The sequence below is a fragment of the Rosa rugosa genome, chromosome 3 (assembly GCF_958449725.1).
Source record: "Rosa rugosa chromosome 3, drRosRugo1.1, whole genome shotgun sequence".
Taxonomy (NCBI): domain Eukaryota; kingdom Viridiplantae; phylum Streptophyta; class Magnoliopsida; order Rosales; family Rosaceae; genus Rosa; species Rosa rugosa.
In genome coordinates, this window is record NC_084822.1 from 17,251,940 (window position 1) to 17,322,494 (window position 70,555).

General features: G+C 42.0%; 4 protein-coding genes and 2 long non-coding RNA genes across 10 annotated transcripts in view; 2 read left to right on the forward strand and 4 right to left on the reverse strand.

Moving 5' to 3' along the window:
- Positions 1-4,427: 4,427 nt before the first annotated feature.
- On the reverse strand, positions 4,428-5,852 carry LOC133738920 (2-oxoglutarate-dependent dioxygenase 19-like). The gene is made up of 2 exons (XM_062166596.1): positions 5,504-5,852; positions 4,428-5,395 (listed from the first exon to the last, which is right to left on the reverse strand). Exons 1-2 carry the CDS (start codon positions 5,756-5,758, stop codon positions 4,583-4,585), a joined length of 1,068 nt encoding a protein of 355 aa, XP_062022580.1. The 5' UTR covers positions 5,759-5,852; the 3' UTR covers positions 4,428-4,582.
- Positions 5,853-7,743: 1,891 nt separating this feature from the next.
- LOC133740743 (uncharacterized) lies at positions 7,744-11,311 on the reverse strand. 2 transcript variants are annotated; one of them, XR_009861388.1, is made up of 7 exons: positions 10,740-11,311; positions 10,094-10,169; positions 9,848-9,945; positions 9,333-9,442; positions 9,152-9,225; positions 8,507-8,595; positions 7,744-7,988 (listed from the first exon to the last, which is right to left on the reverse strand). It is a non-coding gene; the product is annotated as an uncharacterized LOC133740743 (long non-coding RNA). The 2 variants fall into 2 exon arrangements; XR_009861389.1 differs by having other exon boundaries at positions 8,507-8,769.
- An 8,354-nt stretch (positions 11,312-19,665) lies between these two features.
- Positions 19,666-23,898, forward strand: LOC133737340 (uncharacterized). The gene is made up of 6 exons (XM_062164918.1): positions 19,666-19,868; positions 19,958-20,136; positions 20,287-20,861; positions 21,073-22,399; positions 22,592-22,938; positions 23,263-23,898. Exons 1-6 carry the CDS (start codon positions 19,666-19,668, stop codon positions 23,896-23,898), a joined length of 3,267 nt encoding a protein of 1,088 aa, XP_062020902.1.
- Positions 23,899-26,641: 2,743 nt separating this feature from the next.
- On the forward strand, positions 26,642-32,212 carry LOC133740624 (phosphatidylinositol/phosphatidylcholine transfer protein SFH3-like). Of its 2 annotated transcripts, none has more exons than XM_062168565.1 (15): positions 26,642-26,953; positions 27,099-27,260; positions 28,295-28,511; positions 28,606-28,705; positions 28,805-29,071; positions 29,278-29,355; positions 29,449-29,550; positions 29,618-29,667; positions 29,781-29,880; positions 30,187-30,468; positions 30,616-30,696; positions 30,999-31,084; positions 31,183-31,279; positions 31,383-31,448; positions 31,552-32,212. In XM_062168565.1, exons 2-15 carry the CDS (start codon positions 27,230-27,232, stop codon positions 31,567-31,569), a joined length of 1,575 nt encoding a protein of 524 aa, XP_062024549.1. In that variant the 5' UTR covers positions 26,642-26,953; positions 27,099-27,229; the 3' UTR covers positions 31,570-32,212. The 2 variants fall into 2 exon arrangements, with proteins under 2 accessions (XP_062024549.1, XP_062024550.1); XM_062168566.1 differs by having other exon boundaries at positions 26,647-26,953; positions 30,999-31,085; positions 31,196-31,279.
- Positions 32,213-39,545: 7,333 nt separating this feature from the next.
- Positions 39,546-42,216, reverse strand: LOC133735870 (uncharacterized). Of its 2 annotated transcripts, XR_009859309.1 has the most exons (5): positions 41,818-42,216; positions 41,611-41,678; positions 40,789-40,891; positions 39,964-40,678; positions 39,546-39,779 (listed from the first exon to the last, which is right to left on the reverse strand). It is a non-coding gene; the product is annotated as an uncharacterized LOC133735870 (long non-coding RNA). The 2 variants fall into 2 exon arrangements; XR_009859308.1 differs by having other exon boundaries at positions 39,964-40,891.
- A 27,611-nt stretch (positions 42,217-69,827) lies between these two features.
- Positions 69,828-70,555, reverse strand: part of LOC133739781 ((-)-alpha-pinene synthase-like) — a 2,723-nt gene continuing 1,995 nt past the window's right edge. For both annotated transcript variants that reach the window (XM_062167586.1, XM_062167585.1), the window contains exon 7: positions 69,828-70,466. In XM_062167586.1, coding sequence (XP_062023570.1) covers positions 70,173-70,466 — 294 coding nt within the window. In that variant the 3' untranslated portion in view covers positions 69,828-70,172. The remainder of the gene's footprint in view (positions 70,467-70,555) is intronic.

Genomic DNA, 70,555 nt, shown 5'->3' on the forward strand with positions numbered 1-70,555 from the left:
TTTTTAAGTCTGTCAGACAACGTATACTTAAGAATCTGTTGTATGAATGTATATAGATAAAAATTTGGACAAACAAGGGGAGGGAAAAATTGCCGCCTATGCCTACATATGTTTGATTTGGATGAAACTTTGCCGCGCTCTGCAACCAAGAAATCCTTTGTACTAGTTGAGCCTACTTCCAAGCTATCCAGCCCCATGTATGGAGTAAACCTAATCAATTGTTTCTGATTAGGGCCTCAAGCAAGTCCAACATCTTGGCGAGGTCTGATATGGACACCCAAACCCTTTTGGGTACCGCGACATAGCCTTGCGGGGATAGCATCTGTCACCGCATCCAGCATGACCAAATTAGAAACCAGTCCCGACTTCACAACACCAGAGCAAGCCAATTTCCGAGTACTTAACTTCGGAATCCGCAGAAAAACTAGTCGATGTAGTGCCGACCCGCTACCATCTCCGTCCATGGTGGTCTAGCAATGCTTGGATCAAGCTTCGACGGAGCTAGCAGCGATGAACCGACTCTCCGCCAAGCAGCTTTTGAGACCAGTGAGGTCTGGCTCAATTTCGAGGCTGAGGCCATGATCGGTAGTAGCCAGGTAACATCATCAACCCAATTGAGATTGACTGCGATGGCCATTTCGGGCCCGTATAGAGGTCGCATCGTCTGTATCTCCTCCTCTGAGACACCGAGATCACCACTACATATCCAGCTTCGCATTCCCATGCAGCACCGGAGTCCAACTATGACTAAACTGCCACCCTGCTTGGCGTAATGGGTGGTATACAGGCAATAACGTCGCATCGTGCAACACCGAAGCCCGTCTGCAACTTGATTTTCCTCGGCCAAACTGCCGCTCCACCTAGGTCACCCCTTTCATCAACCCCAGACAGATGGAAAGGTAGAGAAAGAGACGAATTTGATCATCCAAAAAGGTAGAGAGATTCACCAACCCTTGGTAAGCCTGGACGGAAACGTTCGGAAGTTTCAAAGCAGTCGGAACCGCCGTGCTTGTCGCCTCCACAAGAGAGCAGCATTGGAGTGATCGCGAGAATGAGTGTCGCTACAGAGAGATTAGGGTTTGACATCGCTTACAAGTCGTGATAATTATATATGCTTAAGGAATTAGCATTCTAATATGTCGAAGAAGTACAACAGTGACTTTTTAAAACATCTTTTTATTTTATTTTATTTTAATTTTACAGGAACTAGTATACTTTATAGCAAATTACCCATAAGAGTCATTTTGAAAATTATATTATCTATTAAGTCACTATATATTTTAGTCCCACATAAAGCCACCAAAATATAAGAAATATTAATATTTAAAGAAATGTCACCGCATTTTTATTTTTCATTATTTACGAAAATGTCACTGTGTAAGTATATTGGACTATTTCCATTCAACACATGCTCTCCCAAAGCTGTTAGGAGATCAGAAGATGCAAAGGATTAGGAGAATATCTCTCTTGCCTTTCCGGTGATTCTAGGCTATAAAGGAAGATTGCAGAATCGGATCATCAAGAGGAAATCAAGGAAATCATGCTCACTGATTTTGATATAAAGATGTCTTTTAATTCATATCATTTTTGCATGATTCTAAATTGATTTGCATTGCTTTTAATTGATCTGAAAATCTCATTTGTTCTACAATGCATATCCGATAGAGATTTGATCACATGTTTTGATTGCATATTCAAAACAATTTAAAACCTTTCTATATTTTTCTTATTCGGTGATTAAGAAGAGATTTGATTGAGGTGGAGTCCTGCCCCTCTATAAAAGGTTTTGAAACTGCATCTTAGAAGGTAGAGTTTTTGTGTATCAGTCGTTGTTCCTTTGTAATGCAAATGTTTTCACAAAATATGTACTGAAAAACTCTCGTTGGTTGTTTCATGTACTTTCTTGCATACTCTGTCACTTGCATTTTTCATTATCAATATCAGTGAGATGCTGAGATCAAGGAAGATTAGAAGATAGACTCATATTGATAGAGTGGTGATTTAGTAAGAAGTGAGATCAGTTATAATTCAAGTTAGCATTTGTTGCTAAGTGAAAGTGTTTGTCATGAACAACACTACTTGTATACTGTAAACTAATTTGTTTCTTAGTGGATTTGTGTCTCGTGTTGGCTACGTTAAAAGCCACGCAATGAAGTTTCCTCAGTGGTGAGGTTTACACTGCGTCAGCAATTCTTGTGTTCTTATTATTCAAAACCATCTAGTTATTGTTCCATCTGGTAATTACACACTGCATCCAAGCAACTAGTGTTATTAATTAAAAAACTACTACCAACGACAAAAAACTACTATCAATGTATCGAAAAATTATTGTCAATGAACTGAAAATCTACTATCATTTTTTAGAAATTACTGTTAGTTAGAAAATACATAATCATGCACATTAAGACATTTTGTCACAGTGTTATTTGACCTCAGTCTGAACAAAATGGAGCACAAACCGTACATATAACTATGTGACTTGCGTATTTCATCAGCTCAAAAATGGATCAGAACTTTTCCAATTCCTTAGAAGTGTAGACACCAAAAATTTAATGAAAATAAAATTCATTAAATAATTCGGTCACCACTTGAAATTATGACCGAACAAATTTAGTCAGCATGTGGGTCCCGCAAATTGTCCATATGGCTTGTGAGTCAGCAAAGTCACGCAGACTCAGAGAATGACACTTGGCGATACATGAAAGGCTCGACGACAATAAATGAATTTGCTCCGGCTAAATCAATTGATATTAAAGCGGATCAATCAAATTAATTGATTCCGAATAAAATCAAGCATTAAATCTCGTCTGCTGATTAGATATCAATTTATTTAAATTGATAATCAAGACAAAAATCAGTCATCAAATTAATTGGCTAATTCCTTAATAGTCATAATTAAATCAGTTAATTAAAGCTGATTGATTTGATTATGCTATTAATAAAATACAATTAAAATCAGCCATCAAATTAATTGGCTAATTCCTTAATAGTCATGATTAAATCAATTAATTAAAGCTGATTGATTTGATTATGCTATTAATAAAATACAATTAAAATCAGCCATCAAATTGATTGGATAATTCCTTAATAATCGTGATTAAATCAGTTAATTAGGGCTGATTGATTTGATTACGTAATTAAGGAAAATACAATTAATTACGTGTCATTAAGGCATTCCAAATTGAGAGAGGCGCTGACACTATAAATAGCCCCTCTCAAATCAAGAGAAGGACTTCAGCCGGAGAGAAAAATTACTCCCAAAGTTCTTAAGTCTTCAAGCGCGTGAAGAGCCTTCAAGCTGCCAAATAGTCGGTTCATCACCAACCTCAAGTCAAAGCACTCGTCACGTGTCAACCCTCGTGGCCATCATACGACTCAAGATCAAGCGTCAATCGCCCTTGAGCCAAGTACACCATCGAGGACGACGACAGACAGAGGGACGCAAGCAGACGGAAGAAACCTCTCCAAAGCTCAGAAGTCTCCCAAGCTCGTGAAGAACCATCAAGCTGCCAAATAGCCGGTCTCTTCACCTCGCCGACTTCAGACAAGCAGGGAAAATCACCTACAAGCTCGGAAGTCGTCAAACACGCGGAGGATCAACAAGCACCAAACACATGTGCTGATTCATCCGCCATCAAAGCCATACTCGCCACGTGACACTTCTCGTGGTTCAAATCTGATCAAGTTCAAGCCTCTGCAGCCCTTGATCATTTGTCGTCTTCAAGTCGTCAACAAAGCAAAGCTTCTGCCAAGTTCTTCATCAAGCTCGTGGATAATCAACAACCACTAAGCACATGTGCCGATTCATTCACCATCAAAGCTAAAGAACACTCACCACGTAACATCGCTCATGGTTCAAATCTGATCAAGAGCAGGCTGATGCATCCCTTGATCAACCGCCTTTTGCAAGTCGTCAACAAAGTAAATCCTCTACAAGTTCTTCATCAAGCTCGTGGAGAATCAACAAGCACCAAACACACGTGCCGGTTAGTCCCCTACTAAAGCCGAAGAACGCTCACCACGTGACACAACTCGTGGCCTAAATCCGATCAAGATTAAGCTTCTACAGCCCTTGGTCAATCGTATTCCTCAAATCATCAACATAGCAAGAAGTTCACACTACAACCATTCGATTCAAGATCAAGTGCTCGCCACCCTTGGATCAAATCAACGTCAGAGATCGAATCAGAGGAGATTCTTGTGAAAGAGCTTCTATAGAGATTGTATCCCTCAAATTCATTAATAAAAATATATTATTTTGTACACGTGTCCTTCTTTCATTCGTTGCAGGATTTTTCGTGTTTACAAGAAGATGAAGAAATTATGAATCTACTGCATTTTCACTAATAGGTGATTTACAAGAATAATGAAAGAAGTAGAAATACAATTTTACGTATGAATTGAAGACAGCTGGGTTTTGTTGAATGTTGAATGTTCAATGTTCTCGAGAGAACTGAGAAACAGGGTAAAAACATGGGTAAACTCGTTAACAAAAAAAAAAAAAAAAATTCTTCCAGAATTTCCCCACCCACAAGATCCAGATCAAAGCACATATGAAACGTCAAGTCGCCATTGACTTGGTTCACTCAGCCTTAACTCGCAGGTGATCTAAACAAGGCATCATGTACGCCGCGGGGCTTGCCTGAAGTTCCATGAACTCTTCATATGACATTCCGATGTATTTTGGAGCTTCGCCACCCAACAACTCCGGAATTGGTAGAGCAGCCGTGTCAAGTGCAGGTCCATGTGGTACTGCTATGGAGATCCTTGTAGCTCTGTTGTTCACAACTGCCCGATGCCATACGCTCTTGTACTTATCATTAGTCAAGATCTGCATTTGGTCCCCGATGTTAACAACAAAAGCACCCGGAGCACAATTAACTAGCACCCACTTGCCGTTGTGCTGGACTTCAAGGCCACCCATGTCATTCTGAATAAGGAGAGTCACAAGTCCGTGATCGGTGTGAGGGGGGATTCCGATGGCTTGATCGGGCTGTGGACACGCCGGATAATAGTTAGCGGCGAGGATTTGTAGGCCACGGTCCCAGTTCATGGCCTTGGCTATGTACTCGGCCTCCAACCCCAAGCTCTCTGATATTCCACTCAACAATTCTGTTGCAACTTGTCGAGTTTGTTTGCTGAACTCCAACGAAACCTCACTGTAATCGGCGGGTTTATGGAGTGAGTGGAACTCGGGATGTGCTATGACCTTCAGGAAATCCCTCCATAGACGAACTTTGTCGATCGCAACGTTAAAGCTTGTCCCACACTTGATTGGTTCCAATAGCTTCCTTGATTGGAACTCCTTCTTCTCCTCCTCAGGAAGATCAAAGAACTTATGGCACACCTCGATCATGGATTTCATCAAGCTCTCAGGTACGCCGTGGTTGATCACCTAATCAGAACCAAATATCATTATTAGCCCTATCTTCATTTATTTTAGTACACATATATTCTCAGATATTACTTGCTCTAATGGTACGGCATTTCTGTGTATGTATACCTGAAAGAAGCCCCATTCCTGGCAAGCTCTGCCTAGCTCTTCGATGGCTTTGGACCGGAGTTCGGGGGAGCTGGAGGTGAGTTGGGCGAAATCGATGGTGGGGATTGAGTGCTCTGGGTCGCTGGCATCAGCTTGATCGTTGGGGTTCTTGACGTACGTGTACTCCGACGGTACGGAATTGAGTTCGGAGCCCGTAAGCGTCTTTATGCTTGCTACTTTGGTTTCCTCGGCAACGTTGGCTGTTGTAGGTGCCATTTAATTGGGAGATGAAAGTTTTGGAATCAAAAGAGTTGAAATGTGAGAGAAGGGATCAAGTTTACTGGTGTAGGTCAGATGAATGACTGGGTTGCTATATATAGCCAAAGAAGATGGGAAGCTCAAATTCTCCACGTGGAGAAATGTTTGTGAGGTTAGCTATATTTTAGTACGTAGTGCCGAACTCCAAAGCTGACCAGGTTTCCAATTAGTTCATCAAAGTGTTTGTTAATCACGAACAAGCAGATGTCAGTAGAAGACTGAAGACCGGCCATATATGTGGAATATATTTGATGCCACTCTTTAACTTCTAAATTGTAACCCTTCCATCATTTTCAATTTTCTTTGATTTTTGGTCTCTCTTTCTTGGAAGATCAATATATCAATCACACATGTAGCCCCATATAGTGGAATAAAACTGGACGTGGAAACCAACAATGAGAATGAAGATTATTCACATGCACTTGTTTTTGGAATCATATATACAAGATAACATATATGTAAGACAAATACTAGTATTCTGTGCTTTAATTTGTATCTTTATTATCCGTTCTTGTAACTTGTGACTCAAAATTGAATGTCTTAAACAGCATTCAAGATTTTTCTCACAAAAAAAAAAAAAAAAAGAGCATTCAAGAATGTGAAGTGTTATAAATTAATAACTTATAATAAGGATTTTTAAGCGTCTCGCCAAATAGTTGTTATTAAATTATATATCCAAAATTTAGAGATTGCATGCTAAGAGCAACTCCAACAGCTTCCCCATATTTTGATTTTTCTCCACTTTAGGGAAAAAAGAGTCTATTTTGCTCCAACAGATTCCCTATAACTTTCCCTATTTTAGAGAAAGTGAGGAAAGAGAAAACCAAATTCCCTATATTTACAGCAATCTCTAAAATTTTAAGGAATAATATGGAGATTTTAGAGATTGTTGTAAAATAGGGAATCTGTTGGAGTTGGAGAAGAAAAAGATGCTAAAATTTTAACTTTTGCTTCCCTATTATACAGAAATTATAGGGAAGCTGTTGGAGTTGCTTATTTTAATTTGGATATTCAGATTTCTTCATTCTTTTGTTACTATTATGGTATTGGTCTTCTTTTATGGATTCTTCCATACAGGGCATGCGGCCATCACCTCGAGTCTTTTCCTACGTAGGTTTACTTATGGCCCAGTTTGGATAGCAGGAAATCATGGTATGAAATGAGAATTAATTTCGTTTTTCATTTAGAGGTGTCATTTAGTTGTAATTAGAGATTGGAAAGGAAATAAAAAATAAAATTAGTCAATTGACTCCCTTATTTTTTTGAGGAAAAGCATTATAGAGATTTTCATTAATAATATAAGGGTAAGGCCAGAATGACTATTACATATCCTTCCGCTACCATGTACAGATAGACAAGAAGTTGTAGTGAAGAAACACTACGGTGATACATAGGATATGACCATTCATTCGACATGTCATGCTCACTTATTCAAAGCGAGCCTATTCACTATGATCAAGACGCATAGTAATAGGCTAGTAATAGAAAACTAACTAAAGAATGGGTTTGATAACCCAACAATTATCCTGGACCCAAGACCCACGTCTAGAATGCATCTTCTCTGCCTCAAGCCCAACCAAGAGCTTGGCTTGGAATCACTACAAAAAAGAATTCAATTTGCCACGGCGCAAGGCCGTTGCCAAAAGCCAAATTGCCGTCGCAAAAGACCAACGGCGACGGCAAAATTGCCGTTGTCGTTGGTGGGGTCGCCATTGCTATTTGCGACGGCAATTACGCCGTCGCATGATTTTTGGCGACGGCATAATGGCGACGCCATCAACAATTTTGCCGTCGCCAAAGGTCATTGGCGACAGCAACATTGCCGTCGCAAAAATGCATATTATTGATTAAAAAAAAACCTGGCATGCAAATTTGCATACCAGGTTTTCTATTTTGAGCAAAAGAAGCCATATAAATCATAATTTCATATGTTTTTTTTCACATTATTTCTATACATTTCATACAACTTCACCAATCTTGAAAATACAAAAACATTCAAAAATTAAAATACATAATGCTGACGCTCAGTAGGCTAAGTATCATGACCTACATAATCAGAATTCAAGCGCATAAGTTCAACCGCATTGGTATTCTTCTTTGCTTCATTCATTCATTGATAGCTATGTTCTTCTTTGTGTCTATCTCCTCCTCCACCACTCTTCTTCTCTCTATAGCAATAGGTCCTACACTGTAAAAATTCAGTTCTTGTAAACAAAATCAGTAGATTTAAGACAAGTATTTGAAAATGTGAAACTTGTGATTCAACAAAATCTGCATAGAGAGACTTGAACCAGAATTGATGCCACCACATATAAGGAGAGACTTGAACACATTGACAATATTGCAGATAAAAAACATATAAAACTGCTTCATCTTAGGCAGAAGTGTCATACTAAGACAAAAGGCATATAAAATTAACCAAAATGAAATAGCACTAGAGTTTAAGCCTTTGCAGTTACATTATCTGAATGATACAACTCCAGTCATTCAAACATAAAAACAACCTTTTCTCATTCCTGAGATATGCAAAAGAGGAGATAGATACTCACTTTAACCATATTTCATGGAACATCATTTACCCAAATTCGGAGAAAAAAGCAGGTAAAAGGTCATGCATTTAGTGTAAATAAGAATCTGACTGCAGAGAATTCAAAAAAGGCCATGACCAAAACAAAAATGCTTCAGTCTCAGATAAGATTGGCTTACTTTTTCAGTTCAGGGGTGTGTCCTTTTGCAACAAATTTGGCTGTTTCATGAGGCTCGTAATTTGAAAGTGGTGGATCTCCTTTAAGCATCTGCTTAAAAGTTGAGAGTGATGCAATTAAATAGAATATAACATTTCGCATCATCATCAGAATGAAAATCATAATGCTTGAGTTGATTTGTTGAATGGCAAGTAATGTCAATTATGTTGATTTCGCATCACCATATTGGTTGACCTATGAGAACTTCTGTTGTAAATTTGTCATCTGTACAAACACTATTAAAAATGAGAATTAAGATATTAAGATAAATACATTATTGAGTATTACAAATTTACAATCACTAAAGCAACTAAAAGTGTCCATTAACCTTTGGTATAAAGTTTTACTCTTGCAAGTGACAGATCTTGGACTCAAATCCATACAAATACTCCAACACTAAAAGAGGTAGAAAGATGTAACGACCAAATCATAAATTATACTCAATCAAGTTGAGAAATTTTATAAATAATCCCTTATCAGCTCAAGTCAAGGGATTCCTTAACAATGTTAGTAAATTTCACCTTTTCAAATTATACTGGTTCCCATGTAGCATTTATAAATTTGTAGTTGTCATGAAGCATATACTTAAAAGTTATAAGAAACTAACCCTGTTAGATCTCTCATTTGCAGCTGCTTACTTTCTGCCTCTCCACTTTTCTTTTCTTCCAGCCTCTCAAAGAACTGGCATAGAACTTGACATTAAGTCATTATCCAAATAAAAAAAACCCACAACCATTTAATGAACCACAGCAGGAGGAAAAAACAATAACTTCAATAACAATTCATACCTCTTTCCGTCTTGCTGCTCTTTCTTCACCATGATTAAGGCTAAAAGGACAGGAAAGGACAAGACTTGATGGGACCTCGTGGTTTGCTTCCATTTGCAGCAAGAGATTGACTGCCAAACAATCAATTCCATGATGTTATAAAATTGTTGCTAGTTATATAATTGTTGCCAGTTAACTTTATATAACAATTATAAGTAGCTGGAACAATGAAAACTTTTCCAGGAAGACGAACAGCTACAAATCTATCTATTTTTATAAAGTTAACACATAAAACAAAGCATGCCAAATTTCTATGATCAAAACATAACAATTCCTTCAACAAAGTCAATATGAAATGTCCAATCCTAGTGAACAATGGATGCACAGAAAGTTGACACAGAATTTGATAAAAATAAAATTGCTTCTGTACAGAAATCCATTATAATCTATGACCAACTTCCAAACCATAAGCAGCCAAATCTCCAAGATAGTTCAAGGTATGCTGAGAAAATCACTTTACACCATAAAAATAGTACCTGGGGCAATAATTCCATGAAGATCGATTAAACTCTCCCATGAGTTTTCATGTGGGGGCAATATGTTCTTGTGCAAATTGACCCCCGCTTTCCTTAAACTGCAATGATGCATCAAAATTCAACAAAATGTGAGACTTTTCACACTTTGTTGCACATCCATTTTGAAATATTTGTCAACAGTACAGATCCCTTCACTAAATTAGGTGTGGCAAATAAAGAATTCGTTGTACACTAAAGAAATTTCACCTATGTATCAAAAACGTTCAACCTGTTTCACCAGCCAAAAGGTGTTGTGCAGAATTTAATCCACTATTCCTGCTACCTGGAATCCAAAGGCAAGTGCATATATCAGTTAAGTAATCATTAGAAGCTTAAAGATAATCTCTTTCTCTTTATTATGATAAATTAAACATCAATTCCCGTAACCCAAAGCATTTTATATGTAACTATTGAATTCAAAACCTGAATCCATAGATAAATGTACAACAATCTATAAATTAAACAAAATAAAGGCTTCATGCCTCAATATAAGCTAGATGATAAGAATCATTATTTTAAGGAATTAAACAAATAAGGGGGAAAAAAATTCATCAGAATCAGCATTCAGGCCAACTCCCAAATCCCCCATTCTACACAATCAAATCCCCATTTTGCAACCCATTGCCTGTTTCAGCCTCATGGATCTGGGTTTGTACTTCTTTATCGACATGCACCCACAAATAGCTATGAACCCATAAAAGTAAGCAATACCCAGATTGAATTCGGAAATTTCTCAAAAGCAGAAATTTTGATCAGGCAATGAAAAACTCTTCAAAAGAAAACAACATTACCTGCCCAAAAACAATCTTCCTTCATATATCTATTTGTATATATTGGGAGTTTAGGGGCTTACACTAAACAGTTGATTAAGCGGCATGAGAGAGAATTAGAACTCCAAAGATTCCGACCAAGAATCCTAAACTGAAACCCATCTTAGCTCTGGTCTCCAGCCAGCTAGAGCTCCCCGAAAACCGACTCACCGTCGTCGTTTACGATAAGCGACCCAATTGACTCTTTTGCAGGTAAGGGATCTAGATCTGAACGATACCCCCAAAAGATTTCCCCAATCTGGTTTGCCGATAAGGAAGAGCTTAGACAGAAGTATTGGCGGAAGATGGGATTTGCGATGAGGGAGAGAGAGGGTGGACAAGAGAGACGAAGAGATCGGCCTCCGTTTTGAGAGAGTTTTTTTCTCTTTTTGAGCAGAGGGCGATTGTCGTGGTTTTCATACCACGGGAAGAATTGAAGAAACGCGACCGCATGTCTTTTACAGTCGCAAACTCTTAGTATTTTAGTTTTACTACGGCTAACTCTTGCCGAAGTAAACCATTGGGTTTGCCACGCCCAGTGGCGACGGCAGTTGTTACCGTCGCAAATATTTTGCACAATGGCGACCCCTCAGTTTTTGCCGTCGCAAAAGAGAAGGCATTGGCGACGGCAATTGAAGGCCGACGCAAATTGGTGAAGCTAACACAATTCTTTTTTGTAGTGAATTGAGCCCAGAAAAGACCCAATTTCCACTAGCCCATCTGGATCCCAACAAAACCAGCCCAAAGATGATTAGGGCTCCCAAACCAGATAATATGGCAAAGTGGGCCCCACCGAAGCCCAAACTCATGAAGGCCCAGATTGATTTGGCCACCCATCTCCATTCCAAGCACTCCGAAGTCACCTTCGTGGGACCACCAGAGACCCCTGTCTCAGACACAGCCACCAGAAACACCGGTAAGGGAATTCAGTGTTCAGCCCATTAGTGTCACCCTTCGCCGCCATCGACAACATCATGGTTGCGCCGTCATTAATCTCAGAAGATTTCATTCTCATCCACGGCGGCGCTAGAGCACCGATCCCAGCCCAAAAACCGCACAACTTCTCCACCGCGATCAACCTAATAACAACCACTATTGCGTCATCGTGTATTGGTAGCACAGAGCCACAATTCATCATAGTAGTCTCTAATTCGAGCCAAACAAACTCTAGTGGCCCAAAATCCACACCATTACTCTGTTCGAGACCGGGTTTGGGGCACCGCATGCCTTGGTGCGAACTCAAATCCGGCCACTGCCAAGATTCGGAAGAGAGACCGAAAACTCGCCGCGACTAGAGAGGCTGAGATGGAGAGGAACCAGCCCAAGAGGGTGATCTAACCATTGTTGAATTTGAAACGCCATCCAAAAGGAAGGGACACAGGCGTCCCAAGGTTTGTTGGCCGGAACCGTTGTATTCGTTGCCGCTCGGGAGCAGCTCTAGGATCAGCGCAAGAGAGAACGTTGTTAAGGAGAGGCTAGGGTTTGCCATTTTTTTTTCTTGCTAACTTGACCTAAAATTGACTCCCTTATAAAGCCTAGACAAAATTATCTAATCATGGGTGGTATTCTAATTCCATTTCCCATTGTCAAAGGCAAAATTACATAAAAATTATCCCTCTGAAAAATTTATATTCCCCTGCCAATATTCTTTATAAGTTGATGTCATATTTGTATTTTAATTAGTAAAAGGGATTATTGAAAATTATAATTTATATTTCATTCTTATAACTTACCAAACACTACAATAGGAATGAAAAATTAATTCAAGAATTTAATTTCTAGTAATATTCCAAACACCCACATGAAAATACCAAAACTTATTCCATTCCATATCGGTCTAGAAAGGAAAATAAATCATTTTCCTATTTTGACATTCCTACCAACCAAACGGAGCGTAAGAATTTTACTTGGGAGATAAAACAATTATTAAGGAAACCTTTTTTTTGAATCAATCCATCACTGATTGTAATATATTCATTACAAACCAGAATAGGCCGTTACATACCATTCCGCATTCATTTAAGGGCATAGACAGACAAGAAGATAGTAGTAGTACCAATAGTGGTACATAGAAATCGGCCTACTCATTAGACAATCAAATACGTAGAGATAGTGGGGATCCTCCATCGGTACTACGCCGGAAGCGCTAGAGATCTAGGTTCCTAATACAATGAAATTTATTGTAATTAGACAAAAAAAGCTCAAAACATAGAGTTGGACCAAGGGCCAAAGCCCTAGCCCAAATTAAAGCCCACATCAAAGCCCAAAAGGACATCTCCAAGAGAAGAGGCCCAAAACCGCAAGGCCCAATAGGACTTGGCTTGAGCAAGGCCAGATGCCATCTTTAACCTATGCAGATCCGTGTAGCTCCTTCCGTCCAGTTGCCGATGATGTCCTGCCACGCGGTCCATGCAACCAAGCCATGACCGAACCCAGCATCGCCACGACACATCGCCCTACCCCGCCGCCCATATCACCAAGACCCACCCCGCTACGCAGACCAAACGGAACCACGTCGTCGCTTAGATCGTCAGGGGTTACACCGCCATCCCTGCACAACACAATCACCGCCTACCATATCATCAGGAATTCGCCTCCGCCACCCAACCAAACCTTGAGCCAAAAAACTCTCTTCAGAACTCTCCGAGCGACTAGCCTTAAAACACCCATTCGACAACGATCCATCAGTAGCAAGGAAGACCCTCACCGAGCTCGAGCGCCGCCGGACAAGCGAAAAATCTCAAACCCTAGACCCAAGAGCAGTCTGAGTTTTTTGGACCAGCTTCTCCTTTAAAAATATAACCATTCTTATTAAGGATCTGAGAAATATATTTGTGTTTAGAGATAAGGTATGGTAAGACAAACAGTTGGTTGATAAAGTCTTAGTCTTTGCAAATTGTTAGTCAAGATTTAAGACACATATAATTGAGTGATGCAAATTTGATTGACAGATCAACACACACAGATCGGATAAACTAGTTTACATATAACTTCAAAATTGCCCATCGTTTTGTTTTTATTAAAACAACTGAGAAATATATTTGTGTTTAGAGATAAGGTATGGTAAGACAAACAGTTGGTTGATACAAGTGTTGGTTTGTGGCTTAAATTAATAAGCCCATCAATTATCTTTTGGACTAAGCCCACATGATTAACCTAATTCTATTAGGTTTTGGAGTATGCCTCATGCACATATAAATATATGCTTTCTGTCACCAATTAAGGTGTGAGAGAGAAAAGAAAAAAGCCGCAACTTAGGGTTATTGAGAAGTAGCCGCAGTTTTGGGGTTCTATAGAAAATTACTTTTTGCCTTGTTGCTTTTGTTCTTGTGAGTGACAATATATGTTTGAGGTAATTGCTCTTCTATTTGGTCTTTCGCTTTCCGTGAGTGTATTCCGGTGTAATCGGATTTTGGGTTTGAGTGCTAAACACCTTGTAATCTCCTTTTGATATTAGTGGAATCTCCTTACCGTTTCTGTCCGTGGATGTAACCCTTTGATTTTGGGGTGAACGACGTAAATCTTTGGTCTTCTGGATTTTTTCTATTAATTTATCTTTTCATATTTCTGATACTTCATACCTGTTTGACGCTTCCGCACAACAACAAGTACGTACGTCTTAGTCTTTGCAAATTGTTAGTCAAGATTTAAAACACTTATAATTGAGTGATGCAAATTTGACCGACAGACAACAAACAGACCGCATAACCTAGTTTAAAAATTGCCCATGCCATCGTTTTGTAATTATTAAAACAACTCTGTTCGAAACAATTCAAAACAAGTCAGCCAAAGAAGAGCATATACTGTATAGAGACTAGGTGTAAGAAATAATAAAAACTACCAGTTTACCTAATCAACAGGTTGCTAGGTAGGAGCATAAGTAATTGTCATTGCATTTTTTTTTTCTTTTTGCGATAATTTTTTATATTCAACAAACAGTAAATTGTAAATAAAGACCCAAAATGGGCCCAAACTAACCGGAAAGAGAAACCAAAAATGCCTGTTGCTCTTGCACTTATCATTAGTCAAGATCTGATAAATATTGGATGAACAATTTTGAACTATATAACTATATATAAATAAAAGAGACATTGTTTCTCAAATTTTGTTATGTCAAATAAATAGATGAAAGTTTGGTATACCTGTAGTTGATCATGTGATGTTAACAATAAAAGCATCGGGAGCACAATCAACAAAGACATACTTGCCTTTGTTCTGGACTTCAAGACCACCCATGTCATTCTGAATTATTAGTATCACAAGTTCGTGATCGGTGTGAAGGGGAAGTCCGGTGGCTTGATTGGGCCGTGCACAACCCGGATAAAAATTAGTGGCCAGGATTGCAGGCCACGATCCCAGTTCATGGCCTTGGCTATGTACTCGGCCTCGAACCCCAAACTCTGATATTCCGCTCAACAATTTGATACTACTTCTAATCGTGTTTTGAGACTCTTGCATGAGATAGTTATCCCACCATCCTTTTATCAGGCCGATAAATCCTGCTATTAGTATATCTTCTATTTGACTATCTGTTTTATGGGCACGTGTACTTAGCATTACTCACCATTATCATTTCATGTACGTACGTGGTTAAGAATTTGTTATTCGCTCATGCCATTTATATTCCATTCATAAAGAGTTCCGGTCTGATATTGGCTATGTCTGTTTAAACTAGCCTCTTCTAATTGGACATCAACTGGAGTAGGTTGAGGGTTATAATTCCTTGTTATTCTCGCAAAATTGAGTTTTTCTATTTTGAAGTTTTTCTCAATCTAACTAACATCAGATTCACTATCTGAGTTTTCATCATCATTTTTTGTCAACACACTTATTAAAGGAATATTAGAGCTGCTTGATTCTTTTATGCTTAATCTTTTAAGGTGTTGCTCTATTTCTTCCAACATTTGGTTTCCATTTCTTAATGGTAGAATCGAGAGGGATCAAAAGGCCGGTTTGAATATTGGCCGATCCTTTTCCTTTTCTTAATGTTAATGAGACCTGGGATCGGGTTCAAGTATGGCTTCTATCCCGTCTAATTATGTACCTATGGTTTCTATATATTAGTTTGTAAAATTATTTTGTTCCATAATTTTGCATATATCTTCTTTTGTTGCTTCCTATTTTTTATTTTTTTGAGAGAAATAGTCAACTAATATTGAAGTTCAGCGAAATTACATATAACAACCCGCTCGTTAAAGCTAACAGATAGACCGCTACCTAAGTAATTCAACCTTTTTAACTACTGATGTATTACGTCAAAAAATTACCCAACACTACCTACGAGTTTAAAATTGCATGCGCAGACAATGTTGATACTCATGGCGACTTTTCTCAGCCTCAATACCTACAAACTTCCCTCCCCCCAAAGTGAAAAAGTTCTTACAAAATAAAAAATACCAAATTGAGCCTAAGCCCAGAAGCCCAATTCTCCAGCCCAATGACCAATATGAAACCCTATATAAGATCAGGTTGGCTGTTGCGCTGCAATGACCACCACTCCATTGCAGCTCTGTCCACCAGTCATGCTCGCCCGCCGCAACATCAGCCACTAACTCATCGTATGCCACTCGCTTCAATTCGAACCACTAGGAGAGCAGCCCTCGTTGCCATACTCGATCCACGTTCCCAGCCAATCCTGCTGAACCTTGCACCACCGTCAGCCATAGCCGCAGTCACTCGCAATCCATGGCCAACCAGCATTGCGGCTCCCTCGTACTACAAACTCCCTCGGTGATGCCTCCCGCATCACCATAACTTAGCGAGCCACCAGTCACAAAAATCGCAGCACCAATATTAGCCACTATGCGGAAGTTCGGCGTCGCCACCACCACCTGAAAATCAGATTCAACCTCCCAATATGAAGCAATCCTGCCACCACTAGCGTTATTCAACATATCACCCTCGAAGGGGAAAATGAATTCATAAGGCAAAAGCCCACCAGCACTGACACTAAAGGAGGAGCACTTGTTAGAGGCAGTAAGCCAGCCATGGTTGCTGCTGTCTTAATCCTAATTGTAGGACTCAGAAACCCTAGAGAGTTTCAATTCCCAAACCCTAGCAAACTAGGTGCACAATACCTCTCATGCTCTGTACACCTCCCTTAATCTTTTTACACAACACGTTTCCTAGATCCTTAATTTTGTTGCTTCCTATTGTTTGTCTAATAAGGCCTGCATTTTATAGGGAAGTTGTTATCAAATTCTCCTTATAGGAATCTTTCATTTCTTCTATTGGTGCTCTCTTAGCATCAACTATTTTTTTATGAGTCAAAGTCCAGGTTTTTTTATATTTTTTTAAGTCTCACTTCTCTCTCTAGTTGAGAGCGTCTCTCTCTAGAATAGAGAGTCCCCCCACTTCCTTGAGGTGGCATCTCGGGTCCTGGTACCCCTTTGGCTCACTGCCCAACGCCACCGCTCAGCGCCACCATTACCACCTATCACTTCATCGCCCAGCCACCACCATTACCACCCAGGCACCCATCACTTCATTGCCTCTCCCCAGCTGCCTCCCTACTCTACCCTTCTGTAGAACGTCCTCTCCTCTGTTTTTCCCCTTTACATCACCGCTGATCCCTTTGATCCCCTACATCATCACCGCTGATCCCTCTAGCCTCCGTCACAATCCCATTTATCTCCCTTCATCATTACCACCTATAAACACCATTAATCCCAGAAATTTCCTCATTCAATTTTCCCAGTTTCCAGGCGTCTCGCTCCCTCAGAATCTACCAAACGTCTCCTCTTTCATCTACTTTCTGTTAAACGTCTCCTCCATCCCCCTCATCATCACCCCCTGCAAATACCATCACCATTAATCCCAGCAATAGCTTTTGCTCTGCGACCCACTGCCCCCTCTGTTCAAGTCATAAATCGCCCTCTCTGTTCAAGTCATAAATCGCCGTAAGCCTATAACGACTACAACACCACCCCTCATGATCACTAACACCAGCCTAACCTGCTATATATCTCCCATCGAACTGGGTTCTTCAACCACGGCAACCTTCCTACCCCAGACAAGTCAGTTCACTTCCTCCTCCCACATCTTTCATTTATCACCCTTCAAAATTATATACCTCTGCTCTTGCACAATGCAACCCCAGCAAAACCCAAATCCAATTCCTGATGATCCGGTCATTGACCTCAATCAACCTGAGATTGAACCAGCCCAACCAACATAACTGTTGGGGTTCATCATTGCTGAAAAATTTCTCAACGTGGCTGCTGTCATCAGGATCTTGGCCCGTGCTTGGGAAAACTTTGGTGAGGTTCACATTGAATCTATCCGAGACAATCGTACCTTTTCCATCACCCTAATGGCCTCAGATGGGGGTCAACTTATCCTTCAACGGGGCCCCTGGTCCGTCATGGGTCACACTGTCAGTGTCCACCTCTGGCCCCTTGAGGCTCGACTTGAGGACGTCCCACTTCCACCTCCTATCCATCTGGATCCAAGCTCATGGCCTCCCACTGGGGCAAATGACGAGTGAAAATGCCCACCTTCTTGGCGCAACTGCTGATACTGTTCTGGAGGTGGAAAACCCCAATGTTGCCAACTGTTGGAGGGGCTTTCTCCGCTTTTGCATTTGCATCGATACTAGGCACCCAATCACTCCGGGGGTCTGGATCCGTTGTGGATCACGATCACCTGTTTGGGTCGAATTCAGGTATGAAAGAATATCTCTGTTTTGTTATAATTGTGGTCGACTTAGACACAGTGCTAGGTTTTGCAATCATGAACGCCACCCCAGAGCCGAGAGAATGGGTGTTTGGATGTTGTCCCCGGCAGCTCGCCGTCTTAATGCTACCCCTTTTGAGGAAGAACAGGGCTGGGACCTCTTTCAACGTCAAAACTTTCAGAGTCGACAAAACCGGTGGCCTTTTCCGGGTCCCCCAACCTCAGTCACTACCCACCTGCTGCAAACAACCAATCTGATGGTGCCCGAGGTCCCTCGAAATAGAGGAGTTTTGATTATCTCCGAAATCTCTCAGGAGAGTTCTCCCACCCCTACCCCTGTACCAGCAACTCATCGAAACAGAGGCACTATAATCATTTTGGAACCATCCATGGACAGTCCTCTTTCAAGAACACCACCGGTCCACCCAACGTCTTGCATCTGCAAGGCAACAACTCCAACCTTTCTTGACTAAGGGAAAGGGAAAGCCCTTCTTATTGATGATCCTGTCCTTGAAGTGGAATCTGAACCTGAACATCACATGCACTCAAGTCCTAGTCTTTCTGCTTTCCCCAACCTTGGGCCTTCAGGTGAGCTCTCAATGGGTAAGACCCATTACATCTTCGATGCCAAAACAAATGATTTCATCCCCCTACCCAAGACACTCAAGTTTACCCGTCACAATCCTCAATCCAAACCCAATCTGTCCCCCTTCATACCTCTTCTCAACATCCTATACACTCCCAAATCCAGGTACCTCTCACAGACTTCTTTCTTTCCACCCCAGTAAACACTCCGAGGCCAACTTCGCATTTAACACCCGCTGCTCCACACTCACCAACCCATTATGATAGTTCCATCACTGGGATTGCGACATTTTTGGACCGCCTCCGTCTCAAGAGACAAGCTGAAGAGGCGGCTCTCTCTTCTGCGCCTCTGGCCAAAAAGCAAAAGATGGGATCTTTATCGAGCCTTGCAGATGGCATCTCCACCTTGACAACCTCTCTCCCCCTGCATCTGTACCCACTTGTAGACCCAGCTCTTCAACGTCCGTCAGGGTTCGGGGTCGGGGACGTGGTCACGACCTGACTCGTGGAGGCCGGAGTCGGGGCCGGGCCCGGGCCCGGGACTGTTGCTCTGATTCCAATGTCGAGCCTCTCCCCACTCGCCAGAGAGAAACCATCCTCAGGGATACCTTGTTGACACCGGAAGGCCTCTTTGCTGTTCAAATCATCCTGGCGGAAACTTATTAAGCTATGATTCCTCCTCTGGACTTAAGTGTCCCTGCTTTTTAAACTATGGCTCCTCCATTATCCACTTTAGCCTTGGAGCAGTTCCTGCACTTCCCGATGCGCGACCCCCTGCAGATCATCTCAGAACCACATCCTTTTCAGCACTTTTCTCATCTGGAAGATGTCCCTTCTTCTTCGGGTGGAGCTGCACATGCACCCGATCATTCCCATGATCATGGCACTGGTGGCTGGCCAGATGCAGCCACGAGGTCACCATGAGGCTACTATCTTGGAATTGTCAGGGTCTAGGGGCTGACCTGACTAGCAAACATCTGAAACGTTTGATCAAACGTAACAGCCCCTCTATGCTTTTTCTAATGGAAACTTATCAGCATGAATCCACTATCCTATCTTGGAAAAAGAAGTTGAATTTTGACCATGTTTTTGTGGTTGATCCGGCGGGCCAGAGCAGTGGTGGACTAGCTCTGTTTTGGGACAATTCTGTCAAAGTTTCTAGTATAACTAGCACGCATAATTGTATTTTTACTTTTGTACTTTCTGTTGCGGACTCTTTCCTTTGTAATATCTCTTGGATGTACGGGAACCCCCATTCTAATAAAAGAAACGCCTTTTGGCGATCTGTGTATACTGCTTTCTCTCCTAGATTGATTCCCTGGTTGTGTATAGGGGACTTCAATGAAATTTTGTGGCTCCATGAGAAATGGGGTGGCTTGCCTCAACCGAGATGGAGGCTGAATCTCTTCCGAGAGTTCCTCTCACATACTGAACTTTCTGACCTTCATTTTCAAGGCCCAGATTACACTTGGTTTTGCATCCAAAATGGCAGAGTTGTCATCAAAGAGAGACTGGACAGGGGGTTGGCAAATAATTCTTGGATTGCCGCCAAACCTTGTTCTCAAATTTTTCACGTACCCAAACTCGATTCTGATCATCGCCCAATCCTTTTTGATACTTCTCCCCCGGAGTTCAAAGCCCCACATGTGTTCCGGTTTGAACACCTATGGACCTCTCACCCTGACAGTTTTCAAGTGGTCTCCTCTAATTGGTCCACTACTCCAACAACTTCTGCATCTCAAACTTGGGAAGATAACTTGAAACGGTGTAAGTCTTCACTTACCACATGGGCCTCTAATACCTTTCCAAACTTTGCTAAGATTGTCTCCAGCGACACTCAGATGATTCAAGACATCCTCCAGTCTGAGCAAATTGACCAACCACATGTGCAAGATATCATTCGTCAGGCATCCGACAATATTCTGTCCTTGTGGTCCATTGAGGAGTTGTGCTGGAAACAGAGATCACGTGTTTCCTGGTTAGCTCATGGTGATAGAAACACACTTTTTTCACCAAACTACTCTCATGAACTGACGTCGGAATAAAATTCTCCTGCTCAATGATGGCAATGGCAACTGGTTAACTAAGGAATCTAATATTGTGTCTCATCTTACTCAGTACTTCAAGGATATTTATACGGTTTCCCCCCCATCTCTTGTTGATGAGGTACTTCATATTGTGGATCCAGTGGTAATCTCAATGATGAATAATGCTCTCTTGGCAGATATTTCTCTTGATGATGTTCATCAAGCGGTCTTTGAGCTGGGTGCTCTCAAGGCCCCAGGTCCGGATGGTTTCTCTGGTACTTTTTATCAATCTTATTGGGATATTGTCAAGGATATTGTCCTGAAAGCTTCCGCTCAAACATTTGCTATTACCTCTGTTCTTGAGTCCTTTAATTGCACGCACATTGCCCTGATCCCCAAGGTGGATGTTCCACAATTGGCTACTCATTTCCGGCCAATCGCCCTTTGCAACTTTGCTTACAAAATCCTAACCAAGATCATCTCCAATCGGTTAAAGCCTTTCATGCCCGATCTCATATCCGAAAACCAATTAGCCTTTGTTACCGGGAGACAGATTCATGATAATATTTTGATGGCCCACGAGATGTTTCACCATCTTAAGCTCCTTAGGGGTGGCCAAGGTGGAGAATTTGCTTTGAAATTGGACATGAACAAGGCATACGATCGTGTGGATTGGGATTTCCTTCGGTTGGTTATGCTAAAAATGGGTTTCCACCCCACTTGGGTCCACTTGGTATTGTCCTGTGTTACTTCGGCATCCCTTGCCATTATTGTTAACGGTGCGCTGGGAAGGAAATTCAAACCAACTAGAGGCATTCGACAGGGAGATCCTCTCTCTCCTTTCCTGTTCTTATTCATTAATGATGTTCTCTCCTCAATGATAAGGAAAATCTGCTCTAACAACCTTCTTGATGCAGTAAGGATTGGAGTTAATGGTCCCTTGGTGAGTCACCTTTTCTTTGCCGATGACTCAATTTTCTTCCTCAAGGCGACTTCCTACAACTGCGAGGTCCTACTTGAGACTCTCATTATCTACTGCTCTGCCTCAGGCCAGTCAGTTAATCACCAAAAATCGTCATTATTCTTCAGTCCAAACACCTCACAGGATGTGGCTCAGCACATTAGTTCCATCCTCGGCATGAGGGCTGTGTTGAACCCAGGAAGGTATCTGGGGCTTCCTACAATATGGGGAAGATCAAAGGTTTCGGCTCTTTCTTATGTAAAAGTCTCAATTGAGAAAAAGATTTCGAGTTGGGGTCAATCCTCTCTGTCCTATGCCAACAAGGAAACTTTGATCAAGTCAGTTGCTCTAGCTGTCCTGGCTTACCCTATGACGGTCTTCAAATTCCCTGTCTCTCTCTGTAATCAGATCAACTCATCTCTTGCCAACTTTTGGTGGGGGACCTCGGCAACCAAAGGTATTCACTAGAAGAATTGGGCTCTCCTAGGTCTCTCTAAGGCTGATGGTGGGATGGGGTTCCGCAATATTGCTGATTTTAATATGGCTCTTTTAGCAAAACAAGCTTGGCGGTTACACTCCAATCCCGAGGCTTTGTGGGTTCGGGTCCTCAAGAATCGTTATTTTCCAAACACGTCTTTTTGGGACGCAGGAAGGGGTTCTTCTCCATCTTGGGCTTGGTCTAGTATTCTTGAAGGTCGTTGTCTTGCTTCTGCTGGGTCTTTATGGAATATTGGGTCGGGAACCTCTGTAAACCTTTGGAAGGATAATTGGATCCCCACTTTGCGCACTTTCAATTTGAGAACACACTCCACACCCAATGACGCTAATCGACCGGTGTTTTCTATTATTGATAGAGATACTCATTCCTGGAATCTTACTACTATCCAGTCTGCCCTCCCGGTAGAGACTATCAATGCCATCCAAGCTACAACTTTTGGCTCCCCCACTAATCCGGATCGCTTAATTTGGTCAGCCCATTCCACAGGCACATACACGGTTCATTTTGGCTACAAATTCCTGGTCAAATCCTCTATTCCCGCCCTCTCTGCTCATCCTCATCAGTCACATGTCGTATCCCCGCTAGTCTGGAAGTGAGTTTGGTCTGTTCATGCCCTACCTAAAATTAAGCACTTTTTATGGCGGGCTACTTCAAATGCTCTAGCAACAAATCAAAATCGTCATCACATGCATCTCTCTCATTCTCCACTATGCATTTTCTGCAACTCCCATCCGGAGACTACTGAGCACATTCTGTTCCTCTGCCCGTGGACTCTCCAGGCCTGGTTCTCTCATCCGTTCTCCTATCATGTCAATCAACAGTCTATCATAGGTGTGATTGCCTCTTCAATCACTCACTGCCAAACTGGTGGCTGTGTTGGCAAAAGCCTTTTCTGCTGCGATGGAGTTTCTCTGAATCCCCCTTCTCTCCAACCTCCAAAGCACTCGCTCCAACAGCACTCCACTAGGCCCCCTCATCCTTGGGCACCTCCACCAGTTGGTCGAGTAAAGATTAACACTGACGCAGTGTGGGAATCCTCCTCCTTGAACTCTGGGATTGCCGTAATTGCTCGGGACTCCTCCGGAAAACTTATTGGATGCTCGGCTAGAAGTACCCTTGCTTCTTCTCCTCTGACTGCGGAAGCTCAGGCAATTGCTCTTGGGCTCGAGTTGGCTATCTCTCTCTCCCATTCTTCTTTTCAACTTGAATCAGACTCCCTTGTGTTGATTTCGGCCCTTCTGAACACCTTTTCGACGGTTGACTGGTCTGCTTCGAACATCATAACACAAATTCGTGTCCAAAGTGGTCTTTTTCTTCGTGTTAACTGGCTCTGGTCCAGTAGATCAGCCAATGCGGCAGCGGACCTTGTTGCTGCGCTGGCTAAGTGCAGTGCCCGGACGATTGGTCCTCCAATCCTCCGCCCTCCCTTATGCGAATCCTTCTTTTCGATGCTGTAACTGATCCGCCTTAGGTACTCTGTTTCTTTGTTTTCTTTTCTTCTATTGTAATCTGTCTGCCTTCTTGGCTTTGCAATGGAAGTCCACATTACCAAAAAAAAAAGTCCAGGTTTTTGTTATTCTATTTGTAACATTGATTAGCTTCTGCTGACTTTCATTTTGATAGAGTTCAAACCAGTAAAAGAAGAACATTTTGACTTTGTTTTATCATGAAAACTTTTAATATTTTTCTTGGATTTTTTCCCATAAACATCATCACCAAAAAGAACATGAGTTGGAGGACTTACACCCATCTGTGCAGCAATGCATTTAATTTTCCGCTGTTCCAGTAACATAGAGATTCCTCTGCTTAATAACTTTTCCACCAAGCAAAATAGCTAAGGTGAAAGCGGGTCACCTTGACACACGCCATGTTGTGTATGATACACAGCAACTTACTACACCATGCATATGTGTTCAAGAATAAAAATTCACAGTTTCGAAAAAAAGTCCTTGCAAGATATTAGATATATTATGTACAAGGCATGATGTTTATCCACAGAAGTACAAAACTTCTAAAGAAAAAAAAAAAGATTGATGCGTTAGTCAAAAAAATAATAACCCATGCCTGGATAAAACTCTTCTTGCATGTTGTCAACATCAAATTCAAATTGATTGAGTCATTCAAAATTTCAAAAGGTGTTGAATTATCTAGAACATCATTAGCCTACCTCTTAGAATTAATATTCAAGTTCAAATATATGCAAGGTGAGAAGTATGGTGGCTCAGAACTCATCCACGTTGAAATGCTGCCTGAATATGTATAGGTCCGGTTTTGCAGTTTTCGTCGTTTAGTGTAGAAACTTGCACCGATCTTTTGAAGGCCTTCCATTCCGAACTATCTCTTCAAATTTTCATAAGAAATGATCCTTAGGATGTCTAGAATATATCTGTAAAGTTTCAACTCATTTGGAGTTTGTTTGATCAGGCTGCCGCCCCTCCTTCCTTGTCTAGCTTGGTTTCTCCTAGCCGGAGTAGGAAAATGTGCTAAAGTTGACTTTTTCGTGCATTTCTAAGCTTGTCCATCATTTCCTCGCATGATAAGAAAAACATAATAAATATATATAAATAAACACAAAGGTTAAGCAAAAGTGCAAGATTAGGGGAATAATTAATTGGTAATTATGGACCTAACAGTTCACAAAATGGTAATTTTATGTTGATAACCATCCAAGCAAATGGGTACTTGGTTAGTACATGCACTAAGTGTATAATCTTTTCCAATTTTTTTTGGGTCCTTGACACAAAGCACCAAAATGAGGAAAAATTATCTCACTCACCTCAGCAACAGATTTTTATTCCTACTAACCCAATTTGAAGCAAAATAACTATTCTACCCTCAACTTAATTACTAAACTACAACCACTGCTACACACACACACACACTCACACTCTCTCCAACGATGCCGACATGTCCAGGACCAGGCCTTGATCCGCCATGGCCTGCACGTCGTCAGCGGCGGCAGTCGACGACAAATCGACCGAGTTCGTGCAACCGTGAAGGTGCAACCGGCGATCGTTTGCAGCCCAGAAGCCAGCGATCGTTGTGAGGCGGTGCCATGGATAGTGCAGCCGGCGGCGACTTCGTGCAGCTCCGGTAAGTCACCTTGAAGACGCTGCTGAAGACGACTCCGGTCCCGGGTTTGCAACCGGAAGGAGAAGAGGAAGTGGGTGCCCATATCATTTTTCTGGGTGCTCAAATCAATTTTTTTTTTGGGTAAAATTGGGCATAAGGCCCAGAAAGAAAAGAAAAAAAAAGTTTTATTGGGGAGCAATAGACGTCTATTATCCCCCAATAGACGTCTATTGGGGGGCAATAAATGTTTTGAATTGATATAATCTCCTTGTTTTTTTCTTTAATCAAAGTTTTATTTGTCTAATTCTACATAGATTAGTTCCCATTCCTATGACCGAAAGTTCTATTGGGGGGCAATACAAGTTTATTCAAAGGGCAATAAATCTCTCCGGCCCTATATGAGATCTACAACAACATCTTTGGAGACTTCCAGCAAGGTTTCATAAACCTCTATTGCCATTTGGACAATAAACGTCTATTTTGGAGAAATAAACTTTTCCGGCGACCTCTTTGGGGACCTTCGGCGAGATTTTCAGAGAAGTCCGGTGGGCATGGCTGGTGACCGGATTCCGGCGAAAATTGGAAAGGAATCCGGAGACCGGTAACCGGAATCCGGCGAAAATTGGAAAGGAATCCGGAGACCGGTAACCGGAATCCGGCGAAGTCTCCTATGGTTTATCTTTCTTCCATTTTCTCTCTCTCTAAGTAACAAAGCGGTGAGGGTAAAATAGTCTTAAAAAAAAACTTTATGGGGTATTAGGAAAGACTTCCTTAGAGTGTTTTAGGCAATGGAGAATTAAAAAAACTTAATAGGGTAAGTGGGAAAAAAATCCCTAAAAATGGGGTAATGGATTTTACAACATATGGGTCGTTCGTGACTCGTGAGTGGAGACTTTATACCGCTAGATCTAAAATGATCATGGGCTCCATAATATGGTTTTCGTGAAGTTCTCATACGATGGGAAGAATGTGAATAAAATAATAGTTATTGAGGAGAAAATAGGCGAATACGGTTGGAAAAGGTTGGCAAATTTGCGTGGGAAATTAGAAAAAGAGATTGAACGGGGTGGCTTGCATTTCGCAGACTCTGTTTCTCTGCCAACCAAAACCCAAAAGTGGTTCGAAGCACAACACACCATCTCATCGTTTCCTATCAATGTTTGTTTTCTATATCAGTCATGTTGTCCTCGTCCCCCCAATCTGGCCGTTCAAATCGAGAGATTAATCCGGGGGATAAATATGCCTACCACTTTTTCTCTGTCATCCTCTCTCTCTACATTCCCCCTTTTTTCTTTTTTGGTACAGACAAAACCTAAAGCCAGAAAGAAGGGGAGGGGAGGACGACGATTAGTTTCAACTCTGGACCATGGGTGGTGAGGGGGTAAGTGCACCATCACTTAAGTTATAACCCCACTTAACCCCCTACATTCTTCTCTAAAGGTATTTTCTCCCATACCCAACTCTCCATTTGATTGTTTGAATTGGTTTGTTTTTCTTTCTCTCTCTTTTTTGTCATTTGGGTTATATATTTTATATATTTTCTAGTTTTCTGATCTGGGTTTCTTTGTTTGATTGAACTTTTAAGGGTTATAGGTAGAGGTATATATATCTTCAGGGTTTGAGCACTTTGAGGTATATATAAGTGCTTGACTCTACTAATCCTTTGGCGGTCTCAAATCACTTGAGCTACGTCCTCGCAAAGATATATCAATCATTATGTCTGCACCTGATGCTGATGGACGTCCTGGTATGTGTTTTATTCTTTAATCTATGCCGTGTTCTTTAATTTTTGAGTTATATGAGATTTGCATATAGATTTAATGATTTTGGTGAGATGAATATATTGTTTGATGGGTTTATTCATATCTTGTGTTAAATTACTCAATTTTTTAGCATCTAATTTTCCACCCCGTAGAGTGGATATGTAATGAATGTACATACGATCCTTGTAACAGATATTCGGGTTTAGGGTTTAGCTAAAGCAGAAAAATAAAAATCAATATAGCTTACCGATATACAATACAAACCACACAAACTCCAAGCTTCAAGCTTGGCTTCCCTATAGGTTTTTTAGGTTCTTCAAGGTGGAAAAAAAGAGTAGTAGACTTCCTCTGGGATATTCAGAATTCTTGAGTCCAACAGCAATGATGGCTTTTAGAGAAAAACCACCTAGTGGTATGTAGTTCGTAGACGAAATTATGTACTCGGATATCTCTTGATCTCTTTTGTATAGTTATATTACAAGATAATATCGTTCAGAGACAGATTTTATGTTTTATTCCACTCTAGAGGCATCTGAATCCTTTGAACCAACCTTATCAAGTTAGGGTTTCAAATATATTATCCAACCCAACAAATTTTTCACAACACCCTCTTGTCCACATCGAGTCAGACAGCCTCATGGTCTCTTTCAATGGCTCTTATACATCTACCTTGCACAGATAAAAAATGCAGGATTTCACGAGAAAATAAGATCATGGCTGCATCACTTCAAAGCTTTATGAAGATGTAGACTATGCTTCTTTAAGAAACTGTTTTTACTGTCCTTACAAAGATCGTAAATAAATAATGAAAAAGATGGTGATTCTGATTATCAGTAATAAAACTCTGCAGATTTTATTATTTGTTTTCTCAGGACCATATTAGTTGAGTATGCATTTTCTACGGAGATTGTAATCACTGCGTTAACAATGATTACTTTTTCTTGTAGAAATGTCTAGGATAGAAAGGAAAAGAAAACCTTTGTGTATGTTAGTCAGTTTATCTTGTTATTCTGTGCAGCTGAAAACTCTGAGGATGAGAAGAAAACAAAGCTTGGGTCTTTTAAGAAGGCAATTTCGAATTCCTTCAATAAGGGCCGCAGGAACAGTAAGGTAATGTCTTTCCCTATGGATGACATTGATGCAGAGGAGTTAAAGTCAGCCGAAGAATTTCGGCAAGCACTTATTGCGGAAGAACTGCTGCCTTCAAAACATGATGATACTCATATGCTGCTAAGGTTGCTGATTCTACCTTTTGATTGATACCAACAACTAGTGATGCCCCAGTTACCTGGTATGAATAGATTTTTATATTCTTGTATGATGGTGCAGATTTTTAAGGGCCAGGAAGTTTGACCCTGAGAAAACAAAGCAAATGTGGTCTGATATGCTCCACTGGAGGAAGGAATTTGGTTCTGACACTATTATGGAGGTATTCTTTATTGCTTCTATTGAAATTATCATATAATATAATTCGTCTAGTTTGACTAGTTATTATGTATCTGAACTTTTTTATTTTCCTTTGGGTAAGGACTTCGAATTCAAGGAAATTGATGAAGTCTTGAAATATTATCCACAAGGGCATCATGGAGTTGATAAGGATGGACGCCCTGTCTATATTGAGAAACTTGGTCAAGTAGATTCCAACAAGCTGTTGCAAGTGACAACAATGGACAGATATGTGAAGTACCATGTACGAGAGTTTGAGAGGACGTTTGTGCATAAATTCCCTGCCTGTTCCATTGCGGCGAAGAAGCACATTGATCAGAGCACTACCATTTTGGATGTACAAGGAGTGGTATGTGAAACTTTTGCTTTTAACTTGAGCCAATTGGTTATACCCAATCATTCGATAGACAAACTGATCTTCTTGTTAACATAATTATCAGCAGATCCATAGGTGACATCTAATTATGTTAGACATGATGTGTTATTTCATGTTACTTCTTACATCCATGTTAATTTTAAGAGATGTAATGGTTAGTTCATATTATTGATGTATAGGGGCTGACAAGTTTGAACAAATCTGCAAGGGAACTCATCCAACGCCTTCAGAAAGTTGACGGTGACAATTATCCTGAGGTATTCTTTCATATTTTTATAACTTTTCTGGGTTTCCTTGCATGAAAAGTAGTTGCATTTTATGAAGATGTTGGAATCTTTTGTTTACTGCAGACCCTGAACCGTATGTTCATCATCAATGCTGGTTCTGGATTTAGGCTCTTATGGAACACTGTCAAATCTTTCCTTGACCCCAAGACCACTGCAAAAATCAATGTAAGTTTACATACGTAGTAATTTAAGATTTCAAAATAGTAATGGTGCTAAACCAATTATGCTACAGGTACTGGGAAACCAATACCAAAGCAAGTTGCTTGAAATAATTGAAGCTAGGTAAGTATCCTTTCCGGCAATATGTTTTAACATGTTCAGTTCTTTATCTTGGCATTACATATTATTCTGTATTTTGTTCAATCTAATCTTAGCAAGTCCTCATCATGTAACAGCGAGCTGCCAGAGTTTTTGGGAGGTACTTGTACTTGTTCTGATAAGGGTGGCTGTATGCTTTCTGATAAGGGCCCATGGAATGATCTAGAAATAATGAAGGTGAGATTACTACTATTAGACTTTCAAATTATTATTGATCCACAACCTAACCGCTGAAGCTTTTGAGAATAGTGGTCAACAACATATCGATCATGGTATCAAAGTTGGGAGATAAATTTAGATTCCTTCAATACAACTTCTCAATATCAAGTTGAATTCCACATGTAGGGTTCTAGTGGTGGAGACTGGAGAGAGACCTACATCGAAGGGGGAAATGTTATAATATATGTTAATTGTCCGTGTACTATATATGTGATAGTCTGATGGGAACAAGAGATCATTAACTCTGTTATTTTGATGAGGCAGATGGTTCAGAATTATGGTGAGGACCGTGAGGTTGACGCCAAATCCTCTAGCACAACTATATCCGGCAATGTGGATTCAAGCAATAAGGAGTTGGGCAAAAAGGAATCAGGCAAAAAGGAGTCAGGCAAAAAGGAGTCGGGCAAAAATGAGTCGGGTAAAAATGAGTCGGGCAAACATGAGTCGGACAAGAAGGAGTTGGACAAGAAGGAGTTGGACAAGAAGGAGGAGAAGAAGGTCGCTGAAGAAGAAAAAATCTCTGAAGATATGAAGGGTCCCCCAAATGTACTCACACCTTGGCCCAAGTTTGTCTTATCATTTTTGTGTGTTTATGGCTGCTCTGCAAACTCTTTTGTTTCAGTTTTTAATAAATGATCAATAGTTTGACTTACTACTTTTTGCTATTTTCTATTGGTATGCTACTTTATGAAGCGATCTGATTCAGTCTGCTCGGAGGCTTTTCTGGAGGCTAATGACATGCATATGGATCATCTCTCTCCTGTGCCTGAAGAAGTAAGCTCAGTGAACTTCCATGTTCCATCTACATCTGGAAATTGTGATCCTTCTTTGTTACTTTTAAGACTTTTAGCATCATAATGTAGCTTGTGCAACTCATAAGGGGGTGGCTATTTACAAATTAAACTTCTGGTCTACCACAGCATTCAGAAATGGTGGACAACTAATTTCTTAGCTTCTTAAAACTACTGCATTTTAATTGCAAGATCCATTTACATACATCAGATACTCTTATTTTCATATTAGTCAACCCTTAACTCTTTACTATCTCCTTTTCTCATTTGCTTCATCTTCTGCAGCTGTCAACTCCCATGGGAGGTGAAAAAGAGGAAAAGCTTAGAGCTGCTCTTACTGCCTTGGAACAACAACTGTCTACAACCAAGCAGGTATCTTGGTGTTTTTGAATTCTTTTATATTGTGAATGGGAAGATCTTAATCTAGAGAAAACTAAATGTAATGATTTTTTCATTTTCTATTTGTGCGGATGGTCGACAAGGCTGAGGTTGAGAAAGAGCAAAAGCTGAAGGCTGCTCTTGATCGCGTCAATGCCTTGGAACAAGAGCTAACAGAAACCAAGAAGGTAAGCTTCTAATACTCGAGTTCAAACATCAAAGTTAGCATGCAAAATTGTAAAACCAAAAGAAGAAAAATATAGACATTCCTTATTTGTTTCATTGTTGCAGGCACTTGATGAAGCCCGTGTTAAACAAGAGGAGCTTCTAGCCTCTGTTGGGAAGGAAAAGAAGTTTGTATGTATACTAAATGCCTAAAATTTGCTTGGCAAGTGAAAGTTTACGTGTATTTCAGGTTTATATCTTGTATCTGACCTTCTAGTGTTCTTGGACTGTGCAGAGCCTATTCTGTTGGTGAGGCGCACCATATAAACATATATGTAGTATGGTGGATTAGTGGCTCAAAGTTTGAGTGGTTCTCATCAGGATGAAGTGGAAATACTGTTTGGCTTTGTCTTTGGGCTACTTTCGGATGAAAGAATTATCACTTGCATATAGAAGAAAGCTTCACGAAGCTAGACATAGATGTTATACGAGGAGTACCAAAGTAGCAACAAAAACCACAATCCAAATATGCCGACTCCTCACAGAAGTTGGAGCCTCCTCCTGGGTAAACTTTTAAGATCAAGGTATATAGTAGTTATTAAGAAGGAAACATGCGCCTAGGGGTTGGAAATACTTTATAGAGATGAATGGCCGGGCGAGATGCATGCAAAACGGATGCAAGGGCAAGTAATTTTCAACAGAAACTATGGAACTATGAGCTACTTCAGAAGTTCAGATACATACAATTTGCAAAAGATTTTGAGGATTTGGATCTCAGTCATGGGGTGATTCACATGCTGAATGCCGATGGGGACTCTATGGCTGCAGGAGGGGATTTAGTTTAATTTGGTTTGCACTTGTATGTGCTATGGAGAACATTGCAAGTGATGCTTCTGCAATTGTAACATTTAAACAGAATTTCAGTTTTGAGATAAAGAAAAAAAGTTAGTATATTAGGTGCTAGTCCCCAGTTCAATATAATTTTTTTTTTAATTTTTTTTTTTGTAAATAAGCTTGTACCATATATTTTATTAGATGTCCTCCTCAGTTTCGCTTTTCCAATTAACATAGGTCACTGCTCCAGAATATCGCGGTTCACTTAATTCGATTTGAAATATTCACACTGCCATTTATTTCATTTTATTTCGGGGCTGGAGAACCAGTGTCGAATAAGCTAGACAACCCAGCCAAAACTATCAACTATAAATTGATTTTGCCATTGCTTTTTCTGCGCGCGAAGAACCAAAACCGGCAGTGTAATCCCTAGTTGAGGTTGGGTTAATTAATCAGACCGCGTCATGCCTCTCTTCCTCATATTTCCTCATCGTTTAATCCAGGCAGAATTAGTTTAGTAGCCATTTTTTGGTAAAAATGCTGCCTTTTCCTTCTCTCTCTCTCTCCCTCCCTCTTCCTTCTTTCTTCTTCCTTTTCTTTTCCCTTCTCTTTATTGTGTAATTTCCCATGGAGCACATGGAAAATCAGCTTCAGAACATCATCAACAGCAGCTTTTGCCAGTCTAGGAGGCTTGTTTATTTTCACCCCAAATGGTCTTCCCATGGAGCACATGGAAAACTCCACTTCACCAGGAGAACTATAGTCAATTTTCCAGGTTTTTCTTACTTCTGACCCTCAAGACCCAGAACTAATAGCAAAATGCCAAGAGCCCAAATGCAAAGCCCTAATTGGAACATGGACCCATAAACTAGTCCAGGGAACAAACACCCCAATTTCTAAGGGGACCCATGTAATACCCCGAAAATTCGTTATTAAATTTCTTATAATTTTCGAGAAAGTACGATTTCGTGGTTCGAGGGTGGAGCGAAAGTGTTTCGGACGAATAATTACTCGAACGTTTTATTTTCGAGGGGTCAAATAACTGACTTTTTATTTGTTGAGTTTCTCCAAAAACTTCCTTCACGAAAGTTGTAGAGCACGTCCATACGAATTCGTATGTATGCGGAACACGAAAATCGGAGTTCGTATGAGAAAGTTATGGTCCGCGGAAAAATCTACTATTTTCGAAAATTTTCTATAAATAGAGGATTTTCGAAAATGGAAATCACTTTCCATTTCTATCATTTTTCCGGAAAATTCCAAAACCTCTCTTCTCTGTCATCGAAAACCCAGACCCGAGCCTGAAGAAAACAAGACAGAAACTTTGTGGAAGGTTTTCTGATATTACTTCATTATTGAAAGTGATTGAAACTGATTACAAGTTTTTCCTATATATTCACAAAGAAGAGAAAGAGAAACAGAAAAGCTGATCCTTAATTAAGGGACAACCCAACCATAACTTAGCTAAACAACTCTAACAACCATAACTTAGCTAAACAACTCTAACAACTAAGGTAAGCTATTAACAATATAAAGTAAGGCTAATGACAGTGAACAGAAACAGCCATACTGCAACCATACTTCCAATACTCCCCCTCAAGCTGGATCAAGGGGATTCATTGATCCAAGCTTGCCCAAAATTTTGTGAAACTGAGCAGTGGGAAGGGATTTGGTGAAAATATCAGCTAACTGATCATGACTTCGGGTGTAGTGAGTATCAATGATCTTGGATTGGACTTGAGCTCGAACGTAGTGACAATCAACTTCTATGTGCTTGGTTCTTTCATGAAAAACCGGATTAGAAGCAATATGCATTGCTGCTTGATTGTCACAAAAAAGGGACATTGGTTGACTACTAGGAAAACCCAATTCGGACAGGAGACCTTTTAACCAAATGAGCTCACAAGCAGTGGAAGCCATAGCTCTATATTCAGCCTCTGCACTAGAGTGAGCAACAACTGTCTGCTTCTTGCTTTTCTAGGTAACTAAGTTACCACCAACAAATGTGTAGAAACCGGTAGTTGATTTATGATCAAGAGAGTTCCCTGCCCAATCAGCATCTGTGTAACCCATGATTTGAGTGTTACCATTGTTTTTAATCAAAACACCTCTTCTAGCAGAGCCTTTGAGATAACGAAGAATTCGTTTAACAATGTGAAGATGAGCCAAAGTGGGAGAATGCATGAACTGACTGACAATGCTTACTGCATAAGCTACATCCAGACGAGTAATGGTAAGATAAATAAGCTTACCTACCAGCCTTTGATAATAGCTCACATTCAGGAGAGGCTCACCTTGTACATCAAATTGGAGCTTGCTGTCAAGAGGAGTGCAAGCTGGCTTGCAATCCTGCAGATCAGTATCTTCTAAAAGATCAAGATTCAAGAACGTATTTTCTTTGGATTAGAAAAAGACCTTTATGAGAACTGACCACTTCTATACCAAGAAAATATTTGAGAATGCCCAGTTCTTTCAAAGCAAACCTATTTCGCAAAGATTGCTTGAGAGTATTAATCTCTTCAACATTGTCACCTGTCACAATTAGATCATCAACATAGATGAGCACCACAAGCTTACTTGTTGAACCAATTTGAACAAACAAAGAAGAATCTGCATTGCTTCTTTGAAAACCAACTTCCTCAAGTACTGAACTGAGCTTGGCATACCAAGCACGAGGAGATTGCTTTAAGCCATAAATAGACTTGTGAAGCTTGCATACTATCTCACGATCATAAGATTGAGGATGACCTGGAGGCAACTTCATATAAACCTCTTCTTTCGGCAATCCCATTCTGTTGAGGAGTACCAACACAGCTTGTTTGATGCACAATGCCTTGTGTTCTCAAGTATTGTGACATGTTATTGGACATATACTCAGAACCATTATCGGATCGTAAAATATGAATAGATGATGAAAATTGAGTGGTGACAAGTTCATGAAAATCCTTAAAAACATCCATAACTTCACTTTTTTGTTTCAAAATATACAACCAAGTAGTCCTCGTAAAATCATCTACAAAGGTTACAAAATACTTAAATCCATCATAGGACTCAAGAACTGGACCCCAAATGTCTGAATGCACGATTTCAAAAGGATTACTAGCCCTAGACAAGGAAGAAGTAAATGGTAATCTAGAGGATTTTGATAAATGGCAGACATCACATTGATTAGTTGCCTTGCACATATTTGGGAACAAAACAAAAAAACAAAAAACAAAAAACAAAAAAGACAACACTTTCTCAGAAGGATGAGCCAAACGTTGATGCCACAGGTGATGATCTTGTGCTAAACTTGAACTAGCTTGAAAACCCTTAGAGACAAAAGAGTTTTTTGACAGATAATAAAGTCCATTCAAGAAGAAACCTTCACCAATCTTATTCTTGGTGATGAGATCCTAAAATATAACATTATAAGGAGAGAAAATGACAAGGCATTTTAAGGTATGTATAATTCTTTTGACGGACAAAAGTTAAAAAGGAAAGGAAGGAACATGAAGAGCAATTGATTCAATGAAACTAGAAAGTAGTTTTAGTTTTCCCTTTCCCAAAACAAAAACTCCTTTGTCATTTGCTACTTAAACTTTAGAAGGAATGGACAATTTTTCAAAATCATGCAAATTTTTGAGTTTATTTGTCATGTGATCCGTAGCTCCTGAGTCTATAATCCAATAGTTATCCATAACACAAACATTGAGAGTAGTTGACAAGGATTTTAGAATAGCTTAAGCTTCTTCAAGAGCGACACAGTCAGTTTCAGCAAGAAAACCAGCAAACTTCCCAAGGAGTGCAGTGTGATCTTCAATCCCAGCCATGGCTGTTTCTTCACCTCCACCATGCATCTGCTTCTTGCTAAGATAGGCAGCAAATTCATTGATTAGAGTAGTGGGATTGGAGGTGAAGTTCATCATACCCTCAGAAGGTGTAGAAGAAGCTGCTGCAAGGTTTGCTTTTGGTGGATTCCAACCCTTTTGAGGACCTTTGCCTTCCTTTAGAAACTTCAGCTTCTGTTCAGGATGGAGAACCCAACATCTATCCTTGACATGTCCAACACCCTCACAGTAGCTGCATTTCAAGTCTAGTCTCTTGCCTTTGTACACCTTAGCTTCAACTTGCCTGTGATTGGAAACATAAGCTCTAGTTTTAGACACACTTGTCTTGATCTCCATATTCATCACCTTTTCTGAACCTCTTCTCTTTGAATGGTAGCACACACATTGTTGAAAGATGGTAACTCAGCATTCATAAGAATGTGACTTCTTAAATCTTCATACTCTGAGTTTAAGCTTGCAAGGAGTTGAAAAATCTTGTCCTCCTCAGCTCTCTTTAACAAAACACTAGCCTCGATGGTATGAGGTCTATAAACATCTAGTTCATTCCACATGCTTGTAAGACAACCAAGATGTTGAACAAAAGGCTTACCTTCTTGTTGAAGATCTGCAATATCTCATTTGTGTTGAAAAACTCGAGCAGCATTATTCTGATTTCCATACATCTCTTTACCATGTTTCCAAAGATGCATAGCGGACTCAGAAAAGCTGAAAATTTATGCTATTCCACTCTCCATAGAGTTAAGTAGCACAAGATATAACCAGCTGATCCTTGCACAGCAAAGAGTCATATGTAGGAGAGTCATCTTTAGGCTTTTGTATGACTCCATTGACATAGCCAAACTTGGACCTTCCTCCAAGTGCACGTGTAACAGCTCTAGCCCAAGAAAGATAGTTGACTTCATTCAACAAAACAGAACTAAGACGTTAGTTTGGGTCTATTGGAAGACAGAAAACAAGACAGAAACTTTGTGGAGGTTTCTGATATCATGAAGAAAACAAGACAGAAACTTTGTGGAAGGTTTTCTGATATTACTTCATTATTGAAACTGATTACAAGTTTTTCCTATATATACACAAAGAAGAGAAACAGAAACAGAAAAGCTGACCCTTAATTTAAAGGACAACCCAACCATAACTTAGCTAAACAACTCTAACAACTAAGGTAAGCTATTAACAGTAAAAAGTAAGGCTAATGACAGTGAACAGAAACAGCCATACTGCAACCATACTTTCAATAGACCCAAACTTGGAAATTAGACCCGGCCAACGTTCCTTTCTTCGGCTATGGCAGACGACGAAACCAACCCAGATCAGTTCCTCTCCTTCGTCCGGTCCCCCCTACGGCGGTCTCTTGCGCCGATTTTGGCCCACGGTGATGCATTGAAGCTACGAAGATGTGAGGAGGCGGACTTGATCGGTTCCAAGATCTCCGGCGACGGCTGGGCTTGAAACTGGTCTCTTTATGCTCGTGGAAGCATCCTTGTTCGATCCTTGGAGGTTTGGTTGATCGATTTTCCGGAGAAGCTTTAACTCACAGTGATATTTCCATCAGATCGATAGTTCTGTGATATTTATGGGCAGATGGGCGTTACGAATTTGCTCGATTTCTCCCCATTGAGAATCGCCTAGATAATTCAAAATTTTCGCATTTTCCTCGCAGTGGCAGCAACCAGTTCCCCATGATTTGCATTCGCACTTCCTGTAGCATCCTCTATATTCGAAATCGCTAGCTCTCGTTTTTTGCTTTTTTGGTTTTCTTCTGGTTGTTTCTTAAGATAGATCGTAAGCTTCCTCAACTGAATTTTCAGCATCTCCATGAGCTGACTTCTTGGCGACCTCTCATCTGCTTCCTCATCGCTTGAATCTTCAATCTGGTTTGGCTTACTCTCCTTGTGCTTCTGTATGCCCGAGGAAGAGACAACCTTTTGACCAAGAAGCCTTCACTCTTATTCCAGTTAGCAAAGTAGGTGAGGAGTTCTTTCCCCGAAATTTTTCACACCAAAATTTGACACTGTCTGTGAAAAAAGACTTCATAAAACTAACATAGTGGGAATGGTAGATTTCGAACCAGTTCCATCCAACAAGACCGGATCAGATGGATCACAAAATGGCCAACATGCCAACGTGCTTAAGCAGATGAAGAAGATGGAAGAAAACTCACGGCAAAGTCCAATTGGAAGAGGAGGGAGGACACTTGCAAAAGATTCTCCAATGCTTAAGGTAGTGAGTATTTAAGCTATATATAGTAAGTACAGTCGAGATTATTACTGTTTCTGGTGGCTTTCTCCAGGTACCTCACACAAAATGCTATACCACCTGGGGTATCGATCCAACTCCTAAATCCTGTACCAAGAATACAACGTTAGAGGGGTAAACCGTACGAGACGGTTTACGCCTCTCCGATGCCCAAGTAAGATACTAATATATAATTGAATTGAGTAATAGTAGATAAAGAAGTTATTACCCGTAAAAGGTGGTTGTGCTGATGCCTTAATACTCGAGCATGGGAAAGGAGTTTCCCTTATCTTCGATGTGGGACGCAGGTTGTTCTTCTGATGCCATATCAGCCCTCTGTTGTGTAATTAGATGGGCTGTGCTAGCCATGCCCCGGGCCCTGGGTGCCCGGGATGACATCCCTCATGGGCCCCGCCATGGTGGGTCGTGAACCCGGCCCATGGCATGGTACCTGGGTATCCCGATGGGCCCCAGCCGATAGTGCCAAACCTAGTGAAGATTTCCCTAGTATGTACAATTACTTACCTGGATTATTCACCTTACCAAATTTTTATAGGTGAGCCAAAGCGGATATCTTGGTTAGTGTGCATAGTAGTGTGCAACTTGCACAAGTCATGCATTAGTACATCCATAACCCCTCCCTTAAGATGAACTGGGGGAGTGTTTTCCTCTTTCTACGGATTTGGTCGAGCTGACCGGTTTCACCTTATTCAGATCCACCTCGAGGGGATTTCGCCTTGAAGAATTTCTCAAATGGGTTGGGCCGCCTCCTTCTCGCCTATTTCTTGATTAGAACCCAATTTCAACGTACCCAGATCCGCCTCGAGGGGATGTCACGTCGAGAAATTACCTAAATATATTGGACTACTTCTCTCTGACTAGAACTCTATAGGATCCCACATCGCCATAAGAAGAGGAGGTGATGTACCTTATATGTGCAGAGACTCACCTCTCCATAGTAAGACGTGTTTTGGATGGGAGCACAAGAACAAAATCGTGAGGGCGCACTACAAGAAAAATGGCCTTTTGCAAGGAATTTTTTCCTTGTAAAAAACTGGAAATTCCTTGCATTAACAAGAGGCCCTTGCAAAAGAGCAAACACAACGACCTAAAATTCCTTGCATTTGAGTTCACAAATTAATGCAAGGAAATATTGTTCATCCCAAATGTAAGGAATTGAACACTTGAGGTTAACTGATATACAAGGAGAATTCCTTAATTCCTTGCATTTGAGTTCACAAATTAATGCAAGGAAATATTGTTCATCCCAAATGTAAGGAATTGAACACCTGAGGTTAACTGATATACAAGGAGAATTCCTTGCATATCATTCCTTGCATTTAGTATTAAATTAATTAAAAAAAATGAATAAAAAAGAATACCCCAAATGTCATTCCAGATTTTTTTTATTTCTCGATCTAATTAAATACAAGTAGTTCGTTTGTACATCAAAATTTGAGTAAACTCTAATCTATAACAAGATTAGCAAAATCAAAGCAAGCCTGGACTAAGAGTCATTTACTAATATAAGATGAAAAATACTGTATGTGTTTTACTGATGTAATCTTAAGCAAAAGAACAAACAAATATACCAAGTCCCAACAAAAATAGAAGCACCGACAACCTGCAAAAAAAGAAGAAAAGAAAATCAGATACTAGCCAACCAAATGTACTCCAAACCAAAACCCCTGCAACCTAAAAGTTTTGTATAAATGCATGTCATTATTACTTAACAAAGACACAATGCAGAACAGATCAAAAACCAAATTTAGTGTCAAAAAGAAAATGAACCCTATAAAAGATGATACCTTTTCAAAACGAGGCAAAGCAAGCTGGCAAGAATGAGATGTTTAAGAGTCAATCTTAGATTGGAATTTGCAATCCAAAATTTCTACCACATATGCTCCAACATAAGCCCCAGGAGTAGCTTGCATACTGCCAATGTATGGAAAAGCTAGTGTTGTATGCACTGTAAGTAACAAGTGCAAACGGAGCTAGACTTAGAGAGAAACTAGACTAATATGGACAAATGTGCATTCAACAAAGGGTAAAAATGAAGACGATTGAAATCAATTTCTACAACTCCATGACTCCTTCTTCTCATTAAAACAGATTCAAGGCAGCACACAGGTAAGAAATTGATATCACAATCATCAACCACAGAATGAATTACATGTAATATTTAAGTTATGAATGCAAAACTAGAAAGAGAGACACTTTCTAATACACCATATCATAACTCATGATTGAACAAGAATAGAAAAGAATCGGTATACTCACACATAAGATAGTTTTTCTTTGGATTTAGGAAAGTATAAAATACTTGGAATCACATCATTTACTACTATATAGGGGTTGTTACTTGGCCATATCCAACATCAACTCTATAAACAAACGATGCACCATATTGAAGTAAACAATCGGTAAATCCACCAGTTGACAACCCTGAATCAAGAGCTACTTTGCCAATAATATCGATACCTAGATATTCAATGCATGGCAGCTTCTAACTTATGTCCTGCTCTGGATATACAAAACAGAGGAACAAATTAGCATAACAGGTCTTACCAAAGTTCGAGCATAAAATGATTCTCATATAATGAAGTGTAGATTGGTTTGTTAAAGTGAATCACCTAGATACATATTTGGGGACTTCAGCCATATTCTTTACAATAGATTTATCAGATACTGGAGTATAGGCTTTGTTGACCACCTTCCCATCCACCAATATTTTACCTACACCACCAAACAGATATGTAAAAAGTTTACAACTTCATTGCAGGCTTTGCTATTTTTCAATTTCCCAACCCATTGTAGGGACATCAAGTTCAAATGCCTACCCAGAAAAGCATCCGTTCTCCTCAGACAAGTGAGGTTTCTTTTTTTTTTTAGCTCAGAACATTTCTTCTTTTTCTTCTTTTTTTTTTTTTTTTTTTGGTGAACTCATAACATTTATTTTAAATCCAAGGAAACTAGGCTAATTATTATTTCCTTAATGAACAAAATTCATAAAGTGGTTGAAGTGCAAACAAATTAAACAAGTAAAAGAACCATTGCTAAAGCAAAACAAACCAGACCCACTTCATGTCTATAGGAAATCAAGCTAAAATAAATAACTATGCATATATCCATATATATTGAAATTGTGGAGGGATGAACAGCAATTCAAAAAAACACACTTGATTACAATTTGGATAGAAGAAATGGGGAAAACAAAGTACACCCAACACCAAGTATGGATTGAAGTTTTTGTTCCAGAAAAACCCACAATGATTTGAACTTTCATAAAGTGAAAAAAAAAAAACTAAGACCCAGAAGCAAGTACCAGTAACAAAGGAAATGTTTAGTTCAACAAACATCAAAAATTAAAGAAATTTCAACCCCAAGTAGAGTAAGGTAAAGAATTGAACTTTGAAATAGGGATTGATCAATTGGAACAGAAATTGCATACGTACTGAAAAAACAAAGAAATGGGAGCGAAAAGGTGAAGGCCTTTTGTGTATTGGGTTCTTTTTCATCGTCTCTGCAAAACAAGAAGAATTTCAGTTGTTTTACCATCAGTTATTCAGAAATTAAACCCATAAGTGAAATTGAAACTCTAATTCAGAAATTAATAGCATACAAAACTCTTGGAGAAAATTTAAACCCATGAGAAGAGAGACCTTAAAAGTTTGCGGGAGCAAAAGACCGGATGAAGGTGGCGATGACAACGACGAGGCATGAAATCGAGAAATTAGCTTCAGCGGTTGGGGTATTCAGGGATCGGGTCTTCTTCATCCTAGAGTAAGAGAGAGATTTTCTCCAATAGCCAAGTGATAGACCAGAGGAGTTAATAGTGAAGGGTTGGGCAAGGAATTAACTGGAAGTCCTTGCCTTTAGATTTTCAATGCAACGATTATTAACGTATATACAACGACTTTATACCTTTTTGGATTTCAAAAAATTATATACAAGGATTTGATACATTCTTTGCAAATGCTAAGAGCCAAACGCAAGGACTTGCAATATTCTTTGGATAAAACCATCAGATGCAACAGAGGTCGCCCAACTTAATCACGCATTATCTATGAGAACCTGAGACCTCTAGAAAAGTCTCTTTTTCCGACTTATTCCCACTACACCTTTTCCGACTTCTTCTTCAAGATCGATCACCGAATTTTCACTTTACGCCTCAATATCTAACAATCGCTGGCCTCAATCGAAAACTTTCTACACTGATTAAGTGTGTTTTGCTCTATATATGTCTAGTACTTGTACGTTTATTTCATTTTCTACCCTGTTTAAGTGTGTTTTGCTGCGTATCTGTGTTTCAGTAGTTTGATTCCAGATGAGTGTTCTATGTTGGAATTGTCGTGGTTGTTCACGACAAGGTTTCCTGTCACAGGCTGCCTTTTTGAGAACCTTGCTAGCTTTTGATATATTTTGTTTGTTTGTTAGATACAATGTGAAATGATGCTGCAGCAAAGGTTTTGGTTAGTAAACTTCCATTTTCTAATTAATTACATCTCTATCCCTGCTGAAGGGCATTCTGGTGGCTTGCTTTTGCTCTGGAACAATTCGGTGTATAATATTCATGTGTTAGTTCCGCATTCTCGTTTTCTACATTGTCATATTATGCATGTTAGTTCGGAGTTCCAGTGTGATGTTACTTTAGTTTATATGTATCCTCAGAAACATCAACAATTAGCTCTTTGGAATGAACTTAGTTTGTTGCATACTAATGTCCATGATCCTTGGATTCTTATGGGTGACTTTAACTGTATTATAAATCTGAGTGAAAAGATTGGAGGTGTTAGAAGAACTAATAAACAAGGTATTAAAAAGCGCGCCTCAGGCGCGCCTTGAGGCTGAAAAGGCGCGAGGCGCATGAGAAAATGAGTGTGCTTTGCTGGTGAGGCGCAGATCAAGGCGGCAAAGGCGCCAAAAACGCGTCCAGAGGAGTTCAACGCGGACGCTCAGATTTTTTTTTTTTTTTTTAACACCAAAACGACGTCGTTTTGGTGTTTTGGGAATTAAAACTCCCTTAGGTCTCGAGCTGCAGTCATTTTCGAGTTGCTTCAGCCTCCTTCATCAAAACTCCTACTCCTTCACTTCCAAATCTCAATTCCCAAGCAGCAAATTTGATAAAATGATCAAGAGCCCATTGGTTTTCTCAAGGATTTCGCTCTAAAGGAGGCTGTTTGCAGAATTGGAGCAAGAAATTTTCACTTTCAAAGTTGATTTGATTTGAAGAGTTTAAGCCTTTAAGGTATGAATGTTTATCAATTCAATGTTGCGATCCAACTTTGTTTTTCTTGTCATGATAGAACTAGTCCCACCCATGTTTATGGTCAAAGTATATAAAAGGTTATCCAGACTGAGCAACTGTTTTGGAGTTTATTACAGATTGAGTTCATCGAAATAAACTCAGCAGAGGACGAATGTGCTAGTCTTTGGTTAATGAGAAAAAAGAAGTCTTCGGTCTTTGGTCAATTTACATACAATAGTTGAATCAACTGATTGTTATGCTGCGCAGTTTGTTTAATTGATATGCTGCCTAGATTGTTATGTTTTGATTCTTGGCAGAGTGTACATTATGCCCAGATTGTTATGCTTATATGTAATTGATAGGTATATTTTGATTCTTGGCAGATTGTTATACCCAGATTGTTATGTTTATATGTCATTGATAGGTATGTTTTGAATATTGGCATATTGTTATGCCCAGATTGTTATGTTTATATGTAATTGATAGGTATATTTTGATTCTTGGCATATTGTTATGCCCAGATTGTTATGTTTATATGTAATTAATAGGTATGTTTTGAATATTGGCATATTGTTATGCCCGGATTGTTATGTTTATATGTAATTGATAGGATGCTATGTTTTGTGCAGGCAACAATGTAATATAGCTCTTTATACCTAAGGCTTACGCCTTACGCCTCAAGGCGAACGCCTTACTGAGGCTCTCTCGAAAACGCCTCGGCTACGCCTTAGCCTTTTAAAACATTGCTAATAAATACATGATTCAGTTTAGAGACTTTCTTAACAAAGGTTGTTTAGTTTCTCTTCCTTATAATGGTACTGCTTTTACTTGGACTAACAGGCAGCAATACTGTGATAGAATTTGTGTACCCTGCCCGTAATAGGGCTCCCACCTCACGCCTTAACCTATGAAGATTCTATTCTGGAATGCTCGGGGCATGGGCAATGCCCCGACTCAAAGAGTCTTGCGTAGGATGGTTCGCAGATATCAACCCTCAATTATTGGTATTTATGAACCTTTTATTAATTTAAGTACACTTAAATCTTCCTTTTGGAGTTCTTTAAAGATGTTTCCATTAGCTGTAAATGACCGGGGTGACCAACCTCCAAATATTTGGCTCTTCTGTGATCAAGCTATTCAACCGACCCTATTACTAGTGACAGATCAATAGCTTACAATCTCTTGCACTTTGAACTCTGTCAATTGTGTTCTGACCTGGGTTTATGTTAAAACAATTGCACTGGAGCGTCGTCGACTTTGGCGAGATCTACTTCATGTTAAAATTAACTTTGTCGACGGGCCTTGGATAGTGCTAGGAGATTTTAATTGTGTTCTAGGAGCTCATGAAAAAAGAGGTGGAATTCTTCCCAATGCGGTTTCATGCTCGAAGTTTCAAGATATATATGTCAACTAATTGTGAACTAATTCATCTTCCTACTAAGGGCTTGCCTTATACTTGGACAAATATAAGGGGTATTAGTGCAAGTGTCGAAATGAGGCTTGATCGGTGTCTCAGTAATTCTTCTTGGATGGATATTTGGCATCATTTAGAATGCTCCACGCTGCCACATTGTTCCTCAGATCATTGTCCTCTTTTAGTGTCCTTCTCAAGGCCCATGCTTATTCAGAGATCACCGTTCTGGTTTCAACGCATGTGGTTGGATCATCCAAGCTTTCTTTCTTTGGTGACAGATGTCTGGCAGAGTGTTCAATTCTATGGCAATCTAATGTTTGTTCTGGCTTCTAAGCTTTGGACTCTCAAGCAGAGGATTTGGGCTTGGAATAAAACTGAGTTTGGGGATGTCAACATAATGGTGGAGAATTCCTTTGTAGACTTGGATATAATTCAGCAGGAAATTGCTAGTTTGGGTCCTTCAGAAGACAGGCTTTCTAAGGAGAGTGCTGCTAGTGCTCAAGTTCATGTGGCCCTTGCTCTTCAAGAAATTTTTTTTTGTGATAAATCAAGGATTAAGTGGCTTACAGAGGGTGATCGTAACACATCTTTCTTTCATGCAATGGTCAAGGTTCGTCAACTAAAACAATCTTTATCCCTTATGAGAGATGGAAGCCATATTATTGATGACCCAAAAGAGATAAGTGATCATGTAGTAAATTATTTTAGGGAGCTCTTCACAGCAGATCCTTCAGTTAGAGATACTGGTCTGGTTTCTCAGGTAATTCCAGAACTTGTAACTAATGAGGATAATGCTCTGCTAACAGCCATTCCCGCGTCTGAGGAAATTTTTCAATCTATGTGTTCCATGGATCATAATAGCTCTCCAGGTCCAAATGGCTTTGGGGGAGTTTTCTTTATGAAATGCTGGTCAATTGTTAGTGTGGAGGTAGTCAGAGTTGTTCTGAGTTTTTTCACTAATGGTTACATTCTCCCCCATTTTAATTCAAACCTAATGATCTTCATTCCGAAAGTTCCTGGAGCAGACTCAGTAACACATTTGCGTCCCATTGCTATGGCGAATTTTGTTTTCAAACTTATCACAAAAATTATATATAGCTGATAGATTAGGAAATATTGCTACTCGGATTATAACCCCAAACCAAAGTGCTTTTCTTAAAGGCCGCACTATTACAGACCCTATTATATTGACTTCAGAGTGTATCAACCTTCTGGATCATAATTGCAAGGCTGGTAACATAGCAATTAAGTTTGATGTGCGAAAGGCTTTTGATACTCTAGACTGGGGATTCTTACTTTGTGTTTTGAAGGCTTTTGGATTTTCTGATGTTTTTCGGGATTGGATTAAAGCTATTCTGGGTTCTGCGCACTTGTCAATTCTGATAAATGGTGCAATGGAAGGGTTCTTTTCCTGTTAGTGTGGAGTTCATCAAGGCGATCCCCTAACACCTATTCTCTTTTGTCTTGCTGAGGAAGTATTGAGTAGGGGTCTGACCAAGCTAGTTGAAGATGGATGTATTGATTTAATATCAGCTCCTCTTGGTATTACTCCACCCTCTCATGTTCTTTTTGCAGACGATATTATGGTTTTCATGCGGGGTATCAAGCGTTCATGGAGGAATATGGCTTGAATTCAGGGCAATGATTCATCAAAGATAAATCATTAGTTTTCCTGGGGAAATATGCTTATCGTCGGCGTTTTATTATCCAGAAAATTCTTGGGGTCAAGCAAGGGTATCTTCCTTTCACTTATCTATGCGTCCTGATTTTCCAAGGTCGTCCCAAAAGAATATATTTTCAGCCTATCGCAGATAGAGTTTGGTGCAAATTATCAATTATCATCTTGGAAAGGTTCTTTACTCTCACAAGCGGGTAGGCTGTAGCTCATTCAGTCAGTGATTCAAGGCATTTTGGTTTACAGTTTTCAAATTTATGAGTGGCCAACAGGCTTACTTTGTGACCTTCAATCTTGGATTAGGAATTTTTCTGGACAGGTGATCCATTAAAAAAAGGCATTCCTCTTGTAGCTTGGCGTCATTGTTGTAAACCTAAGGAGGAAGGAGGTTTGGGACTTCGTGATCTCTTTGAGGCGAATCTTGCTCTTCTAATAAAAAGGTGTTGGGAGGTGCTCTCTTCTTCTTCTCTGGCTTCTGTCTTGATGCGAGCTCGATTTTTTAAGGAAGATTTTCAGCCTATAAAATCTTACAAAAGATCCTCAGTTTGGTTGGGTCTCAAAAAGGTTTGGCATACATTCTTTAATTCACTACAATGGTGTGTTGGGGATGGTAGGAAAATCTCATTTTGGCTAGATAATTGGCTGGGTGAGCCTCTGGCTTCTACTATTAGAGTAAGTAGTTTTGTTCCTCTTCAAGCCAAGGTGCACGAGTTTATTGTGGATTCACACTGGGTTATTCCGGCAGATTTTACTGCTTCATTCCCTCAAGTTGTAGAGAAAATACATCAAATTGCTTTGCCTATGGAAGACACATCTGACTCACTTTTATGGCCAGGATCCTCTTCAGGAACTCTGACAGCTAAGGAAGCCTTTATGTTCTTTTCAAATCATATTGATCGTCGAAATTGGGGTAAGGTTATATGGGACAAAACAATTCAACCACGCAGAAGCCTAGCTTGTTGTTTGGAAGGCTCTTCATGGGCGATTGCTAACCGATGATGCTTTACAGCGGCGAGGTTTTTCCCTCCCATCTCATTGCTCTTATGTGGTAGTCATGCCGAGTCAGATGTGCATCTTCTTCTACGCTGTCCTCGAGTTGTGGAGTTATGGAAATGGGTTTGCCTTCTTTTTTCTCATTCTTTCTCCCCTTGGAATGCTCTTGAGGACGTGTTTTTTGGAGCTTCTGTTTCTGCTCTCTCTAAGCATAAACGTCAATTTTGGTTTCTGGTAACTTGCAACCTAATTTGGTATATTTGGATTACTAGGAATCTGCTGCATTTTGAAGGTAAGGATTTTAATGTGCTGGATCCCCAACGTCATCTTCTGGGATTATTCAAGGGGTCTGCTATGCATTCCTTCCATCCCTACAATAAACATGCGGACGTTTCTATTTACTCTATTCTTGGTATCTCGCAATTGTCAGCCACTGCTCTCAGTTTCATTCCATGCTTTAATTCTTAAGAGGTGGCGCAGGTTTTTCTATGTCTTCAAAGGAGCAACTGTCCTATGGAACGCAAGGACAAGAAGCTGCTGTTGGTTTTGCATGCATGCACAATTAAGTGAGCATTTGTTTATCATCTCTAGTTAGAGAATTGTAAGATTTGGGAGGTCAGGTTTTGTTCCCCTCATTACTTGTACTATCTTTTTAATAAAATAGTGGGTTGTTTGCCCGCTCTTCCAAAAAAAAAAAAAAAAGTGAACGCTGAGATCGAGTTTTATCCAATTACAGGTTCAGATCATGGTTCGATATTTCTTCTTTTAATCCTAATGTTCCTATGAAACGTAGAGCTTTTAAATTGGAAGCTATGTGGTTTATCCATCAAGATTTTTCAAACATTGTTAATACAGCTTGGCTCTCTCCTACAGCAAGAAGTGCTACAGAAAATTTTCTTTCCAAAGTTTATGTTTTTCAGGCTTTAGCAAGAAATTGGAATTTTTCTGTCTTTGGTAATTTGTTCCATCAAATGAGATAGTTACATTCTCAGATTCAAGATATTCAAAGTACTTCTGCAAGTACTTCTTCTTACCCTAACCAAACACTAGAGTAGTTTCATTTAATCAACCAACTTGAGTCTTTGTTTCGTGAGGAAGAATTGTTTTGGGCTCAAAGGGCCAAAACTAAATGGTTACTAGGTAATAGAAATAATAAATTTTTCCAAATGCAAGCTACTATCAAGCGAAAGAAAAACCAAATTTTACGAATCTTATAAAAGACGACCTCAATAACTAGACTAATGATCAAGATCAAATTGCCTCTATTCTTATAAGGGCACGTTTACTTACTTGGAAGGAAAGGGAATGATTACGGGGTAAAAACATTCCTGCGTTTACTAACACATAAAGGAATCGGAATGATTCCGAGTAAAAGAATTCCTGCGTTTACTAACAAATGAAGGAATCGGAATGGATGTAGGTCCCACCTCCATATCAGGAATCGATTCCTGAATACTCAGGAATTCAATTACGAAGGGGGGAGATGGGTTTAGGAATCATTCATCCGGAATCAATACCGATTCATTTCTTCTCCCATTCCACTTGTCTCCGATTTATGATTATTTCCATTCCAAGTAAGTAAACGTGCCATAAATTCTTTTAAAGAACGGTTTACAATGTCTGTTCACCTTCTTCTGAAGCTTTATCTTATTTATATCTTATATTCACCCATGCATTTCTGAGGAAGATATTAATAGTATGTATTAGGCTCTGGTTTCTTTGGATGATGTCTTTCAGGCTGTTCATAACATAGGTCCGATCCTTTGAAAGCACCTGGACCTGATGGTCTTCCTACTATATTTTAGCATACTTTTTGGAATCAGGTTAAAGATCCTTTATACAAATTAGTCTCTGATTTCTTTTCTTCTAATATTGATTTGTCTCTTATTAATCGCACTAACATTGTTCTTATTCCAAAGACCGATAATCCAGAAACTGTGAATCATTATCGCCCTATAAGCCTTTGTAATGTTGCTTACAAGGTTATTACAAAGATTATGATTACTAGACTTATACCTTTATTGACTAAACGCATTTCTAATAATCAAGGAGCTTTTGCTCCCGGAAAGTCTATTCATGATAACATTCTTATAGCACATGAGTTATTTTCTTCTTTTAACAAGAAAAGAGGTAAGATGGGATCTATGGCAATCAAACTTGATTTAGAAAAGGCTTATGACTTTCCTAATTGGGATTATTTAGATGCCAGTTCAAAAGCTTTTAGGTTTTCCAATAATTGGATCAGCCTTATTACAAACTGCTTACGTACTGTTTCTTTTTCCCTTCTCCTTAATGGATGTCCTCAGGGATCTTTTCGGCCTAATAGAGGAATTAATTAAACAAGGAGACCCTCATTCACCTTATTTATTTATTCTTGCTATGGAACCCTTTATTAGGAAACTCAATGATCTTACTACCATGTCTAGAACACATGTTGCCATTTTAACCTCTACTCATGGTTTCAAAATTTCTAATCTTATGTTTGCGGATGATTGTCTTATTTTTGCCAAAGCTTCTCATTTTGCTGCTAAAAATATTTTGCATACTTTAACTCTCTTTTCTGAAGCATCAGGACAGCAAATAAATTATCACAAGTCCACAATTTTCTTTTCTAATAACAATTCTGCATCTATTAAAAGAGATATTGGTTGTTGTCTAGACATCTAGCATAAAGCTTCTATTGGTTGATATCTTGGAGTTCAGAAAATAGTTTGTTGGAAAGATCCTCTTAACTTCAACGATCTTACAGTTAGAATTCAGAAAAAGTTAGCAAGTTGGAAAGCTCATACTCTCTCCCGAGGAGGTAAGTTAACCTTGCTTAAATCTAATCTTTCTGGAATGCCTAATCATATTCTGCTTTCTTGTATTAAATGTCCTCGTAGTCTTTCTGACAGAATTAATAAAGAGTTCAGGTAGTTCTTCTTGGGTAAGTCACAAGGTCATGTTGATTGGAATCAAGTTTGGCTTCCCAAATCTAAAGGTGGTTAAGGGGTAAGATTACCTAGTCATTTTAATAAAGCTGCTTTAGCCAAATTAGGGTAGAAAATCTTAACTCAACCTCATAATTTGTGGGTTCAGTTAGTTCCTAGAAAGTATTTGAAGCATAATCACTTTCTAACAATTCAGAAAAAGGCCTCAAACTCTTTAGCTTGCAAAGGTATTCTAGATGCTAGAGACTTTTTTTCTCAAGGCATTATATGGATTGTGGGATATGGCCAGAGTATTTTATTTTGGTCTTTCAATTGGGTGTTTCCTTTTTCTTTATATTTAATCTTGCCAGAAGATCAACGAGCTCATCTCAACTGGAATCTCACAATAGCACAGTTCATTACTCATAATACTTGGGATATTACTGCACTTCAGAATTTATTACCTCAGGATGTTGTTCAACAAATTTTAGCGATTCCTATTCCTATTCATCCTAGACCTGATAATTTTGTTTGAGGACATTCATCTTCAGGGGACTTCTCAATCAAATCTGCCCCTTGGATCCAATCACAGACTGTTCAGTGTCATTCCAGAACTTCAGTTTTAACAAAAATGTGGAAGTTTAACATTTCTCCTAAAGTTAAAATTTTTGCTTGGACCCTACTTCGAAATGCTTTAAAAACTAAAGATAAGCTTTCTTATTATAATCATAATATTTCTCCACAGTGTTCATTTTGTCTAAACACAGTAGAATCCGTTGATCATCTTTTTATGGATTGTCCTTTTGCTGTTCAAATTTGGTCTTCAGCTCCATCTCCTAATCCTTTATCTTGGAATAGCTCATTTTTGTCTTGGATTGAGCATTTGAGTAAGAACTCTTCTTCCGCTAAGGCGCTGGCTTTAATTCTTTACATTATTTGGGTTATTTGTGTAGTACCCTGGAAATTCATTAATATTTTTATGAGGATTTTCCGGAATTTAATTAGTGGTTATCGGATGGTTTCGTGGCTCGTGGATGGAGCGGAAGTGTTTCGGGCGAATAATTATTCCAGAAGCATCATTTTAGGGGGGTCGCAAGGGTTGAATTTTTATACGTTGGGTTTCTCAGAAAACTTCCTTCACAAAAGTCGTAAACCGCGTCGATACGAGTCTGTGGACATAAGGAATACGAAAATCGGAGTTTGTATGAAGAAGTTATGGCCATTGGAAAAAGTTTCCATTTTAGTATAAAGGACGAAAAATTCCAGAATTTGCAAAAAAGGCTAGATTTCCATTTTGGGAAACCCAGCTCTGTTTCTCTCTCCCCGAGCCCGAGTCGCCTCGCCACCTTCGCCGGTCAATTTCTTCGCCGTCCGGTCACCATAGGACACGATTCCAAGTGGGCTTTGTTCGCCTAATCCTCCTCTAGAGGTATGTGGTAACCATCGAGCGTGGGACGAGCTGTGGTGGGCGCTGCAAGGCCGAGAAGAAGCCATGACGGGGATGAAATCGCCTTGATAGGAGTCGGCGATTCCGGCCACCATAGCCGGTGTTTCTTGAGGGGTTTTGTAGCCCTCAGGCTGGGAAAGGATTCTCCCAAGGTAGCTTGGAACGATTTCACTTGTGGAGGATCAATCGAAGCTTTGAAGTTCTAGGGTTTCAATCGGCCCGATTTATTCTAATGTAAAATTCGATCAATTGGTTTATAATTGGACTTTGATGTAGTTATGAAAGTTATAATTGGAGTTGAGATGGAGAACTTTGGTGTTGGAAGTTTTGCCAAATTCCGACTTTGGGTCGGCGGCGGCGGCGCCACTGTGGTGGTGTTTTCCGGCTTTTTCTGGCCACCTCAGGGATAGTTTATGTTTGTTAATGTCTAAAAGTTCGGCGGTAGCTGAACCTTTGTTAACGCTGATCCGGTGGGCGGATCGATACTTGTGACGTTCTCAAAGTCTCCGCTACCTGTCAAGTAAAATACAAAGGGCGTCAGAGGGAGACCGCGTTGGGCGGTCTTCAACTCTCCGATGCCTAAGTTAGTCAATGTATTTATGTTGACAAAGTAACAGTAGGTAAGTATTGAATGCGTAATTAATGAGGAGAGAGGAGAGAACCTTTTATAGGTGAGGAAGAGGTTGATCTTCTCTTTGTTTTCGATGTGGGACTGATGTGCTTCAGTCCCCAGCTCTGGGAGCTGCTGATGCTACCTTGGCGCGGCGCGTGGCGGCGCGTTGGCGGTGATCTGGGGGTGATCCGCCGCCGAGGTTGTAGCCCGCCTGGCGGTGTGTTTGCATGTCATTCCCTTGGTTGGAATTAGTACCTTTGGCGGTCGAATGAGCATGGCCCATTATAGCTAATTATGCTTGCAAATGTACATGTATGTACAAGTCCCCCAATTCCCCAGTCAAGGAGGGCAATCTTGGTTGGGGAGTTGTTCGGCGGTTCGAAGCGTTTTCTTCCGCTAGGCTTGCAAGAGCATAATTAGCGTCAGTGCGTTGTCAACCATGGATTTTACTGAGCAAACGCTTTATACCCTTTCGGGTGGGCCTCTGCTAGGCCCCCCAGGGAGTCCCCCACTCCCCGGCTAAGATAGACCTCCGGATGGTCCGTAAATTGTTTGTTGAGGGGGAGCTGCGCGGAGCAGAGGGTGTTGGGTAGCGAGCCCAATCTTTAGCACCCAAGTGACGGGGGTCAACGTGCCTGATCAGGGCCGTCGTAGACTGTTGACACAAGTCCCCGTGTCCCGTAGGGACCGTCTGACGGTAACGCCGCGTGGCGGTCGTTGTCAGAGTGAGGCGTGGCCTCTGGATCCGCCGCTGGCGGAAGTCCCCCCGCTGATTGGAGCAGGAAGCAGCGTCCAGTAGACGTGCCTGGCGGTATTTTATTGAGCGATACTGCGCTGAACAAAGTACGCGGTCTGCAAGATGATAAGGGGCTCCGCTAGAGGTGTGTAGCGGAAGATGCCCCGCTTGCAAGATGTCAAGGGAGAAGTTCCGCTGGCGGGGTTTCGCTCAGCGGAGACTTCGTCACTTGGAAAATGACAAGGGAGAAGTTCCGCCGGCGGGGTTTCGCTCAACGGAGAATTCGTCACTTGGAAGATGACAAGGGAGAAGTTCCGCTGGCGGGGTGTCGCTCAGCGGAGACTTCGTCACTTGGAACATGACAAGGGAGAAGTTCAGCTGGCGGGGTTTCGCTCAGCGGAGACTTCGTCACTTGGAAAATGACAAGGGAGAAGTTCCGCTGGCGGGGTGTCGCTCAGCGGAGACTTCGTCACTTGGAAAATGACAAGGGAGAAGTTCCGCTGGCGGGGTTTCGCTCAGCGGAGACTTCGTCACTTGGAAGATGACAAGGGAGAAGTTCCGCTGGCGGGGTGTCGCTCAGCGGAGACTTCGTCACTTGGAAAATGACAAGGGAGAAGTTCCGCTGGCGGGGTTTCGCTCAGCGGAGACTTCGTCACTTGGAAAATGACAAGGGAGAAGTTCCGCTGGCGGGGTTTCGCTCAGCGGAGACTTCGGACGGTTGGGGAATCCATCGCAAGTGGTTACCTCCACCAGACGCTTGGTCTGGTGGTGGTAAACACGTGTTGAACCCGTAGAGGGTTAGCGTGCGCAGGCCTGTCCCCTAAGCGTAGCCGTCTTCTCGCCATTAATGATAGTAATGATGGATTTCGTAACCGAGGCGACGCCTCGGTTAATCCGGAGAGTAAGTGAAAAGTGGTGACACGTGTATGGCTGGTGTGTGATGTCGTATTTTAGCGGACGGCCTAGAACGCGTTGATGTTGACATAAAAGGGGGGGAACCTTAGCGAGATTTGACATTTTGTGAAAACTTCAAACCCGAGTCGTCGTCTTCAAGCTCTCTGCGATTTGCGAATAGAGTCCTGCGGGGCGAAAGCTGTGGAGTCACCGGGTCTTGGGAACGAGGTTTCTATTGGCGAGGACAAGCGCTTGCAATCACAGCAAAGGTTTCATCAGTAAGGTTGGTTCTCTGAATCCTATCCCTGTTCCATGGAATTTCTATGTACTTGTTGTTGTCAGTTTTCTGGGTTTTGTGAATTTGGGGTGTTCTGAGTGTGTAAAGTGGGCTTTGGGGGATGGGTTTTGGTGTTTTTGACAGTTGGGATTTCTGGGTTTGCTAGATGGTCGAATCTGGGTTCAGTGTTTGTTGGTTATTTGTTCCTGTTTTTGTGATTTCTGGGTAAACTGTGACTGATGTTCTTGTCGATAACTGATGTAAGAATAGGCTAGATCTGTGCTTGTGCTAATTGGTGTGGGTTTTAGGGTTTGGGATGGCTAACGTCATAGAGATATCGAGCAGTGAGGATTCCGGGTCTGACGTGTCGTTCAGCGCGGCGGATAGGGTATTTATTGACTCGTTGCGTCCGTCTGCCCATGCAGGAACCTCACTGCCGGAACCGCTAGAGGTTGAGCCGCTACAGACCATACCTTGGGCAATAGCCATGGGTCGTACGTCACGTCCGGAGAGCTCTAAGGCGGGTGAGGTGGCGGCGGCCAAAGCTAGGCGCGACGAGCGCTTGGCGAGCAACAGTGCCGCCAGCGGATCCGCTGGGGATGAGGAAACAGGGGGGGAGGACGCTGAGTCCGCGTGGTTCCTCCGGGATGGCACCCCCGTCGACGAGGCGGGAGGGCGGATGACTCTCGCCGCTGTTAGCAAGATGAAGCGGACGTTCCGGCTGCCGGGCTCTGTGAAGCTGCGCCCGCCGACTGCGGATGATAAGGCGTCAATTCTCCCGGTGGGATTTGCGGCCGTTCACGAAGCGATACTCCGCCAAGGAGTGACATTACCGCTGGTGCCGAATATGCAAATCCTGGTGTGTGAATTCGGCCTTGCGTTCGGTCAGGTTTGTCCCAACATGTGGCGTCTGCTGCTGGCGATGAACTCCTTGTGGCGGTTGTCCGGGTGCGAGGGGCCTACCGTGGCGGAAGTGCTTCACTTCTACGAGCTGGTGTACGTGAAGCGCCAGGGTTGGAGAGGGCAAGTGAACCTGAGCCGCCGTCAGGGAGCACCGAAGCTGATAGAAAACCTAAGGGATTCAATGTCCTATTGGCGGGGGACCTTCTGTGTCGCCACGGAGGGATGGGAGTACCAGGCTGGAGCGAACGAAGAAGGCCCGACGTTTAGGATTAAGTCGGAATTCCAACCTATCCGAGGTTGGTGACCATTTTCCGCTGGCGGTAGCCGGCGGGGTTTTTATCTTGAAGGCTTTGTATTCTTACTAATCCACTTGTGTTTGTGCAGCGGGACTGCGGTACAACCTAACGCGGGAGGAGGAGTGTCGCATTGCTCGTATCAGAGGCTGCTGGCGGAACCGTAACCTGCTGGACTTTAGACTTCTGACTGGCTGGGAGTTGCTAGTCGACCAGAAACTTACTCGCTCCGTTGGTAAGAAATTTCCGTCAGACCGATGTTTCCTTTGTAATAAGTAGCCGAGACTGACTGGTTTATGTATATTTTCCCAGAAACTCCGCCAGGAAATAAGTCGAGCCGCGACGCTTTCGAAAAAGCAATGGACCGCGCCGAGGTGGACAATTATCTGGAGACCATGTACGCCGAGGGGCTGGCGGCCCAACAGACGCTGGTGAACCCCGAGACACTGGCGCTGAGCCAGTCGGAGGTTCCGGTAGTGCTGCCAATGCCGCACCACTCCCATCTTGGTGAGGATGGCCTGCCGGTAGTGCATGCGGGGGTCCCAGTGGCTGGCGGGAAGAAGGGAGGCGCTGCGGCTGGGCAGCAGAAAGATCGGATGCCCGCCAACAGGCGTGGCCCCCAAAAGGAAAAGGTGGTGCCGCCGGCGGATACTGTCATTGCAGCAAGGGAGGAACCGCCGGTGAGGGTGACGAAGACTGCCGCCGGGAACCAGAGGGCGCCGGAGAGAAAACGTCGGCAGGCCGACTCCCCTGACGAGGAAGAGGGGGAGGACGTGGAGGTGATCGGCTCGCGCCGACAGAAGAGGGCCCGAGGAGCTCTGTCGAAGACTGTTGTGGGGGAGGGAGAAGAGCCCGTCGCCAGCGAGCTAGACTCGTTTGCCGAGTACGCACCGTTCATGACAGATGGGGAGCGGGAATTTCTCTTCCACCTATGCGAACGGCTAGGGTTCGGCGGCCTAGCGGGTATCTCACGCCCGACAGCAATTGACCAATCGCCCTTCAACCTGGCGTTTGGGCAAATATCTGCGGGACTGCACGACATGTTTGTGGCGGCGTCGAAGCAGCCCATGGTCGAGGGGGAGCTGCGGGAGGAAATTAAAGGTCTCCAGAGGGAGTTGGCGGAGGAGAAGGAGAAGCTGGCCGAGGCAGAGCGGCGCCTGGCTAAGGCAGAGTGTGACCTTGCCGATGCCCGCGGTAAGCTTCGCGTGGCCATCGAGCGTGACTTGGAGAGGAATGACCGCGTCTCCAAGTTGGAGCGGGACGTTGCGTTGCTGGAGGAGCGGATTGCCGCCAAGGACAAAAAACTTATTATCGTACAGCGGGAGTCCGCCGCCAGGGTGACGGAGTTGAAGCGGTTAGAAGGTGAGGTTGCTCGTCTGAGAGCTGAAGGGAATACCGCTGCGGCAGCCGCTGTCGAGGCATTCAAGCGGTCTGCGGAGTTTAAGAAGGCGATGACCGAGTCGGCGAAGGCCGGGGCCCTGGCAAACATAGATATGCTGAAGCGGAAGGGTGCCATCGACTTCGCCAAAGCGTCGCAGCCCGATGCGCCGCCAGTCAAGAGTACCCCCACGGAGAGAGACGACGTGGCCGCTCCAGCGGGAGGTGCCCGGTCAGGTAGCGGGGAAAGTGGTGCGCATCCGGCGGAAGGGTCCCAACAGACTCCCAACCCCACCCCATCAGAGGTGTCGCGCGCTGGTTTCCTGGCGGTGCACACCCGTGCGGATGGCACCATCGAGACTCCAAGTCCGACAGCGCGAGGGTCCGATCAGACGAGTCGAGCGGTCGTGCCGCCGCCTGCCGAAGCAGAAGATGTCGAAGGCCACCCCTGAGGCCAGTTTGGATCGCTCCCGATTTTTCAACTTTGTTTCTTTTGTAGCCGTTGAGGCATGCCATTTTGTAATGTTTTGCTGAATAATATGAAATTTTGAGTTTGTGTTTGCCCCATGTGTTTGTACCGTTAGTACTTTGAGTTACATTTTGCTTTTGTCAATCAATGACACATTAAAGGAATTAAAATTGGTCCACGTGCACCTCGTAGCGGACGAGGTCCGCTGACGATCGCTGGCGTTGCCAGTTGCCCTCTCTCTCTCAGCTTTCCATATTTATTTTCACATCTTGACTTGGTAACAATGGTTTGAATAATTCCTCGTTTCATTGATAGCTGATTGATCAGCGTACAAAAGTGGGGTAGTACCCGTCGGGTAGCTTCCCTTAGCTAAATATTAAGCAAAAATTTAGCTAAGTCAAGATGCTCCTGGGTAGCGGTCTGACTATTTGTAATAATACTGAAGGTGTTCAGTATTCCAAGGGTGGGCCGATTTGACGCCATCCTTGTCCATTAAGTAGAAGGTGCCTGGGCTCACGACTTCCACAATGTTGTATGGGCCTTCCCAAGTTGGGCGGAGCTTTGTTGGTGGTGGAATGACTTCTTTCATTACCCAGTCCCCCAGTTGGAGGTTCCGGGCTTTGACTCTGGCGTTATAGAAACGCGGTACCAGCCTTTTGTTTTGCAAGTTGCGCAAATGGGCCTTGAGTCTTTTTTCTTCTAGGAGGTCCCTGTCCAGGTTGATGCCGTCGCCGTTGGTGTCTGGGCAGTAGCCCTCGACCCTAGCGGTAGGCTGAGTTACTTCAATAGGTAGGACCGCCTCTGTGCCGAACATCATGCAGAAAGGAGTTTCGCCGGTGGCGGTAGTTGGAGTCGTCCGGATGGCCCATAGGACTTCTGGAAGCTTCTCCGCCCATAAACCCTTGGCGCTGTCGAGCTTCTTTTTTAGCAGCTTCTTGATTATCTTGTTTGCTGCTTCGACCTGGCCGTTGGTTTGGGGATGGGCGACAGATGCAAAACTTAACTTGGTGCCCAAGTTGGCGGTGAACGATATGAGTTCCTTGTTGTTGAACTGTGTACCGTTGTCTGTAATGATTGTGTGTGGGACACCATAGCGGCAGTAGATGTTCTTCCAGAGGAAGCGAATGACCTTGGCGGTAGTAATTGCCGTTAGTGGCTCCGCCTCTATCCATTTGCTGTTGTAGTCGATGGCTACAATGATGTACTTGAATTGGCCCTTGGCGGTTTGGAATTTTCCCATCAAATCGAGGCCCCACGTGGAGTGAACCCAAGGGCCGATGATGACTGACAGAGGTTCCGCCGGTACATGTGGGAGATCCGCGAATTGTTGGCATTTGTGGCAAGACCTCGAAATTTTCCGGGCGTCATCACCCAGTGTGGGCCAGAAGTAGCCCTGTCGCAATGTGCGGTTGGCCAATGATCTGGCACCTGAGTGGTTTCCACATTCTCCGCCGTGGATTTCCGCCAGGACGATCTTTCCCTCCTCTGGGGTTAGGCAGCGGAGGTTGGGGTAGGTGAACCCCTGACGGTACAGCTTGCCATTCTGAATGTTGTAGCGGGTTGCTCTCCGCTTGAGCTGTCTTGCTTGGATCTTATCCTCTGGCAATGTGCCGTTGCGCTTATATGCAATGATCTCGTCCATCCAGCTGGAGTTGACTTCAATGTTGAAGATCTCCGCCAGGGTCTTTGTGATGCTTGGCTTGTCAAGGTATTCTACCCTTGTGTCCGCTGGACTCTGATGTGGCTGGGCGGTTGCCAGTCTCGCCAGTGAATCAGCCTTGGCGTTCTTTTCCCTGGGGATTCGTGTGATGTTGTGAAATTTGAACTTTTTTAGCAACGTTTTGACGTACCCCAAATATGCCGCTAACTGCTGGTCCTTGGCTTGGAAGCTGTCGTTGACCTGGTTAACGACTAGCTGGGAGTCGCTGAATATGTTGACGTTGTCAGCCCCCGAGTCAATGGCGAGGAGTAGACCGGCGATGAGTGCCTCGTACTCCGCCATGTTGTTTGAAGCATTGAAGTTGAATTTTAACGTATATTCCGCGTTCAGTCCCCCGGGTCCTGTTAAGATGATTCCGGCGCCGCTGGCCTTGGCGCTGGCGGAGCCGTCCACATGCAGGTTCCAATCTGACTGTGGGGGGGCTACCTCCTCAACGGTCACCATTTCTGTTCCGGGCCTTGTCTCAACACCGGGCTCCGGCTGTCGCTCGGTTAGCTCAGCGATGAAGTCCGCCACTGCCTGGCCTTTCATGGCGGTTCTTGGCCTGTAATCTATGTCGAACTCGCTGAGCTCAATGGCCCACTTGCTGAGGCGCCCCGAGTGCTCAGGGTTCTGCATCACTTGCCGCAGCGGCTGATTGGTTAACACATGGATCGTGTGAGCCTGGAAGTATTGCCGGAGGCGTCTGGCAGCAACGATAAGTGCGAGGGCCAGTTGCTCCAAGGGAGGATATCTTGTTTCTGCTCCGTTCATGCCTCTGCCGGCGTAAAACACTGGAAGCTCATCTTGGCCTTCCCACCGGACAATGGCGCAACTTACCGCCGATGCCGAAACCGCCAGGTAGATGAATAGTGTTTCTCCTTGCACAGGAACAGAAAGGAGAGGGACTGCCGCCAGGTATTCCTTTAAGCCCTGGAACGCCGCCTGGCACTCTGGGTTCCAGTTGATGACCTTCTTGTGCGTTGTTTTGAGGAGTTTGAAGAATGGGGCGCACTTATCAGTGAGTCGAGAGATGAACCGAGAAAGGGCGGTTAACTTGCCCTGGAGGCACTGGACGTGTACCTTATATTCAGGATCTGCCAGGTCAAGGATGGCCTGGACCTTGTCTGGGTTAGCCTCGATGCCTCGCTCGCTGACGATGTAGCCCAGGAATTTGCTTGCGGAGACCGCAAAGAAACACTTCTCTGGGTTGAGGCGCATGGCGTAGGCCAAGAGAATGGTTACTATGACCTTGAGGTTTGCCACATGTCCGCTGGCCCTTACGCTATTGACTAGCATGTCGTCCACGTAGACCTCGATGATTTTTCCCAGATGCTCAGCGAACATGGCGTTCATCAACCGCTGGTAAGTTGCACCGGCGTTCTTCAGACCGAAAGGCATGACATTGTAGCAGTAGATGCCTTTGTCGGTGGTGAAGGTGGTGCATTCCTGGTCGCTGGGGTGCATCTTGATCTGATTGTATCCGGAGAAAGCGTCCATCATGCTGAGGAGCTCATGTCCGGCAGTTGCATCGACTAGCTGATCGATACGAGGTAGCGGGAAACTATCCTTTGGGCATGCCTTGTTGAGATTTTTGAAGTCGACACACATCCGCCACTTACCGCTGGCCTTTTTGACCATTACCAGGTTTGAGATCCAGTGGGGATAGATGACTTGGCGGATGAACCCAATGTCCTGGAGTTTGGCAACCTCCTCTCTGATTGCCCGGTATTTTTCCTCATCAAAGGCCCTTCGCTTCTGCTTGATGGGATAAAAGGAGGGTTTGATGGTCAGTTTATGAGTGATAATTTCAGGAGAGATACCTGGCATGTCCGCGTATGACCATGCAAAGACGGCGACATTATCGCGTAGGAACTGAGTGAGTTCTGCCTCCACCTCTGGGTTTAGATGGGCGCCTATGCGGACTGTCCGCTCAGGGTGTTCTTCCGAGAGGCAGACAACCTTTAGCGACGTGTCAGGGTCGACCGGCTCCTTCCGTACATACTTCTCCTCCTCATCCCTAGGATCCTCAAAGATGTTTGGTGGCGGTGCCTCACTACCCACTGTCAGAATTTCATGGCGGCGCGTCGACCGCGCTATAGTCGTTGAGTAACATTCTCGTGCCAGTTGTTGGCTTCCCCTGACACAGCCCGTGCCGTTAGGTGTGGGGAACTTCATGAGAAGCATGTACCCGGCAATGATGCACTTGAGCTTGTTAAGCGCTGGTCGACCAATGATGGCGTTGTACGAACTGAAGCAGTCGACAATAATGAATTCTGTATGTACCTCCGCCATGCAGGGGCTAGTGCCAATAACCAGCCGCATGTAATCTGACCCCAGCGGTTGTGTGACGTCACCGGAGAAGCTGAGCAGTGGCTCGTGATCCTGGAGTAGTTTTTTGTTCCGCTTGAGATGGTCGTAGCAACCATTGAAGATGACGTTGACAGCGGACCCGCTATCTACCAAAATTCTCCCCACCGAGAATTTGCCCAGAATGGCATCGACCAAGAATGGGTCGTCATGGGGTAAATGCACTCCGCGCTCTTCCTCCTCCGAAAAGGTAATAGGTTCCCAACCTGATTTTGGGAGCTTGGCGGATCTTTCGTAGCGGATGTTGCAGACTTCCTTTGGGTGATTAGCGCGTGCATAGCGCTTCCTTGCCCTGTGATACATGCTGGTGATTGGAGCACCGCCATCGATGGTGTTGATGCGGCCCAAGGTCTCAACGTTGGCAATTACCGGTGGTGGTTGACGCACCTTGAACTGCTCCAACTTGCCGTCACGGTACAAGGTCTCGATGGCCGTTTTGAGAGCATTGCAGCTATTGGTATTGTGGCCGCTGTCCTCGTGGTATTTGCACCACTTGCCGGTGTTCCTGGGTTTGCCTGTTTTTGGGTATTTTGGAGGGGGTGGCGGTGAGATCTGATCCTTGCACTGATTGTAGATGTCTTCATATGAGGCAGTCAGGACCGTGAAAACTGCATACCGCTGCAAGGACTCCGCCTGCTTGTTGCGGTTATCCCCATGGGTTGGGCGGTTGCCCTTATGGTAATGCTAGTCCTTCTGCCGCTTGCTCTGGTGGTGGCCCTGTTGCCACTCCCTTTTCTTGTCAGTTGATGGTGCTGAGGGGGTCTTGCTAGCGGTTTCCTGATGACTGGAAGATGGCTGTGTTGATTTTGGTGTTAGTGGTGGCTGTGGGGTTTCTCCGTATGTGATGAATTCCGCCTGGGCGTGAATGACCGCCTCACTCATGACGTGGTCATACGTCGCATTGGGATGATTGTAGTTGAGGTGATAGAGGAACGGTCCCTTGAGCAGTCCCTTCCTGAAGGCCGCTGACGCCATCGTTTTGTCTAGGTCACGGCACTGAGATGCTGCCGCCCGCCACCTTGTGACAAAGGCCTTCAGTGATTCGTCCTCCCCCTTCTTGACGCCGAACAGTTGACTTGTGTTGTGGTGTCCGGCGGACAATAGGATGAACCGGGAGAGGAAGGCATGTGATAGTGCATGGAATGAGTTGACAGACCCCGGCGGACACTCAAAGAACCAGTTCATTGCCTCACCGTCCAACGTCTCACTGAACAAGTGACACAAGGTGGCGTCATCGAATCCTTTGTTGTTGGTGACTTTCTTGAAGGTGTCCATGTGGACAAAGGGATCGGACAATCCGCCGTAATGCGCCATCTTTGGGGTTTTTGCAGACGCTGGTCTGATAGCTTGCAGAATCTCAGCGGTGAATGGCCCAGGTCTGGAAGCGAAGAGTGGATTCTGGGTTGGCGCTGGGGCGCCCGACTCCGCCCGGATCAGCCTTTGCTCCAGTTGGTGCATCCTTTCCAATATCTGGGCGGTTGCATCGCTGGCGGTGTCAGCCCGGGTATTCCGCTGGACCTGCCTGCGCCTTGGCACAGGCGGATGGCCCTCAGTCCTTGCCCTAGCCTCCGAACGGTTGGTATGCGGCACTGATTCCACTTCCTGCTCAATCATTAGTTGGGGGATGGGCGGTGGTCCCATTCCCGACAACTCAGGTGGGTTCAGCGGTACCTGCATCTGTATGACTGGCCCTGGTGCCAATGTGCCAGTGCCGGGTCGACTGCGTCTGGTGCTGCGTGACTGCTCGCTCAGTGCTGGGCGGGCGGTAGGCTCCAGGGTCCTCTTTAGCTCTTCAAAACGTGCCAAGAGCGTAGCCACCTGTCCCTGGGCCTCAGCCTTCTCCTTACGCTCCTCCTCACACTCTCTGTTTGCCCTATGAAGATCCACCAGTGCTATCTCGTACATAGCGACGAGATCCTGGCCCGGCGGGCGGCTGCTGCTTGGGTTTGCCTCGCCGCCGGGGTTGGCCGGTGTTGTAAATAGTGCGCGGTTAACGCCTATCGTTGGATCGGAGGGTTGGGGGATGGTGGACTGGTCCGCCCGCTCCTCAGCGTTCCCTCCGCTACCGTTAGTCATGGTGGATGTAGTGGGATGACCTTTTGTTCAAGGATTCCCACAGACGGCGCCAATGTTAATGTCTAAAAGTTCGGCGGTAGCTGAACCTTTGTTAACGCTGATCCGGTGGGTGGATCGATACTTGTGACGTTCTCAAAGTCTCCGCTACCTGTCAAGTAAAATACAAAGGGCGTCAGAGGGAGACCGCGTTGGGCGGTCTTCAACTCTCCGATGCGTAAGTTAGTCAATGTATTTATGTTGACAAAGTAACAGTAGGTAAGTATTGAATGCATAATTAATGAGGAGAGAGGAGAGAACCTTTTATAGGTGAGGAAGAGGTTGATCTTCTCTTTGTTTTCGATGTGGGACTGATGTGCTTCAGTCCCCAGCTCTGGGAGCTGCTGATGCTACCTTGGCGCGGCGCGTTGGCGGTGATCTGGGGGTGATCCGCCGCCGAGGTTGTAGCCCGCCTGGCGGTGTGTTTGCATGTCATTCCCTTGGTTGGAATTAGTACCTTTGGCGGTCGAATGAGCGTGGCCCATTATAGCTAATTATGCTTGCAAATGTACATGTATGTACAATGTTCCTGATTTTGATCTAATCGTCGATACGAGCATTTCGATATGTAGATTGTAATTTTTGGAGATCGTTATGATTTTTAAGGTTTCGAACCGTTCGATTATTCGATCCATGTGGATTCGAGTGTTCGATCGACTTGTGGTTTTGAGATATCGATCGTAGAAGTATTCCGGAGACCTTGGGTGGTCTCGGATGTGGTTTTGCCTCGATTGGCGGCACTTTTGGGGATTTTAATTCAAAACGGGGGTTTCGGACTTAAATCGCTTATGATTCGTTACTAAGTAGAGACCGTATGTGATTAGGTACTTGACGAAGTATTCTTGGACAGTTATTTTGTGGTTGAGCTGCTTTGTTCTGTATTGAAGACGCAGCGGGAATTTCGAGGTGAGTAAATCTCACGATATTCGTTATGAGCATAATTACCATATTGTCTTGGAGTTATTAGGTTAACTATAACTATAGTTAGTATTAGTGGCGTTCCTGAGTGGATAACTACGTATATATATTTATGTGAAATATATATGTATTGGTGGCTTCATTGTGATGTGAACAATAATTGAAATGAGATCATTATTGCTCGAGAATGGTGAAATTGTGTTTTGAGTTGTGATTGTAGAATTTCATGTGTTGAGATACCATGAGTCTAGTATGACCATCTTAATTGAGATTTAAGATATGGTAGCTTATGTATGAACATCAGTGTGATGAATCTTTGTGATGATTGTCATGTAAATTAAAGCTTGTGTAGGAACATCTGTGTGATGAATTGATGACATCAGTGTGATGAATCTTTGTGATGATTGTCATGTAAAATTTGTGTAGGAATATCTGTGTAATGAATATCTGTGTACCACCGCCGCCCAAAATCCCCAAACCCCTCTCCACTACTGCCGGGTCTGAATCCATGCCCCAATCCCCACCGCCATCACCAATGTCACTGCTCCGCCACCCAAAACAAGATCAAATCTTGTCCCTCTGTCACCCTTCCCAGACCATCTGTCGCGCTTCCCAGATTCTTCAATTGAGTTTTAATTGAAATTGAAATTGAAATTGAAGGAAAATTGACAGTGGCGTGTGGTGAAGGAGGTAGAGCAATTGGGCGGCGGTGGTGGGTCGAGGAGGAGGAGGCCTTAGGTGCAGGAGATGAGGGAGACGATGCAGTGGCTCAAGGCAGAGACCTTGGTGATTCAAGCTTTGGATTGGAAGACCGAAATGATGTTTTGGGTAATTTTGGGTTCTGAGAACAGTGAGAGAGAGAGAGAGAGAGTCTGTGAAGCAAGGAGTGGAGGAGATGCAGCTTGAAGAAGAAGAACAAGAGGAGGGGAAAAGCTTAGGGTTCGGCAAAGATCGGGAAGAAGAGATGGCCAAACGAGGCTCTGCACTCAAAGAAGACGAAGCAGCTTCTGGTATGTTAATGTCTAAAAGTTCGGCGGTAGCTGAACCTTTGTTAACGCTGATCCAGTGGGCGGATCGATACTTATGGTGTTCTCAAAGCCTCCGCTACCTGCCAAGTAAAATACAAAGGGCGTCAGAGGGAGACCGCGTTGGGCGGTCTTCAACTCTCCGATGCCTAAGTTAGTCAATGTATTTATGTTGACAAAGTAACAGTAGGTAAAGTATTGAATGCGTAATTAATGAGGAGAGAGGAGAGGATCTTTTATAGGTGAGGAAGAGGTTGATCTTCTCTTTGTTTTCGATGTGGGACTGATATGCTTCAATTCCCAGTTTCAGAAGCTTCTGATGCCATCTTGGCGCGGCGCGTGGCGGCGCGTTGGCGGCGATCTGGAGGTGGTCCGACGTTGGGGCTGTAGCCCGCCTGGCGGTGTGTCTGCATGTCATTCCTTTGGTTGGAATCAGTACCTTCGGCGGTACAATGAGCGTAGCCCGTTAGAGCTAATTATGCTTGCAAATGTACATGTATGTACATGGTAATTCAGATTCCAAACTCAAATCCTCATTCTTTATCAAATTGTTCCTAATTGATTGAATTTATAGCTTCTGATGTTGAATTTGAGACGCCTCTGAAAATTGTGGAGTATCTGAACCCTATTCTAAGAGCAAAGAATAAGAGAATTTAATCGTTTGATGAAAATTTGAAGAAATTAGTGGAAGAAACGTACGTTTGATATAATGTACAAATAAGTTGTGATCATTTGGTGTTTGGGATTAGAAAGATTCGAGCTTTGAGAAATGGTTGCTGTTATTGGCAGGAGTTGTTGTTGTTGGCTTGGTTTTTTTTTTTTTTACACAGAACTGATGGCATTGGGCAAGTTGGAACCAATGTGCAGTTGATGGTGTTCAATCCGGTTGGCGAGCTCGGCAAAGGGGTTGGAGACGGAGGGGGTGTCGAGATTTCTGGAGGTGAGAGAGAAGAAGAGATAAACAGAAAAAGAAAAGGGAAAAAAAAGAGGAGAGAAAAAATTAACTAAAAGAAAAAGAGTGAGGGTATAATAGACATTTTGATGCAAAAAAATGCCACGTCAACAATTTAACGGAGGTTTTAACGGATTAGACCTATTGGTTCAAAATTTGAGAGTACAAGGACTAAACGTGTGAAATTAGAAGGCTAGGGACTGAAGTGTTTTTCGGACAAAAGCTCAGGGAGTAAACAGTTTTTAACCCTTTAAAAAAATTACCACAAATACAACCTTGATTACTACTTTCTACCTCAATTGTCGTAAAATCAGGAAAAAACGTCATCAAATAAGTAAATAACTCATAAAAGAAAATATAGTCATAAAATAGACAACCTCATTACAGCATAAAGGACTCACCGCAAATTTACTTAAATATATGAAGTTTTACCAGTATAGCAACACAGTCGTTGTTTTATTAGTAAAGTGGTTTTGAAAACTTGTAATAGTAAAGTATTAACACTTATTACAACTAGATTACCACATTTTATCACAATTCGTTGTTTTATTGGTAAAACGGTTCTGAAACTTTTAATAGTGAAATATTAACACTAATTACAACTTGATTACCACTTTTTACCATAATTCATTCTGTCATCAAATTTATGACTTAGGTTTCCTTTCCCTTTCTTTCTTCTTCCTCCTTGAGTATGCATAATTGGCTAGTTTGTGTTTGTTAATCACACAAACATAAATATATGAAGTTTTACTTAAATATATGAAGTTTTACCAGTATAGCAACACATTCGTTGTTTTATTAGTAAAGTGGTTTTGAAAACTTGTAATAGTAAAGTATTAACACTTATTACAACTAGATTACCACATTTTACCACAATTCGTTGTTTTGTTGGTAAAACGGTTCTGAAACTTTTAATAGTGAAATATTAACACTAATTACAACTTGATTACCACTTTTTACCATAATTCATTCTGTCATCAAATTTATGACTTAGGTTTCCTTTCCCTTTCTTTCTTCTTCCTCCTTAGGAATGCATAATTGGCTAGTTTGTGTTTGTTAATCACACAACCCCCCCCCCCCCCCCCCCCCCCCCAAATTACTCTCTCCTTCTATGGCAGGCTTGACAAGCGTGCAAAAGGAAATACATTAATTTTGTAAATTATAATAACTTTTAATAGTATTACATTGATTGATTGTTCTATTTGTCAACTTGACATACGTATTCTATATTTCTATTAATGCTATTGTAAATATATTAATTTTATGTAATAAATCCTATCTTTTTTAATAGAAAATCTGAGAAAGAAGAATTTTCTTTTATTTTATGTAATTTGGAGAATAAATCATTAAAGATAGCTTATAGACATTTTTTTCCTAATTTTTTTTTTTTTCGGCCCCCTCAAAGACATTCTTCAAGTTCCGCCACTGTGGGTCGGGTCGGGCCGGGCCAGCCCGTTTGCCACCTCTAATGCAAAGTGCAAGAGACAGATCTAGAAGATGTAAAAGAGAGAGATCTGGGAGAGAGAGAGGAATTTTTGTATCTGCCGTTAGTTAAGACCTCCAATGATCCGACGGTTAGAACAACTCCAACAGCTTTCCCACATTTTGATTTTTCTCTATTTTAGCAAAAAATGAGTCTCTTTTGCTCCGAAAAATTCCCTATAACTATCTCCATTTTAGGAATATCGAGGAAAGAGAAAACAAAATTCCTTAAATTTATAGCAATCTCTAAAATTTTAAGGAAGAATTACGGAAATTTTGGAGATTGTTGTAAAATAGAGAATCTATTGGAGTTGGAGAACAAAAATTGTTTAAAAGTTTGACTTTTGCTTCCCTATAATACAAAAATTATAGAGAAGCTGTTTTAGTTGCTTTAACACTGAATATCAAAGACTGAGAAACCAATTGTTATACAAGTTGATGGACACCAATATTATAAAATATTATAAAAATTGAGCCCAATTCAAATTTCTTCATCCGTTAGTTCCGCAAATAGCTTAACAGTGAAAAGAAGAGCACACTTGCATGCATATTGGACACCATCAACAGAGGCTTCCCAATAAAATATATATGCATGGGCCATTTACCTTACTTAATACCCACTGATAACAACAGTGTAAGGAAAAAAAGACCCACTAATTTGAAAAATCAGTGTGATACTGTTCTGTTTTCACACTGATGATTTTTAGTGGCTAAAAAGGAGGTGTGATTGGGGGAAAGTGTAGTAGTGGGGGTTGATAGGCCAAGGAGGCCAGCCGCTATGATATTAGTAAAGTGAGAGCTATGGTGCATTCAGTGAGGGAGAAGGTGAGTTCAGTTTTGTTAGAACTTAGAATTTAAGATTGGTGGCTGGAAATGATTGTACTTGGGTATGAATTTTGGGAGTTGATTTTTGTCATTTAGGTTGTTCATTGTTTTGGGTCGTTTATACGATGACCTGGTGGAGACTTTAGTTCATGGTTAGGCCTTGAAAGTTGTACATGTTAGAAGAAGTGCAAATTTTGTTGCACATTTAATGGCAGCCTATGCTTCATCTACTAGTCAGGAATTTTGTTCTCATCTATTCCTTTACTAGCTGTAGTTGCAGCAGAACTTGGCATTATGTAATTTTTCCTCATTTCAATAAAGAGTGACCTTCTTCTTATCAAAAAAGAAAAAAAAAACATTGGTGACCCCCAAACTCCATCTCCTCTTCTCTATTTTTCTGCCCAAACCTTTTGAGTTTTGACGGTCATATGATACCCTGCACGATGAAAAACATATATATTTGTGTTTCCCTATTTACATTCTGAAATTTCTTCTTCTTCCTTTTGTCTTTTGGCTGAAACTGATTTTTTTATTTTTTTTAATACTGAAAGCATAAATCCCATTGTTCATTAGTTGGACATGTAAATTATATCAGTATGAATGATTACCAGTTTGAAAAGTTAATCAACACATATATCATATGAAAGTAAAAATGAGATGGAAGAGGAGCAATTCAAGTTGCTGGCTCCAAAACGTGAGAAGAAGATAGACAGAGGGAAGATCAAAGAAGAAAACAAAGAAATAACGGAAGAGGAAGAAAATCGCCATCGATGTAAAGCAAGTGTAGTTTTTTATTGTTTGTCTTTCTTTTTTTTTCCTAAAATTAATATAAGGGGTAATACTGGAAATAATAATCATAATTTATATTGCTGGGTGTAGTTAGATATTTGCTGGGTACATTTAGAAAGACCCATACAAAATTTTAAATCTATGTATCACATTGATCGTTTTTAATTGTTAGGTACCAAACTAATTAGGGCGAAAGAATTAAGCCATTGGTGGTGAATTTAACTTGCTAATCAAATCACACTTTCTTGTACAGTATATAAATAATATTATGTTATGTTATAAAGATAAACTTGAGTACACACTATTCCAAACAAACATTGAGAAACAATACACCACATTTCAAAAAACTTGAGAAACAATAGACACTATCCCAAACAAACACTGAGAAACAATACACACTACTCCAAACAAACTTGACAAACAATACTATTACAAACAAACTGGCGGCCCCAACAACCCTTTCAACATGCACGGAAAGTGGTTTGACCTAATTTAGTTACTGGAGTTACATCTTATTGATCATGGAAAGAGTAAACAGCAATCTCCCACTTATTTACGTATATATATGGAGACCAACTAACTTTGAAACCAACTCGATCACAGTGGCACTGAATCGATAATAACTGCAGCAACACTATCTTTGGTCATCTTCCCAACCCGTGTGAATCCATCTTCTCCCTTGTAAAGAAGATCTGCTACTCTTGTTAAATTAAGAACTCGCATAAGAACCTGCATTGGCACAGTGGTTGGTTTGAGGAACTCCTCGTTTATATCCTTCCATGATTCCACAATTTTTTTGTTGAAAACATCAATCGTCTCTTGCTCTGAAACACCATATTGCTTCATATAGCAATCAATGCTAGATGGTGCATGTCCTCTCTCTTTTTCAAACTGCAAAAGTAAAATAAATTAAAATATTTAATCAATAGTTGTTTTCTATATGGTGATGATACAATTAGAATTCAACATTAAGTGTAATG

Excerpts from the sequence above, each read along its gene's own strand:
- LOC133738920 (XM_062166596.1), bottom strand. The coding sequence starts at position 5,758 with ATGGCACCTACAACAGCCAACGTTGCCGAGGAAACCAAAGTAGCAAGC. Across the intron at positions 5,396-5,503 it reads AGGAATGGGGCTTCTTTCAG|GTGATCAACCACGGCGTACC; the intron begins GTATACATACAC and ends GGTTCTGATTAG.
- LOC133737340 (XM_062164918.1), top strand. The coding sequence starts at position 19,666 with ATGGCTCCTCCATTATCCACTTTAGCCTTGGAGCAGTTCCTGCACTTC. Across the intron at positions 19,869-19,957 it reads TGGCCAGATGCAGCCACGAG|CCCCTCTATGCTTTTTCTAA; the intron begins GTCACCATGAGG and ends CAAACGTAACAG. Across the intron at positions 20,137-20,286 it reads TATAACTAGCACGCATAATT|GGGACTTCAATGAAATTTTG; the intron begins GTATTTTTACTT and ends GGTTGTGTATAG.
- LOC133740624 (XM_062168565.1), top strand. The coding sequence starts at position 27,230 with ATGTCTGCACCTGATGCTGATGGACGTCCTG. Across the intron at positions 28,512-28,605 it reads GATACTCATATGCTGCTAAG|ATTTTTAAGGGCCAGGAAGT; the intron begins GTTGCTGATTCT and ends ATGATGGTGCAG. Across the intron at positions 31,280-31,382 it reads AGCTAACAGAAACCAAGAAG|GCACTTGATGAAGCCCGTGT; the intron begins GTAAGCTTCTAA and ends TCATTGTTGCAG.